Genomic DNA, 70,715 nt, shown 5'->3' on the forward strand with positions numbered 1-70,715 from the left:
GTTTCTGTCCTCAGGAAGCTTCTAGAGACATGGAAACAAGTGAAGGGTGTTTGAGGAGAGGCGCTCAGAGAGCTGTGGTACCCAGGGGACGGACACAGGACCGTCTTGTCCCCCTTCTCGCCGGGAGGTTCTGGGGGGAATGGTCTGAGAGAACGTGGAGAGCGGAGTCTTGGATTGGGGCTGGGGAGAGAGGCAGGCCCACCGGGCCGGCATGGGCTTTAGGCACAGAGGCACGAGGCAGCATGGTACATCTTGGGAACGGCATATCCACTCACACCTCTGTTAGACCTGTCCCAGGGCTGGGGGCCAGCTGGTGTGCAACCTTCACAGGGAATCTTCATGTGACATACAATCCTGTTGGTCATGTCACACCAGGTTTTAAATGGTTTAATTATCACCCTTGGAATGATTGCAGAACTCTGGAAACGTGTAGGCTCTAGAGAGGACTGTAGGTAGACCTCCTGCCTTATACCCAGGATTAGCTTTTGTACCTAAAAGTCACCCCCTTTCTCTCATGGGTCTATAGTGAGCTCTCTCTCTTGGCATGGCCCACAGTCTTTTATCTTCCGGAGCCTTTCTTTTGGGCATCCTCATGACGGCAGTCAGGCTGTACGTGTTATATGGGTAGCTGCCTACCCAGAGCACTGGGGTCACCTCTGTAACCCAGGACAGGCCAGGGGACCCGTCCCTGCAGTAGTCCCCAATCCCATGCTTCTGACTCCTGTATGTACTCATGACTCCATCCTTCTCTTTTTCTGTCCTGGGATCCCACGGGAAACACCCCATGCCCTTGTCCAGACCTTCAGACCTATCTCTCCATCCTCCCCACTCTTTCAGATCCATCTTTTCTTTCTAGCTGGCCCCTTGGAAGAGTCCGATAAATGAATTCACAATAAAACGTTAGGGGCAGCTAAAGGCTCGATGGGGTTCTCTTCCCAGGGATGAGAATTTAGCAAAGGCAGTTCAGCCTAGTGCTGAGTCGACAAGATTGAAATCCAAAGATCTGTGTTCCTGATCTGAGTCTGTCCCCACCAGAATGCGGTGGTGGCTGGACTGGTGGTGAGGGGCCCACCCCGTTGAGCCTCAGAGTCTTCTGCAAAGCGGGATAATGAACTTCTCTGCCAGCTCCGAGGCTTTTTGTGAGGCTCCAAGACCATCAGACAGGAAGGGTGCCCCTCGGGAAGACAGTGGGAAGACTGCTCGCTCTACTGGGCCGGTGCTGGGTCTGAGCCAGCGGAGGAAGCCTGGGCGGGGAGGGAGGCCGCCCCGCTCTGCGCCCACGGGGGCTCCGACATGATGGACATGATGACTTTCCCAGCCAGGCCTGGACAGGGGCGGAGGCTCCCGGAAAGGGGAGCAGGGGTGTGATGATGCGCTCTCCGCTCCTTCCCCCAGTAGCTCAGGTGTATCCAGGTTCTTCTGGAGAAAGGTGGTGGAGCTGTCTGGTGTGCCTACCATGAAGGGTTAGGTAAATAAGCCCGGGGTTTCTTGGGGGAATGTGTCCTGCTGCTAGGCCACTGTCCTCCCTGGGGTAGTCCTGGGAAAGAGGGGAAGGAGTCCCTAAAGGTTTGTCTCTCCTACTCTGCGGTGTCCCATGAAGCCTTGAGCTCTGACATCAGGACCTGGCACCAGGTGTCAAAAGGCAAGAGCCGCTCCTAGCTTCTCTTGCCCCGCGCTGTTCCCAGGTGTTGTCAGAGGCTTCTGGAAACCTGGCCTTCTGCATCCAGTCTCTGTTTTTAGAGAGTTACCTATTTATGTGTGGGAGTGGGGAGAGCATGCACAAGCCGTGGGCGAGGCAGAGGGAGAGAGAACCTCAAGCGGACGACCCGCGGAGCCCAGAGCCCAGCACAGGGTTCTGTCTCATGACCCTGAGATCATGACCTGAGCCAAAACCAAGATCAGACAACAACTGCTTTGGGGCCTGGGGCTCCATATTCCCTGTAGTGTCCATGCAGGATTTACAGGAAGCTCTGCTCTCTTCCTGGACTGGCGGAGACACCCATCACCACCACCACCGCCCACCCCCCACTCCCTCACCCCTGCGATCTTCTAACGAAGCCTTCTCTGTGTGTGCCTTGGGGAGAGAGAGGCGTGAGCCTGCCCGTGGAGGCATCTGTGCACCAGGTCTGCTCTGGACTTGGACGAGAGGAGAGCGCATACAAAAGTCCCACCCTTTCTTTACAGTCTTTCTTTAAAGTGCTTGATCATTTCCCTTAGAATGGAGATCTAGGAAAGATTTTTCTTTCCTGCAGACAAAGAGAGCTATGGGAGTTATTTATTCACGCTTACATTTTGCCTTGGTTCTTGGGGAATGCAGTGCAAAATCAAGGCTCAGGTGTAATGCCTCTCTCAGCTTGGGTGTTTCCCATATCAGCCTCCCTCTACTGCATCCCAGTGCGGTTTTGGTGACAGGGTACTGGCTGTATGCCCGGAACAGTCATAGAAGGGGGAATGCCCACGTGAGACAAAATATGACAAGATCCTGGCCTTCCACGGGCTCAAACAGTAGATACCCCAGAGGAAACAGTTTTAAATGTCCACGTAAGTGCAGTGATGAAGTGTCCACAAGTGCTCTGGGTGCGGGGAGGAGAGAGGGGTGCATCCGACTAAGGGTGGAGAAGGGAGGTGATGCACTGCAGGAAGGATGGGCAGTGGGCTTGCCAGATAAAATACAGGACCTGGGAGTTCAGTTTAAATTTCACATAAACAGGAGTAATTTATGGTATAAGTATGTCCCATGCAATCATTGGGAGATACTTACACTAAAAATATTAAGAAGCAGGTACCATATTTTGTTTTCTGAAGTAGCAGGATAGGCATTAATAGTTCTGCTTTACAGATGAGAACTCTAGAGCCAGAGGGATAAAGTGGGAGTCACCCAGGCACCCCACCTGCGGCGAGCAGCAGAACCAAGGCATTACTCTGGATTTCCTAACTCTGGGCCAGAATGCTTTACGCTGCATTGCATCAGACCCACCACCACCCAGCCACACGCAGGACACCTTCTTGCCCTACTGCATTGATCCTGGCTGATGGAGGGATGCTGCGGGTAGCTCTGGAGTGTCAGAAAGACCACTAATGATAGGATAATGGGACAGAATAGGAGGAAGAGACTGAAAAGCACTCCCTTCCCCACAAGCCTTTTTCTAAGAATGGGCAGGAAGGAGCTCTGCGTGTGGGAGGAAACCACTAGGCAGGCACCTGGGAAGCCCCTCTTTAGCTCTGCTGGGCCCCAACATTCAGCTCTGGGCAAGGGGCTCTGGGCCTCCTTAAGCTGGTGTAAGGAAGCAACAGGGAATGTACTTCCAAGTTTCATGTATAAGCATCTGGCAGTGTGGGAAAATCAGAACTTTTTTGAAATGAAAAACACAAGTTTAAAGTTGTATTTTCCCCTGCTCATTTACACCATGCCAAGAGGGAAGATGTGCCTCCTGGCAGTTCTCCGGCTCTAGAACCCTGATTTCTAGGAGCTCTGTCATGTCAATAGCATGTTTAAAGAAATTTTGCTCTAGAACTTTCTCCTCTACATACACACATTGTTGCCATGAAGGAAAGCACAAAGTTTTGATAATATGAAAAAGGACCAAAAAACCCCAAAATCCAACTACGACAACCTGTAGTCACCTCTAAAATGCAGTCTTCAGGCTATCCTGCCCAGTGCTGGTATACAATACATGAACTGATTGGCAGCAGGCAGTCATTCATCAGAATCTCAGGTGTGGGTTCAGGTCTATCAATGGTGTTGAGACTGAGTCATCCTTCCTTTCCCCCTGGGACCTAGGAGGAACCAGGTGTATACCGGGTTTAGGATTCTGGGGTTCTTGGTTATCCCACACTCCATGTCTGTCATCCAAACACTATTGCTGGTATGGCTCAGGAGGCCCCTCTCTTGAGCAGTGAGATGGAATGGGGAATTAGGAGCTAGGGGTGATCAAAGTCCACAAGGAACAATCGGGTGTGGGCTAGGTCCTCTCATGAGTGGGACTGTGAGGTTTACTCCTGGCTTGAGACCCTCCGAGACTGGGCTACTTTTCAGAATTTTAATGGTGGACAGACCCCAAGTCTTTCCACCATCTGGGGAGACTGCAAACATGTGTGTGAGGTCAGCTAAGCCTGGATTTCAGAGGTGAGAGGATGTTATCTACAAACACAACTCTTTCCAATGCGGGAGTAAACAGACACATTTGGCTGGGGACCCAGGGCCTGGCTGTAGGAAAGAGAAAGACCCCCTACCAAACAGCATTTTTTCTCTAAATGCCCCTTGAATTGAGACACACAGTTGCCCGGTCTCCTGCAGTCTATTCTCTGTGAGGAATGTCTTCCCCAGTTTCTGGGGCTGAGCATTACCGATTGTTTAGGGATTAACCCTTGGCCATCCAAAGTCTTGGTCTGTGGCTCTCATCTCTTTCCCTCCATTCTGCCCCTCTTATTCTGGTGCACCTTTCATGAGCCAAGAAATGACAGTGTGGCCGACCGATTGCAGATGCTTCCAGGGTGGACAGTGGAATCATAATCTCTGTATGGGCACGAGTGCTTTAAGAAAAGAGCCTCACTTCTTCACAAACTCTGGTAGTTTTACTTGGAATCTGTCCATCAAGAAATTAGGTCTGCAGAGTCCAAAGCAAGCTTCCCCAGAGCTTTACAAACAAGTTGGCCCAGTGAGGCAGCCCTCCTATGGTGTCTGCCTTGAGCTCTGAGCTCTGTGGCCCATTTGCCACATGGGCTGGTATCTCACTGCTCAGATGCGGGCTCAGATGCGGGGTTTCGGCATCCTTGGCCTCCCCTCCACCCACACTTCAAGATAGAAGCAGGGTGGAGACCTAGTCAACTTCACAGGCTGCTTGCCATTGTCACCTGTCCCTGGGGTCAGTCATGGTCATACTCCCAGCTCTCTGGACCTTGACCCTTCCTCTCAGGGTGATGTTCAAAATATACAAAAAATTTCCAGGTGTTCGGAGGGTGGGGAGACTTCTGTTTCTTTGGGGGCAGGGGTTTCCTAGGGGAGAGGGTCTAGCTATGTTTCTGCTAATACACTTTTCACCTTCTGCTTTGATGGGGACCCTTGGTTTTGACCTGAGGTTCCTGAGCCAGCTCTGAATGGAGCATGTGTGCCCTAGCGATGGGCTTGTTATTTACACAAGCCACACCGATAAGTGTACATGTGTTTTTAATGTTTTGGCTTTCTACACCACAAACATGTCAATGTGTCTATGTGTGCAACGCAGACGTGCTGTCAGGCAGGGACTCGAGTAGTTCTTTTTCTTTTCTTTAACTTTCTTTTCTCGTCCTCCTGAAGCTAACACCTTCCTGAGTAATATTTCCTCCCGCACGGAGCGGAGTTGCAGCAAGGACCCACGGCCCCCATGTTGTCTGAGGGCCACCGTCTGGTTGTCCCACCTGGAAAGGTGCTGCCTTTTGAACCCCGCGAGCAGCCCCATCTACACCTTCCCCTTGGTTTTGCGGGAGCCGAGAGCCGGACTGGCTGGCGATTTAAAAGCAGACCTAGGTGGGTTCAGCCTTCCTGAGCCCCGGTTTGGGTTTTGTCCCAAACCGTCTGCTTTTGTATTGTAGCTATGAAGGACAAAACCGAAGAGGTGAGCTGCTTGTCTGGTGGGCTGCTTTTTTAGGAAAAAGCATTAAAAAAGCATTAAAAAAAGGTCTTCATTATCGCGTGGATTTGTAAGTACTGTTCAGGTTTCTTGCTTCTCTTCCAGCCGACTCAAGTGGACCAGCGTTAACTCCCCTCTTTATCCACCGCACACTTTTTTTCTTTTTAAAATCCATCCCCTCTTTCTCTCCCTGTCCTCCTCTTCTTCTTTTCCTCTCCTTTCCCCACTTCTTCCGCTATTTATTTATTTATTTTTGGTTTTGTTTTTTAAGGGGTGTTGACCGGGGTTGAGTTCTAGCCGACCGAACCCCCCTGCCAGCGAAGCGATTGGTGAATCGCGCCGGTGACTGACGTGCGGAATGAGTGCGGCTCGCCGCAGCCGGGAGCTGATTGGCTGCGCGGGGAGACTCCGAGGGCGCTGCTACAGGAGCACCGGGCACTCGAGTCCTGCAGCCTCGGGAGTAGGTGCCGCGCGCCCGCCCGCCCGCCCGCCAGCCCGCCGCGCGCTCGGGAGCCGGGGCCGCACTCGGGCCGCCGCGCAAGCTCCCCTCCCCGCGCAAGCTCCCGCCGCAGGCCGAGGGCCGCCACCCGCCGAGGACAGGGCAGGAGCGCGCGGCCGCCGAGCCGGGCAGCGCTGGGGACGGCGTCTTTTGTCCCCGGAGATCGCTGGAAGTTTGCGGCGGGACGCGCGCGGGGAGGCGGCCGAGGCAGCCCCGACGTCGCGGGAGCGAGTGCGCCGAGCCAACATGGGCAGCGGGCGCGGCACGGGGGGCCGCCGCTGGGCCGCCTCGGGCGTGCTGCTGGCGCTGGCCGCCGGGCTCCTGGCCGCGGGCTCGGCCAGCGAGTACGACTACGTGAGCTTCCAGTCGGACATCGGCTCCTACCAGAGCGGGCGCTTCTACACCAAGCCGCCGCAGTGTGTGGACATCCCGGTGGACCTGCGGCTGTGCCACAACGTGGGCTACAAGAAAATGGTGCTGCCCAACCTGCTGGAGCACGAGACCATGGCCGAGGTGAAGCAGCAGGCCAGCAGCTGGGTGCCCCTGCTCAACAAGAACTGCCACATCGGCACCCAGGTCTTCCTCTGCTCGCTCTTCGCGCCCGTGTGCCTCGACCGGCCCATCTACCCGTGCCGCTGGCTCTGCGAGGCCGTGCGCGACTCGTGCGAGCCCGTCATGCAGTTCTTCGGCTTCTACTGGCCCGAGATGCTCAAGTGTGACAAGTTCCCTGAGGGGGACGTCTGCATCGCCATGACCCCGCCCAATGCCACCGAAGCCTCCAAGCCCCAAGGTCAGGCCGCCCCTTCCCACGCGCGCGAGCTCCCCAACCCGGGCGGGCTGGGGCCCCGGGGACCCGCCGCGGGAAAGCCACTGCCACTCGGACCCCCGCCCGACCGCTCCTCCCGGGAGTTCGCACGCGCTCCCTGGAGGTCGCTGGCAAGCTGTGCGGAACGAGTTTTAAAAAAGCCTCTCGTTCGTCCGAGGTGTCGCTTGGCACCTCTGCCGACCCAGGTGCACGGCTGGCCTGCCCGGCAGCGGCGGCTGCGCCGGGGCCCCTCGCAAGCTCGATGCGGTGCGTGGAGCAGCTGTTCCTGGGATCCAGCTCGCTTTTTCGTACCTGAGACAAAGCCTGTTCGGAAGGAGAGCCCTTCTCCCGCTGCAAGGGAACCGAGTCCCCGTGGAAGTTTTTAACACCGAGACGGGATGCCCCAGGAGGGAAAAAAAAAAAAAACCCAAACCCAAAGTGTAGAAAGCCCAGAAAGGCTGAGAAAATGCTAAGGCGCAGCTTTGTGTATTTTCATAAATTGGATGAGTGTTAAAAAAAGTCCCCCCCCCCCTTCCCCGGGCTTTCTTTAGACAGTCCTTCAGCCAAGTAGCTCCGGGAGGGTTGCAGAACTGGCCGAGTTTAAGAAAAAAAAAAAAAAGTTTAGAAACAGGATTTCTGTTTCTCCACCCTTTTCAGGTAACTGCTTGGGGAAGCTGGGGCTGGAAAGCGTGTACTCTCATTCTTGCATACCCCCTGCTTCTCCCATTTACACAAATCCTCAGGTAATTAGAAAGATAAAAATGCAATTAGCTCATTGTTCATCTCTCCTTGGGGAGTAGGGCCACGCAAATTGGAGACTTTACGAACAGCCCCACGGAGGGGGCCTGCGCTTCCTCTTAGAACCCCTCCCACTTAAAGGGCAGCTCTTGAGGGGAGGGGAAAAAAGAATCCCTCCTGGAGAGGCAAAAACAAAACAAAACAAAACAAAACAAAACCAAAAAATCAAAACAAACAAGAAAAAAAAAATCCAGTGCAATGGCTTGACTTTTAAAGGAGCAAATTCTTCCGATGCTGAGTTGAGGCTGAAAGAAAGATGTGTCCATAGTCCTATAGTCCGGAATGGGGAACCATACCTAGGCGGCCTGAGCACAGGCTCCAGTGTCCCCCAGGGGTTGGAGGAAGGGGTTTAGGATGGGGGTTGGGCTGTTGGCTGACTTGGTTCATCCTGAAGTGATGCCTAAAAGGGAGATGTCCTCTGAAGAGTTTAGTCTTCCAGTGTGACGGTGGTCGTATGGGGAAAGCAAGCCCCCAATGCTCCTGCGTGTTCTAGGGAGGGAGCAGATTGGTCCTAAGTGACCGACATTGGGTGGCCTGGGCCCCTGGCCGGTGGGAGAGGTGGCAGCCTGGCTGCGGGGGGCCGGGGCACTGGGCACCTCTTGCGTGTCTGCACAGGGTTAACCTCTGGGGGACTTGCGGGCCTTTGGATCAAGAGCTAAGCGGTTACCTAGAGCAAACAAAGCACTCGTGTTCTGCTGGTGTGGGGCCATCCTCTACAGCCCACAGGATTTTCCTTCTCCCCTTACTCACTGGCTGGCCGCTGGTTGGCCGACCGCCTGCCCAGAGATGAGCCCACTCTGCTCTAGAGGCCTCTCTTCCACCCCCAGCTGTCTTTCGGGAACAGTCCTTGCACATGGAGACCTTGGGGGGGGGGGGACACCTTTTATGGGGAAGATGGGGGACTGGCTGAGGTGCCTACGGATAAAACGGGAAGAATCCTCCCAACCAACCCCAACCCCCGCTGCCCCGAAAGGCTGGAGTGGAGTGGGGGATATCCTAGATTTGCTCTCTTGCCTTTGACTTCTGGGCTGTTGTTCCACCTGACTGCCCCCTCCTGAGTCTGGGCCTTGGTACCATCCTCCCCACGCCTCCCCTCCAGCCCCTGAATGCCTGGGTAGCACCCTCCCAAGGCCCGCTCCCGAATAGAGAGGAGCCCTGAGAGGACCCATCAGGTGTGGGGCTTGGGGACTGGTTCTCCCCTCATTGGTTTTGGTGAGAGGTTCTGCCCAGAGAGCACCCATTCCTCCCCTTTGGTGGGAGGGAGCCCGACAGGAGCCCCGAATGACTTCCTCTGAGGCCACATGGCCATTGTCAGCTGAGCTGGGAGGTGGGAGGGCTGTGTGTGTGTGTGTGTGTCTGTCTGGAGGGGCAGGTTGAGACAAACCAAACTACCAGTCCTCATGAGCTTATGGCTTGGGGTTCCAGAATGGGAGCTGGTACTTTGGGACGAGAATAAATACACAGGTACTACTTGTATTCTCCCTTCTCTTTAGTCTTTGAAATTAAAGCCAAATTTTCAAGGCATAATGCATATCTCGGCATGCTCTTCATGTAATTGGGCATGTTTTGGGGGTATTGGGCACACTTTAAGAGCCTTGTGTTAGTAAAGATCGACTTAATAATGAAAGAAAAGTCAAAAGATACTTTTCCCTCCAAAAGTCTGACACCCCAGCTACATCAGCAACTGTCTCTGTGCGGCATAGGAAAAGCATAACTTTAACAACGTTCCAGGAAAGTTCTTTCTACATCTTGCGCTTACGTTAGATCTACCCATTCCCAGGCCAGGAAATGGTGGTTTCCTCTTCCAGCCAGGTTTCACCAATTGAAGTTGTATGAAATGAGATTATATTTTTAGTTTAATTTTTTTGTTGTTCAGATGTGCTGTGTGTTAGAGCAGCCCGGCTGTTCTAGTCATGGATTGCAGGGCCCACGGTGCTCTCCTTGTCTCCCGGGAGCCTCTAGAAGGTCTCGTCTCAGGATGTGGAGGAGCTGGCCAGGGAAGACTTGCTGTGTGTGTGAGGGAGAAAGTTTGTGTGTAATTGTGTGTGTTTACTGTGTGTGTGTGTGTGTGTGAGAGTGAGAGAGCGCTGTGTGCACGTGTCCTGATTTTTAAAAAAAAATTACTTAATCGTGACTCTAGTGTTGGACTGTTGTCTCCTCTCCACCCCCTAAAATATTAATGAAACACAAAATTCTTCAGTTTTGGGTTCCCTTGCTTTAAACATTATTTCAAATCTCCCTTCAAACAGCAGTTGAGTTCTACCTCTCAGATGGATGGTGGGTTTCTCCTACAGAGGTGGCCTGCAGGGCCCCAAGGACACACCAGCGGGGGCATAGATTAATACTGCTTTACACATTCCTCCTTTCCCTGGATCAAGCTACTCCAGAGTCGGCCATAAGAAAAGTCAAGATGGGGGTTAGCTCACCCCATGAGCTGTTTCTACCTTGAGAGGCGCTGAAGGTCAAATGTTCATTGGCGGGCCTGAGCATAATGCGCCGTTTGGCTACAGAGCCTGTCAGGGAACTCAGAGGGTCCAGAGGGGATGATGGGAGTGTGCCCTCGGGACAGTGTTTGATAGTCTCACTTCCGGGGCCCTGCTCCTTGTTCAGTTAAGATTATATTCATAGAAACTTACAGTGTGATGACTTCTACTTAGAAAGAAAGAAAGAAAGAAAGAAAGAAAACAAGGAAAACCCCCAAACCCGGTTCGCCCTCCTGGGATAGGTAACACGGTCCTTCCCATACTTCAGGACCTCCTTTCCCTGTTTTTCTCCCCAGGGAAGCAAGAACCATAATGCAAAATTCTGGGTAAGTTTTTCCCTTTGTCAGAAAAACTACCTCCAGGACCTAATTTCAAATTCTGGCTGAAAAGCAAATTTCCAAATTCTGCTTGGAGTGTGGCTGTGGCTCTTGCCGCACTGAGAATTAGATGGTGTCTGGTCCTGGGTATGGAGCCAAGGTGGGAAAGAAATCCTAAGAAAGATGAAAGGGTGTAGTCCCTGCTGGGCCCCAGGGGGACCCTGCTTGAAAGTGGGGGTGACCGGCTGAGGACTGGGTATGTCCTGGGGGGGCAGCGCTGGCCTGGCAGGGCTGTGCAGCTCCCTCCATAGTATCACCACCTTGGTGACGGTGATGAGCCCTGGGGGACATCACAGACAGGAGACTCTGCCACGGAGGCCACTGGAAAGGACAGGGGAGGAGGAAGAGGAGGACAAAGAGCCTTCGATTTTACCGTTGTACTTCGGGGTGACTTTCCTCTGCTTCTCAGTGCCACCCTGGCTTGGCCCCCTGTGCTTTGCCAGGGGTGGAGTGACCTTTGAATGTGCTAGATTTCCTAGATCATGGATTAAACTCCTAGTGGCCCATGGATGATGGAGGGGAAGGTCTGAGGAGTCCACTGTCCTCCCACAGAGGCACTCGACCCCCCGGGGGAATCCCCCCTCCAGCAGCATTTGGGCCTGGAGGAGGCCTCTGTCCCTGGCCTCAGAAGTATGTTTCCCCTGTGCCCCGCAGTGGCCCTCATGCCTGACACACACACACACACACACACACACACACACACACACACACAAACCCCTCCTCTTCAAAGCACTTCACAGTGTTGTGAAAACACCTTCAGAGGGTCCTCCTGCTCCCCCCTCCCTCCCGGCTCTCCCATTTGGCAGCTCTTGCCTGTTGCTGCCCCCAGCCCCAGCCCCACCCAGCTGCTCCTGCCTCCCACCCCAGTGCAGGCAGGAACTCACACTGCAGTAGCCCTTTTGGAGAGGGGTACTCGGGCCGGGAGCTTTCCTTCTTGGCTCCTAGGAAGCAGGTCAGATTGATCTGCTGTCCCTTTGGGAGTTTGGGAATGGGAAGGGGGCAGGGATCAGAGAGGGATATTTAAGGACGAGCGGGGAAAGAACCAGAAGCAAACAGCTGGAATAGGTGAGCACTCCCCGTCCAGCCACAGTTCACACGCCGCCCCAATAAGGTCGGTTTAAATGGTTGTGCTGAATTCCACAGTTCAAGCCCCCAGATTTTCAAGAAATGGTGTCTGGGGGCGTCTGGGTAGTTCAGTCTGTTAAGCATCTGCCTTTGGCTCAGGCCATGATCTTGAGGTCCTGGGATCGAGCCCCGCATCAGGCTTCTTGCTCTGTGGGGAGCCTGCTTCTCCTCTGGTGCTCCCCCTGCTTGTGCTCTCTCTCTCTCTCTGTCAAATGAGTAAATTTGGAAGGAAGGGTATGGAAGGTGACTGTTTTTGGAAGGTCTGTGTGACTGTCTTCCTTCCTTGGAAGGAAGGAAGGAAGATAGAAAGAAAGAAAGAAAGAGGCTGTGTCCGTCTGGTGTTGGGTCCAGGGCCCCAGGACTCTGATTGTCCAGTTGCTCTTCAGAAATTCCAGAGGACCTTTAATTACTTTCAGCCTGGTCCTAGGGCTGACCTCTTCCCCAGGGCTGGCTCCTTCCAGATCGCAATCTCTGTCACTCATGGCTCCTCTTTCTCCTCCTTTCCCTTCCTAGGCACAACCGTGTGTCCTCCATGTGACAACGAGCTGAAGTCTGAAGCCATCATCGAACATCTCTGTGCGAGCGAGTTTGGTAAGAAGACTTCTCCAGCCTCCCCTGGGAGGTTTGGCCTGGTCCCTGCTTCCTTCTGGTCTGTGTCCCTGGGGAGCAGAGAGCCTGTGGGTGCCTCTTTTTGGAGCTTTTTATTCTCTCCCTTCATTCTGCCCCAAATGGTTGCTTTTCTCAGGGCCATGGAAATCTGGAGAGGGTGTAGAACGGGCTTGTTTTCATTAACGTTAAACTTGGCTTCTGCCCTTCTGTTTGAGGGATTCCTGGACAGGTTTTTGGGGGAACTTCTCTAGATGTGGAGGGTGGCAGACTTGAGGACAGAGGGGGAGGAGTTAGGGAGTGACACCCCTCCTTGGATGCTCCTAGGAGCTGGACCCAGGAGATCCCACCAGCGGCTTGGTTGGCATTCTCTTCACACCAGTTCTTTCTCCATCTGCCCCTAGGTGTCAGCACCTCTCTGCCCAGGCTCTGAAATGTGGCACAGGTTCCTGCCCACCTGCACCCCCCAGCCCCTGGGGAGGGGAGTCCAGCCGCTGGGGTGTTCAGAGGGGTCCCCATCAGGTCCTTCCTGACACAGAAAAGTGATCTCCCTCCAGAATTCTCTCGCTTCTTCCCAAACCACTCCGGGTTAATGCCAGATCAGCCTTTACAGCCCCAGGAGAAGTGCTGGATGTGGTCTGGGGAGCAGATCTCAGGGGCTTTTCAGGGATGGCCCTCTGTAGGCAGCCTCATAGAAGGCCTGAACAGCTCCAGACACCCTTAGCCTGGGAACGGTAAATGTCGACCACCTCCGTTTGGAAGGCCGCCTCCTTCTAATTCATGCGGATGCCGAGAATTGGCTCTGCCTGTGGACAAGGCCCGCTTTGCTGAAGGAAGGTTCAGCCTGACACTGAGCAGTGCCCTTCTCGAGATGCCTGCCGCGTGTCTCTGAGATCGGCGTTCTTGCAGAATTCTTACCAGGAAGAGCAGAACGGTAGGTAACATGGGTCCTTGGCCATTCAGGGTGACCTATTCCACGTTTTCACTAACCAAACATAATAAAGCATACAGAAAGGCCTTCCTGCACTCGCCAAGGGTTGTGCCCAATTCCCATGCATGTGACCTGTACATGCAAGTCGAAGGAAATTGTACCGTGACATGCATATTCTCAGGATTGTCTTCGTGACTGAGGACGGATGTGGGAGAGCTCAGCCCCTTTGCCAACGACAGCGTCTTGAGGACGGATATGCCTTGTGCGCTTCGTTTGTGCACGAGACATCTCGGCCTCCACTGCCCTTGGCGGGGGCCTGTGGGACCTCTAGGAAGATTGGTCTAGGGGGCAGTTTCCGGCCTGTCTTTGAGGCACCTCCTTTTTTTCTGGTTGCCGTTTTAAATGAACCGGAAGGGAAATGGTAGAACGCATCGGAGGTCACGTGTGCGGACTCTGTGGCCCTTCCATCGTCCGGGAGTACTTTTGCCCTTGCTTCCTCGAGGGGTGCCGAGAGCCCAGCTGAGCCGGCAGACCGCCCACTGGAGCGTCTGTGGGTGCATAGCCCCATACTGTGTTAGCAACAAACCTTTTCTTCCTCAAATGGGGTTGAGACTCCTTCCCAAAGGTGCATTTGGGACAGAGAAAAGAAAATCTCTCAGAAATCCTGACAAGAAGCCTAATGCAGTGTGGCTGGGGCAGAAGGAATCTGTTGAGATATGGCCGAGAGCCCAAAGAGTCCTTTCGAGGGATAACCAAAGGGCCATGTTTTGATTTCCCGGATCCTCTTCAGATATTGTAAAGAAGCACACTCACTTTTAGAAGTTGGCCCACTGATATTTGCGTAAATCCAAGAAACCATATTAAAGCAAGCTCTGAAAGGTAATATATTAGCTGATGCTTTATGTTCCTGTGACTTCCGTCAGGCTCAACTTCTGAGGGAAGAGTGATGGAAAGCTTGGGAACTCACAGTGTGGAGGAGGTGATTGATCTGCCATGCCTTCCTAGTCAGGAACTGAAATCCAATGTATGTGGTCGTTCATTGATTCATGTATCCATTCATTCGACATTTCTGGAGGGCAAAGGGGCTGTGCTAGACACCATACTCAAAAATACTTACCTAGAGCAAATTACAATTTAATTAAAAGTTTTTTTTTCTTAACCATTGACCAAACACGAATCGGTGATTTCCTGCAGAGTCATGGCGTCATTTGAGAACTCACCAGCCGAGGAAGGGGCCGTGGGAACTCAAGTCCAAGTTAACGTTAAGGAGTTGTGGGAAGAGAATCAGTGTCTTTATGCTTGGGTCTTTGGAACTCACCAACCTGAACTTGTCGTCAGGTCTCCTTCCTCCGCTACCACTTCCTACAATTCTGGTCACTGAGGGTTTTGTGTCAACGAGGTCCATGAGAGACATTCTCCGGAATTGGGGCGAAGAGGCAGGCTTTGGGGAGGAATTTGAACGTGGAAAGTTGACCCCATGGCGTAGGGCAGGGGTCTAGAGGGTGCTCAGGCAACTCCCTGGGATGGATGTCCTTGCCCACTGTAGTAGCTGCCTACTAAGTCAGCAAGCCACCTGCTTACTGCTTATAGGAGGGAGGGGTAGATCTTATTTTAATAGCTCGTCAGGTCTTGGCGGATCTGACTGATGGGTTGTTTGAGACTGTGTTCCGTTTGCCCCGAGATGGTTTTCTTCTCGGCTTCAGAGAAGGTCTGAGGTCCTCCTGGACTGTACAGGTCATCATATCAAGTCCACTTACTTCATAAATAAGGAATCTGACGTTCCCACCTGGAGTTCTTCCATTCTCTGGCATGCTGCCTTCCTCATTTAAGAGACGATGAACATCCACTGGGCTCTGCCATGAGGCATTTATCCCCTTAGCACGGCTATGGCGTATGCCAGGCTTCTTTGAACTGGATGCAGGCGAGACTTTTTGGTTTTTTGTTTCTGATGTTCTTGTAAGGCAATAAATAGGATTTTATTTTCCTCCACTCTGCAGGGGCTGAGCTTAACTTTGCCCTTCTCAGCATCCTGGAGAATGCAGCCTTGTTGAGAAACTTGTTTCTTAGCTCAGTTCATTTCAAGCAAGCGAGGCAGTCAGCCACGCTGATGGGATTCAGTTAGGAAACAAAGAAATTCAGCAGGGCAAGCTGACACACAACAGAGAAGAAAAAGAAGGTTTTCCTCCCTGCTCTAGGGATCAAACTTTGCCTTAAGTGGCCCTGACATCCCTGGTGGGAAGACATTAGGTTGTTGGAAGGCTTTCTGTGAGCTTGAGGAATAAGGGGCTGCATTCCTTCTGGGTCAGCACAAACACTCGCCTTCCTGCCAATGCATCCTCGGAACCCCACAGCCTCCGTAGAGCGGGGTGTGCAGGGCCCAACACTCTTTCCCAGGTGGTGCGTTTTTAAATCTCTGGCAGGTCTGCCTGGCCACTAGTCTCTCCACCTCTGCACCGTACACCCCCGCGCACCCCCCCACCCCAAGTTCCGAGCGCACTGTTTTTCCCCAACAGGGAAAAGCATCAGTAGAAACACCTGTGAGCTGATACTCAGGAATGCAGCTGGATCAGGCTGGATCAAGCACCAGATGTGGGAAAGCCAAAAGTTAGATGGTGCAAAGTCTCTGAATTTGGCATGGTGGCCAGCAGCTTACCTGTTGTACTGAAGTTGGGACACGCTGCTCTGCGTTTTGTGCTCTGGGCTTTCCCTGCTCTGTGACAACAGGGTGCCGCCTCCTTTCTCTTAAACAGGCTGCCTCACTAGTAATTCTGCTGTTAGCAACTCGGTGCCCTTAGGCATCTTTCCTTCGCATTAGCTTATCCCACAAGTGTGAAGAGCTCATTTATAATTGCTGGGAGGTTAGGACCCTGCCTCCCGCCGGTGTCTCTAACTTCTCCACTATCTGTAAAGACCTTTAAGCTTTTCTGCTAGAAGCGTGCTCGATGATCGCCTTCTGCTACGGTAGTTCAGGACTTGCTCTCGTGCAGGCTTCTCCAGTTTTCTTGAGCCTGAGAGTTCGGGTGGAAACTCCTTTACCCCAGTATTTTCTTGCTGTGGAAAAAAGGATTTCATTGCCCCCAGAAATTTTCCTTGCCTTCTGGAAGGACTTCTTTTTTTTCCCCATTTATGTTTCCTCATAAAGAGTAAAACCATACTTTGTAAGGGCAAAAGGAGTCAAATAGGAAAGGAAAGAAACCGGCTCTCACCTTTAGGCTTTGGGAATGTTTCCTAGAAGAAATCTTTTCAGAGGTTCCTGAACCCTCACTAATATGTTCTTGCTCTGCCTCACTCTTCTTTCAAGGTGTGTTGGCTGTGCTGCTGTTTGGAAGCACAGCGGTTTACTCCGAAGGGCAGTTCAATCTCTTGCAAAAAAGCCTTTTCAAGCTAAACCCAGGGTTTCCTCCCACTGAGGTGAGGGAAACTGGCTACCAGCACAGTAACTGTAACATCTATAAGCCGCTGGAGAGCGGGGTCTGCATCTGGCACCCTATTTTACCTAATGTGAGTTGCCCATTCATTATGAGACGCGCTGTTCCTTTTGGACCAGTGACAAGGAAGCATGCCTCATGGTAATATGTGAAGATAATCCATGTCTTAGAATGAACAAAACAAGTCCTGTTTGTACTTCAACAGCCCTAGGAACAGTCTCTTCCTCACGGTAGGCATGAAATAAAAGTTTGCCGGATGAGTATTTGAATTAGCGGAATGGCGGGGGATGGAAATTAGACTTCCTTTCTTCCTTTTTCTTCTTTCTTTCTTTCTTTCATAAAAGGAGAAGGCATCCACCCAAGTGGCTGTGGACAATACATTTATTAATTTCAAGGAAAACTTCCTGCCCTGTTTTGGGTGATGGAGTGTACATGCATGGTTATTAAAAACTAAACAGAAACATTCACGTCTAGAAACTGAGTTCAGTGAAAGTGCAGTTAAGTAAGGCAGAAGGCACACAGCTCTTGGGGTGGAGTCAGCAGGCTGAAGGCTTCTGAAGTAGTCTCCCATCCACAGATCTGTAAATACTTGGAAGGGATCATTAAGGCACTTCGTGTGAGGGAAAACGTGGGGTCGGTGCTTTCAGTCCCTGGAAAGCATAGCCCACAGGTCACAGCCTGGATCCTGCTCTAAGTAGCTTTCCCGTCCATGCCCAGGGGTGTGCTGTCCAGCACATGGGCTGTGGCTGAACCAAGGGGCCTTGAAGCCTTCGGTTGACTGGGTTGCTGGTGATGTCCGTTCCCTGCTCACCTGTGGTTTTGGATTGGAGATTGTCTGTGTAGAACCCAAACCTGGGGTCCTGTCCAGAGAATCAGGCCCTGGGCAGTTCAGGCTGAGGTCACATGGAGACCACTTTGCACTCTGAAGCGAGGCTAAGGAACGTCAGGGCAAAGGTGGGGAAGAGCCACATTCTCCCTTCTGGTGAGCGCTGTGCTGTCTCCATGCCTGATTCTCTCTTGGCTCTGTTGGGCACGAAAATACTTGGGTAAAGCAAATTTCGGTGAGAATCACTGTGTTAGCGTAGTGGGGCCTGGGATAGTATACTGAAGTATGGGACAGTGAGGAACCGTGGATGGGGCACGGCGTTTCCCGGAACTGAGTTCAGTCCTTCCGCTGCTGCTATGCGCGTGCCTTGCAACACTGGGCATATCCCTCCCCCACTCCAGGTCTCTGTTTCCCTCCATTTCATAGGCCCGGGTATAGGTTTTGGTGAGGAGCAGAGGCGACGGTGTGTTGGGAACCCAGGCCGGACTCACTAAACATTCACTGCGGCGATGCTTCCAGGGACGGCAGTATCCGGCCACCTGTCTGGGGCAGGTGGGACCTCCCTCGTGGCTCTCCGCAGAGCAGCGAGAGGTGCATCTCGGGAGTGCTCTGTCCTCTACTCTCACCATATTTACTGAAATCTTTTCCAAATCTGATTCTGTTTGCAACCCTGTGCCCTCCTTGCGTCATGCCGAAGGGATTGCTTTTCTTTGTCCTGAGACAAAGATTTCACTATAGGCAAGATCGGCTCAGGATTGGCTGATGCATGTCCTCCCCTCCTTGTGGCCAAGTCCAGGTCTGACTCGGTTACTCCTTGGGACAGTCAGTGGCCCAACGGTGTGGGTGGGTGTCCTGTGAGGTCCTCTCCAGCTGGTGCTTCTCTGATTAGGAGCGGCCCAGCCCCATTTCTTAAGCCCCCTTATCTTTTTTCTTTTCTTTTTCTGATAAAGTTATTGTGGTAAGATATGTACATATAACATGATATTTGCCATCTCTGTCAGGTGTATGGTTCGGTGGCATTAAGTACACGCACATTGTCACACAGCCTTGCCTGCCAGCCATCTTTGGATAGATTTCGTCCTCCCAAACTGAAGCTCTGTGACCATCAAACACTAACTCTCCATCGCCCCCCTCCCAGCCCTCGGAAACCGCCATCTCATTTCTGTCTCTATGAATTTGACAGTTCTGGGTATTTCACGTAAGTGGCATCCGGCAATATTTGTCCTTTTGCGTCTGGCTTATTTCACTTAGCAAAACGTCACCCTTATCCTTTGATGCATGGATAGACAGACGGTCATGGAGAAGGGGAGTGACAGGGACCGACCCTCAGCTTCTCCTCTGTTGTCTGAAGCTTTTCTGGATGTGGGTAGAGAAAGGAGGCAGGAAGGAATGGTTTGGGAAAGGGGGTGCTGTTCACAGCCCGCACAAGTGGCCCATGTCTTTGGGGGCCGCGCCGCTCATTTGTATCCCTTTGTCATTCTAAAGACACGCCAAGCTGGATGGAACCTCAAAGGTCAGCCAGTCCAAGGCTCATCTCAGGGACTGAGAAAAATAAGACTCTGATAAAGAGTTAGTCATGTGATCGTCCAAGGCTGCTCTTCCTGGTGTCTGTGAAGGTTTCTGTCCCCACCAGCATTTCCCTGGGCTGCTGATCCATTTCATACCTGTCCTCCCTCATGTACCCTCATGTTTTCAAGGTCCCCTCCTGCCAGGAATGGTGAGGTCTGTGGGAACGGAAGGTCGGTGGGAAAGGGATACGGGGGCTCCTTCATGGCTTTCAAAGCCTGTGGGATGTAAATGGACTGATAGGTGCTCCCACCCCATGGAAAAGGTTCACCAATCTTTGGTTTCTTTCTTTGTGGAGAGGCAGGCAGTGCAGTACAGTAGAAAGGACATGGGCTTTGGGCCAGGGAGACTTGGATTCAATCCCAACCCTATAAACTGAGCAACCATAGAGAGTCTCTTAACGTCCCCCAGCTTGTCTCCTCGCTTGCAAAATGTGACTGGTGATTCCCGTGTTACTGCCGTGGTAGGGAGAATTGACTTTGAGTCAAACGTGTGGGGTGCCTGGAATATGGCCGCAGCTCAGTCCATAATCACGATTATCTCTTCTCGTTGGAAAGAATAGTTTCAGCGTGGAAATGAGCCTAGGTAGGAAGATTTTGGCACAAGTGAAATCAGTTTGGCAAAAATTTTTAGGCGATGGAATGGAATGTTCTGGTTAATTCTCTGGTTAGCAGAGGATTAGACTGAAGAAGGCTTTTTAAAAGCCCACTTGGAAAAACTTGAAAAGCTCTCTGCAGCTTCAAGGTGCTATAGTTAACAAAACCCAAACAAATCCAACCCAAACCAAACCAAACAGAAAACAACCCCGTGTGTTCTGAAAGTCAGACCTGGGTTTTAGTGTGATGACACCCCTGAGGCATGGACGGACCATGTAAGCAGTTTCAGGATGTGCCTCCTGAAGATCTTTTTGTTTGTTTGTTTGTTTTTGTGTGATTTTTAGAAATCTAATTCCTGATACGTGTTTGCTCCTAATTTATTGGGTTCTGTTTAGCCCTGTGGGTTCTACTGCCCTCCCCCTCTTTTTCCCAAGCTGGTTCCCCAGCGCATTTGCTTCTTTTCCAACCACGGCCTTGTGATACTCGTGAGACGTACTCCCTTTAACAAAAAAACAGGCTGCTTTCGAGAAGCAAGCAAGCATTTAAATATTGGTAAATTCCGTCCAGTTTTGCAGAAATGAACCAGAAGCTCCAATTTGTGTGTGTTTAAAGGAGAACAAATGGCCAAAGAAATGTCAGGCCCTTGCCCTGCCCTAGCCTGCTTTGAGCAGCCAATTAAGGAGGCCTTAGCTTTGGAAGACTTCTGAAAGGCCTATAGATTACGTTTGAAATCTTTGTTTAGTCTTTCAGGAACACTGTCACACGGATGATTTATCAAAGAAAGTTGTTTATCTGGCAGTAAAATAAACTCTGGGCCTGTTCGGACTAAAATTTCCCGTGAATTTCTACCAAGGTAAACACTGGTAACTGGCAGGTTGCAGATTCCGTGTGAAAGCCAGACACATACAATAAATATTTGAGCGATAGCTTTGCTGTGTAAGAGGCCTCCCCTGTCACTAGCACTGTCACTTCCGCCTTGGCCCAGAGGGCCTGGCGTGGTGGCTGGCCCCGAGCAAGACCTGGCAGGGCCCTCGGGGGCAGGAGTGTCCTGTGCTGGGTGGGCCTCCCGGGGCTCAAGTGCCACTTGGGGCTGGTACCGGGGACTTCTGGTACGCGGGATGGGGGGGGGGGTGAACCTCAGGATGGCTGCTGTCAGCATCACACTAGCAGCCTGGGGTGTGTGAGGAGGGAAGTGAACTCGAAGCGGCCCAGCTTAGGTTTCTTGGAAGATAGACATCCGTGGGACCAAACTGGCAGGATGCTGGGGCTCGGATGCAGGACCGAGGGCTGGAATCACCTGGTGAATTTTGCTGAGCTTGAACAGTAGCCACAAAGAGTGGTACAGATGTGTCCCTGGGGCCATCGGCTTTGCTAGCTGGCAAGCGATCCTTCTGGAATAGAGAGGGCAGGTCTGGCTCTGTCAGTGCCCAGGACATGTTTGAGAGAGGGACTGAATGAACACAGGAAGGGTGGTAGAAAAGAAAAGAGATGAAAGAAAGCCTTCTAGGTCTTTCAAAGGAAGATGTGGTGGTCATCGTGTAGAGTGGCATTTTGGGGAAGGACCACTGAATTAGAAACAGCTTGCTCTCGGACAGCCCTGGTCCAGGAGTCTGGAGCTTCTAGATCACCCTGGCCTTGGGTGGGGTCCCTATTGCAGGACTGAGCTGAAGGTGTTCCTAGGGACCTCCTGTAACTTAGATGACACCCTGGGTCCCTCTCATCTCCACTTCTTTAGTGGGTCGGGGAGAGGAAGCCAGGACCCAGGAGAAGAGTTGACGTTTGTGTCCTTGGTGAGGGTGTTTGGGGTGGAGGTCCGGGCTCAAGAGCAGAGAGAGCCTCTGTGCTCATGTTTAAGTCTTGAGAGTGATTCGTGCTGGTCTTTCGGGCTGGGAGGGGCTGCAGGCGCGTGGGGCCGGGCTGTCCCGAGGGCTCTTGGGGGCTGGGTGTGCAGGTAACAGGCGCTTACTCACAGGGTGTAGATACTTAGGAGAATCAAGTATTTCTTCAGGGTATGACTTGAGGGAAATTGTTGGCCAGTTCTGAAAGGATGTCTGTGAGTTGTAAAGAGATGTCAGAATGGAGCTTTGGGTGTGGGGAAAAGTGAGGAACCAGCTTCTCCTACACTGTGTTCTCGATCACTTGGACAGGATTAAGAGAGCGGCTTTCTCTGGTTCTCTCTGCTCCTTCATCAGCGTGCTCTCCAGGTCATGGCCTTCTGGGAGAACCTCAGATGTCTTCTGTTCTCTTTGTGAGCCTTTGAAAATGCGTTCACGTGCTGGTGTGTCTTCCACAACAGATCCATTCAGCTTCTGGAAGTGGCGTTAGAGCTGAAGGAAGGCCCTATCTCTGTGTCTGTGGCAGCAGAGTTAGAAACGGGAGCCTGGAATTAGCACTTGGACCCGAAGAGACAGCAGGCACCCGGAAAGTGAGCGGCCTCCCATAGCCGTCCCTGTGGGCAGTGGCCACGCAGACCTCCTGGACCCAGAGACCTGCCTGCACTCCTTCCAGGCTTCCTTTGATCTCCGCTTTGAGCCAAGGACCCGTTTCTCATCCTCAACGAATTTAAGAATCTGGTGGATGAGGCAGGCCTTGGTCATGCTTTTTGTCTCTGTTCTCTGGTGACTTCAGATGCTCTCAGGCCTATGGAGGGAGTGTGTTCTGTTGGGGCTGGAGAGATTCGGGGAAGCTAACCAGAGGCAGGCGTATTCTCACTTCAGACTCAAGATGAATAGAGAAAGTAAAGATGGGCATTTCTGGTGTCAGGAAACATAAGGGCCGGGAAAGGAGGGAAGACCCCAAACAAATAGCAATTCTCAAATGATAAAACCCAATTCAGGTAAACAAATATGGGTAGAGAATATCATTTGTCAGCTCTCACAACTGAGAGCTGCCTTAGGGCTTGGGCCTGGCTCAAGAGTCGGGGACATAGAGCCCGAGCTGAGGTGTGATGGGAGGCGTCAGCTTTTGTGCTGTCTGCGTCCCCTCCTGGGAGGGAGAGGTCCCCAGCGCTGGGCCTGCTCCCGGAGGAGTTGGAACGAGCAGGTATGTTACAGTGGTTACCCAGTGAGTGTGGCCACAGGCCCCGGACACCTCCCAGGCCTCACACGACTGCTGGAGGAAAGGAGGTCCGCCCTTAAGCACTGCCCTCTGCTGAGGGGAAGGTGCTGGGACGTGGAGGGGAGGGGCCTGGACGAGGGCTGCCTCTAACCCTGACCTAAGCTGTGGCCGCTTGCACCCAGAGAGAGCAAGGCTAACCAGGAAGAGTTACCGCCTTTATTCTGAGATGCAGACAGGCAAAAGGGCTCAGATGCCTGTCCGGTGCCCCGTGCGGGTCAGCATCCAGCCTCTCAGGTTATAGCTTCTTTATTGTTATCCATAGTAATTTAGAAACAGGTATATGATGCATATACATGTGCGTGTTTTCTTCTGCAAATCTCCCTGCAGTAATGCGCTCTTGCACAGACTGAATTCAACAGACAGTGGTTGTACTTGTACTGAGCACATGGCCTTGCTAATACTTTGTACTACAGTTGTGGACTTTGGGATCCACACCCAAGGAGATTCCAGTCGCACACACACAAGTGTTTGGATCATTTCTTCCCAGGGCCTGGGAAGAGGGGACTTCCATAGTCAAAGCCAAAGAGACAATCTCTTCCTCCCCGCAGATCTTCTGAGCTCTGAGGTAAGCACTTGGCGAGGAAGGAAAACCTTGGTTGGCCAGAAGCTTGCTCATACCCATGCAGATAAGTACAGACAAGGGGCGATTTTAGTAGGCCCAGTTTGATCCTATAGGGCCTTTTATGCTGGATCCTAAGTAAGAAGTCTTGCACAAAGTCTCCTCCTAATGTGGTCAGAGTAGCCTACTGGGTTGTGCCTCTATCTGACTGAGTAGGCGCTGGTGAGTTTTGGAGGGGGAGGTGGGGGTCTCTCTGTAGCTGAACTCCCCCTGCCCCATTCCTGGGGCCCTCTGGTGGCCAAAACTTCCAGCTGGCCATGGGCTTCCCCAGGGTGCTTCTGTTCTGCTCCCAGGACTGGAACTCAGCCCTTGTGCGCAGTTCCACATGGCATTTCCTGCGTTTGAGGTGGAAGTGCCTCCTTGAGCTAATGGCATGTGAGTAGAGGTTTAATAAATGCCCAAATTGAGGACTCGTCCTACGTCAGCCTCAGCCCTGGTTATTGCATGGAAGAGTGGCTGGGTGGGTTAATTGGGATGGGGTTGCTGGCCTCAGATGGCTTACTTTCTGAGGGGACACAGAGTGGGAAACACATCCTACCGCGTCATCCTACACTCAGGTTCCTGGAATACCTAGGAAGAGAGGGCTGTGGGAACACAGGGAGGGGTCAGAGAAAGCTCCAGAGAGGATACACCGTGTGGTATTCTCAAGGCATTGGTAGGAGTTTCTCAGGCTGAAAAGATGGGAGTAGGAAGAACGGTCTGTGTGGACGGCCCAGCAGAGGTCTAGACGTGGAGGTATGACAGTATCTGCGTATTGGGGAACAGTGAGTCTCTTCACAGTCAGCCTATTGTGTGGCGGCAGACATTTAGAAGTGAGATTGACAAACTAGGCAAGAGTCAGGTCACGAAGGGCCTTGAATGCCATGGCAGGGAACAGAACATTCATCTTGTTGGCCTGAAGAGGTATAGGGAGCCTCTTTTGGAATGTTACTTTTACTCACATCTTAAAAGAAGACCTTGGGCAGGGAGGGAGCCCAGAGAGGTACTCATTAACCCAAAGTAATACAATGCTAATGGCAGAAATTCAGGCAAAATATTTTGGACAGGCAAGTCTGTGGGTAAGAGTGAGGAGGGACAAGAGAGAAGCCCTCAAATCACATCCCTTAGGAGAGGACCCAGGGCAGTGCCAGCCAGGCCTGGGCCAGCTCTGGGCCACCCACTTGAAGGAGCCCCTGATGCCTGGCCTGATGAGGTCAGCCCGCAGCCCAGGCAGCCGGGGAAGGGGCCGGCCATCTGCTGCGGTCAGGGCCCCCCCGGGAAAACTTTGTTCTGGGCTTGCGGAACAGGAGCCAGGGCTTGTAATCCGCTCCTAGGCGGGTCTCTTACCCGGTCATTACCAAGAGCAGTCATCATTAGGAGCCGTCATAAACTGCCCTGATGATTCTCCCCAGACCTTGTTAGTGGCCTGGGCAGCCAGCAAACGCAGTATTTCTGGAGCCAACTCCGTCATCACTGCACTGTGCACGGTATTGGCCGAAGGGCTGGGTCAGCGCCGGCGTGGGGGGCTTGCTAGACGAGGGAGGTGAGAGGGGCTGGGGCGGTAACAAGGGGCAGGGGGAGAGGCCACAGGTGGGCGCGTGTGTGCTCACGCCCGTGCGTGTGTGGCTAGGTGGGAGGCATGAACGTGGATGCCCATGTGTAGCTGTGGGGCACAAAGGGCCATGTGCGTGTTGTCATGTGTGCAGTGTATCTGCCCGGCCGGCGTGGCTGTGCCTGTCAGCGGCTTGCCCGGCGGAGAGCAGCCTGCCACTTGCAGCCATTCTGGCCTCTTCAGGCACTTCGCCTCCGCTGGTGAGGTCAGAGGCTCCCCCTCACTGCCAGCACCTCAGAGAGAGGCCTTTGAAAACACGCCATGGATTTCCCCACCTCAGGAAGGCTTTAGGGACATCTATAAAGGCTTTCTCCCTAGCAGGTCTTTGTGCAAACCCGGCGCCATCTTTGCAAGTCTGGGGAACACGCCTACAGTCTTGGTGTTTTGTTTCTCACTTCAGATGCTGACGAGGCCTCTTGGTGTTTAGGTTTTAGTGTTTGCCACAAGACCATTTAGAACCGCTGGTTCTCTGGGCAGGAGTTAGTTCCTTAGCAGATTCGAGTGGTTAGTAGGGATTATCATAAATGACATCGTGTCATCTCAAGGATCTTCAGAGTATATTGGAAAGCACACGCATAGCCTCAGGAGTCGTGTAGACCTGAGTTCAAGGCCTGGTTCTACCACCTACTGCATCAGCCTGAGGAAACCACTTAAAGTCTCTGAGACTCCGTTTACCCACCTGTCAAAAAACAAAAGTAAGAACTCTGTGCTAGGAGATGATAAGTGATGAGATAGAAAATACCACAATTTCTGGCTCCCAGGATCTCATTTCAGTACTGACACTCAACAGCGTTGTGACTCAGGTCAGTTCATTAAAATATCTGAGCCTAGTTTGGTAAGCACACTGAAGGGGTTGCCTGCGGGGATCGCTAACGCTTCTTCCAGCTCTGGAATTGTACCATTTTCTTCCTCAAAACCTCTGTGACTTGGGTTTCCTGATCGAATATCTTGATTGGCGGCTCCCTGCTCCGCAGGTGTGTTCACTGGGAGCACTGGGCCTTCATCATCAACGTGTGTGCGGAAGAGAAGCTTGTGCCTAAGGGTGTGCAGGAGATGAAAAGTGTGTTGGATGCCCGAACTGAAGAACTGAGTTGGGGTTGCAGGCGTCCGGCACAGGGCAACACATTGTTGCCCCATGGGTCAGCATTCCCGAGGGCCTGGGTGGCTGCTGAGCATCCTGACCTCAGCCCCCCTCTCCTTGGACTGGTCCCATGTTGGGGTCCTTCTCCTGACCACATTCCCAGGGCTCTCGTTCCTCCCTGTGCTTACTCAGAAACCCAGGAATGGAGGGCACAGGTTCCCCTTCGCCAGCACGGAGAAGGAGAGCATGGTAGGAAAGCAGCTTGGAAGCAGGGGGCGCATGCCTTCTAGAACTCAGCCTGGAGTTGCCATGCCAGCTCCACAGCTGACCAGCCATGAGACTTCGGCTTAGTTCTTTTATTTTCTCACTTGCCACTCAGGAATAATTGTGCATCCTTGTCAGAACTGATGTGTAGACCTCCCGAGATTGTATTGAAAAGTCCTAGAAATGGGAGGTGCAAATTCATGTCTAACAGGTTATCTACCCCATGGCAGCTGGTCACAGGTGCGATCTTACAGTTCAGCTTGGCAACCCCATGAAAGACTTTCTGTTCAAGTAGGGGCTGTCAGCACGCCCAGTGTTGCTGTATTTTCCCTAACGCGCTCATAACACAAACCACACATTTGGCCTTCCTCAAAAAAGAAAAAAAGTAAAGGGTGAATGTGGTTTACAGATATATCAAATCTGAACCAGGATAATAATGGGAATATTTTTCTCAGGAAAGTTTAGAAAGAGTTTTGGAGGTTATTAAAATATAGGCTGATGTGACCCCTGATAATGCCTGGGCTCATGGGGGGGCGGGGGGCAAATATTAACCGAGGACTGAAATCCAAGGCAGTGGGTAGGAGAGGACTCGTGGAAAATCTAGGCCTGAGACTTCATGCCAGTCTTGTCCCCAAAGCGGGGACGCCGGCCCCTGCAGATGTGGCACATCTGGGAACCTCCATCCTTCAGTCAAGAGTGACTTTCATTGGTGCTCTCTGTGCTGTTCCTCTGCAGCAGGGTCCGGTTGGATGTTCCCACTCTCCAAGGGGCCTGGCAGTTCTTGGTCCATAGTCTCTTCTCTTTGGAAGATTCTGTGTGTTTATAGATGTCTGCCTCCTAGGACCACAAGTGTCAGGAGGACAGTAGATGAGAGATCTGACTGAGTTGGTCTGGTCCAGCGAAGGGAAGACACATTCTGCCTAGCTCTTGTAGAAGCTGGCTTATTGAGGCAGTAAAATCTTGATCAACAAGGTAATGGGGTCTCAACCCCAGGAGCCATTCAAAGGCTGAATGGCCTCTCTGCCATGGTGGGTGAACTTCCTTCCTCGTGAGTCTGTCAGATGATTTTCCCGAGGAAGGGGGAGGAATAAACTGGGGCCCCAGGTCATGAGATCACCCAGCCACGTGGAATGCCACTTTGGAGATGTTTTCTATTCAGGGCAGACCCTTCCCCTCTTTTCAGCAAGGAAAGGGACGACTTCTCGGTGTGCCAACTCAATCTTGAGGTCATTCTGGCTTGCGTGTCTGCAGGGAGGCCCGGCTGGCTTGGAGCACTAGGGTGGCTGTGACTCCTAGGGAGAGAAGGCCCCTCCAGTTGCCAGAAGGGAGGCCCAAACGGAGTTGGAACGAAGTGCGGGCCCCAGCCTGGGCCTCCCTCTCCTGCCCTTTCCTTCATACAGGCAGAGCCATCTGGTCCACCCCCACTCCCTGGTATCAGTTTTCCTGGTGACTTTTGAAAAAATCCTTTCCTGCCTTCACAGTTGTGTAACTGTGTGTGATGGGGGAGGGCGGCGAGAAGGTTGAACATGAAGCTGCCCCTTCGCTGGGAAAGGAGAATCAATAGATTGTGTTGATTTTTCTCTGTGACTGACAGCTCTTTGCCTGGAGCCTTCTTTTCTTACAGACTTAATGTGTCTTCTGGCAGATTTCCTTGTTTTGAATGATTACTCAAAGTAGAGAGCAGGCAAGCCTCGCCGAGGACTCGGTGCTTTCCTTTTGCTCATCATCCGCCCCATCCCCCTCTCCGGAGGCTCTCCGGGGAATCGGTTGGGGAGCAGAATTGAGTTCGGGCCAGCCGAAAACTCTCCGCGCTCCTTCCTCGACCTCCAGATTTCTTAGCATGAGCAACCCAGGATAGCGTTGAGAAGCTGCCTCTTCCTTCTATGGGGCTCTCAGCATCTGGGATGGTCCTGTGGGGACCCACGCCCTGAGAAAGTCTGGCATGAGACACTAACCAACGCCTACCTCCGACGTGACCCGGGGTGTGGTCTGGTGGTGTTCTCTCTAACAGGTGTGCTCATGGGAGCACACACAAATGTCTTAGTCCCTGCCTCGCCTCTGAGGGCTCCTCCGAGGCGAGGCAGGTCAGGGGCTCCCCTGGAGGCCCCAGGATGGCCCAGTAAGCTTCCCGAACTGAGGGGATGGCGTGCTGGGTGGCAGCCCACTGTTTTATCTGATCGGCAGCCCTGGGCCAGAATGAGGACCGGGCAGCGTTTCCTTGATTCTCCCTGATGGCTGTGGGGCACTGGCAGGGGGGCCTCTGGTTCCTGCTTCCCTCCCGCACCACAGTCACATTTCTTCCAGGAAACGACTTATCCGAGAGTGAGCCGGGGTTGCACTTCTTCAGCCTGGGTGGAGCTCCTTTTTCTGGCTTCTGGCTCTTGGTCCTGGCGCTGAAGTCGCTAGAGGAGGCTTGCTTGTGCCTGGAGGTGGGAAAGGAGGCGGTGTGACCCTGCGGGCTGGAACTGGAGGGGCTGGGGGTCGTCTTTCTGAGACAGGGTGTGTGAAGGGACAGAAACAAGGGCAAATGCTTGGGAGACGAGGGGAAGGGGAGACGCATTGGCCCCGGGGAGTCCACAGCGCCGGTTCTGGTACCTGACCGGCTGCTGACAGCCGAGACTGCCGTCCTCCGTCCTCCCAGCCTCTGCAGCGGGACTGCGGCTGGGGGGCCTCTTCCGTCCCCTCCCACGCTAAGAATCTGTGCTCCTATGTCCCAAGTTAGTGTTCTTCCAGCACGCACACCAGCCACGAAGCAGAGCTTCCCCTCCAAGGAAGCCTCACCTGAACTCCATTATAGAAAACCGGTCAACACAGACTGCAGGGCTGGAAGAGCAGGGGCCTGGAGGGGACTGGCGTGGCCGTGACAAAGTCCTGGGGCACATTGGACATGCACTCCATTACGAAGTTACTGGACCTGGGGACAGGGTGTCTGACCTCAGAGAAGAAGGGCTGAGATTCTCCTAAGAGACCCTCATGCTCTACTTTCCTCCCGAATGGACTACTGGGGACTTCACCGAATGTCTCCTGGCCTAGCAGCTCTGGATGCAGATGATGACAGTTCCACCCAAACTGTGGCAGCCTGCTAGGCTTCAGGCAGAGGCCCCATTCCCACTGCTGTTGGCCAAGCTGGAGCTTCCTGGGCACAGCCATCCAGGCTTCAGCTCAGCGGCAGCTCTGCATCAGGCTGAGGCTCCCAGCTCTTGGGGAGCCAGTGTGTGCCCCTCTCGTCTGGGCCTGGGGGGATTCTCAGGGGAAAGGCCCTCCAGCAAGGGTGGTTGGGCCCTAATGTGTCACAGCCTCTTGTGGGGCAGCACATTTTCCCCACCCTGTGGCGATCCACCTGAGAGCCCCTGTGCTGTATCTGGAGCCACAATTCCCTCTTCCCCACAGACCCAGCTTCTGAGTCAGGGCCAAGGAGCCGCACTCATTCCTCCTAGACATCTCCAGTGGTTTTATTCCTTCCTCCTTCAGTGATGGTGGTTCCTGGCACTGCCTGTGGATGTGCTGCTTCTGTATGGGTCCCCGTCACTAAGAAACTTAGCATTTTAGTTTCTCCAGGAAGTCCCAGGTACTCACGTAACAAGTCAGTTGCAAAAATGTGATGTTGGTGGGGTTGGCGTCGCGGAGGGAAGGGAGTGGAGGTGGGCACAGCTCCCAGTTGTGCTCTGGCCCTGCTCGGACACCCGTGTACGGTGATAGGCTGGACGGAGCAAAGGAACAGGGGCTAATCAACTCTCTGCATTGGTTGAACTAATCAACAGTTATAAGAAAATTGGAGGAACGCGTTGTTTTCTCCATCTCAAAGAAGTAGTATTGATCTGGGAGGTTTTATAAGCTCAGCTGCTAGTTTTGGTCTGACCTTCTGGTTCCCTCCCCTGGACTGTCTTTTAGCAAATCTTGAGAATGGCTGAAAAAAGCAATCTGGTGCCTACATGTCATCTTTCCAAGGATGGCTTCCTATCCAGCCACCAGTTCTGCCTGATAGGGAAGACGTGACATATTCCCAGGAGAAGGCCTTAGCGATCATTCCATTTCCATTTCAAGTGGAGAACCCACAAACTCTGTAGAGGACACAGAGGGGGGGATAAATGTGACAGTCCCCAGGTGTTGCTCTACTTCCAACAGGTCAAGGAGAAGTGCTTTTGTTGCAACAAAGATGTGGCTGTGTCCTGACACTCAAGAAATAAAGATATTGAAATCTAAATGACAGAAAGAGAGGGAGGACCAGGGCAGGGGACCCGTGCTGTCTAAAGTCACATCATAAAAAGCAAGAATTTGAATTCAACAGGGCTCTGTCTGTGAGATAGTCGGAATCTTCAGTCCTGCGGAGTGGGAGGAAGAGCACGCCATCATGTACAGTTACAGAGGCTTCTTGAAAGACCATAGGGAAGAGAATCACAGTTCCGCAGCTGGAGTTATTTTGGCGTGAACACAGTAGGAAACTGTATTTGCATCCCTCTTCTTCTCCCGAAGACAGAGGGTTACTTGAAAATTGAGAAATTCATGGGAATAAAACAAGTGAATGAATGAAGTATAAATAAGTCATTACTCTGTACATATATATGTTATACATATGATTTATTTTTGAAGATGTAATTAAGCTTTGAAATGGCCATATAGTCACATGGCATAAAATAAAAATGTTCAAAACAGTAGAGATTTAAAAGTAACAGGAACAGTTTGCTTTCTCATACATGAGCTCGTTTTTGCTTCGCACATGTAGCCGGTTACAGCCAGGTGTAACTGATCACATCTGCAAAAGACTAGCTTTCAAAACCACAGTCTGAGGTTCCAGGTGGAAAGGAGTTTGGGGGGGGGAACTCTATTCAGCTCACTACAGGGCTCTAGAGTCAACCCTCCTGAGACTGAATCCTAGCTCTAGGTCACTAACTGGTGTCTTTGGGGAAATTAGATGCCTAAACCTGCTTGTCTTAAAAGATGGATGATAGGGGGCGCCTGGGTAGTTCATTGGGTTACTCGTCCAACTCTTTTTTTTTTTTTTTTTTTTTAAGATTTCATTTGTTTATTTATTTGAGAGAGAGAGAGAGAGACAGTAAGAGAGGGAACACAAGCAGGGGTAGTAGGAGAGGGAGAAGTAGGCTTCTTGTGGAGCAGGGAGCCCGATATGGAGCTTGATCCCAGGACCCCAGGATTATGACCTGAGCTGAAGGCAGATGCTTAACTAATGACTGAGCCACCCAGGTGCCCCAGGTCCAACTCTTGATCCCAGCACAGGTCCCAATCTCAGGGTCATGCGATCGCTGGGCTTGGAGCCTGCTTAAGACTCTCTCTCTCCCTTTTCTCCGCCTCCCTCTCCAAAAAGGAAAAGTGGATGACCATAGTGACTATAGTGACCAGTTCATTAGGTTCCTGGAAAGATGAACTATAAGGCCTTAACTGTTGGTATGAGGGATCCCTTAGGCCGACTTGGTAGGTGGTCGTCAGAGGCACCACACAAAGCAAAGGCAGCTTCATGCAGTGGCTACTGACATGTGAATCTTGGGAGGGGTTTTCCACTGAGGAAAGCATCGCCAGTCTGGAGTGCGTGGCTCGGCAGAGGACATTCCAGGCCTGAGATGGGAACCCAAGGGCACTGCATCCCACATGGCAGGGCCTGGCTCCTAGTAGCCACTGGGAGGCAGGGAGTGGCTTGGAATAGAGCCAGTGGTTCTGATGTGAAGCTGCTGGAGACAGGGGGTGTTGTAAGACCTATTTGCTAGCATTACGGGCATGTCTGCAAATGGAGCCGCAGAAAACAGAGCCACGGGGTACGCTGTACAGAGCCCCTGATGTGAGACGGTGTTTGCCGTGCAGCCCAACCTGGGAGAATCACATCCAGACATGGAGGGCAGTCAGCTCCCCAGGAAGTGCTCGGGAAGCCATGCCCCCCAGCACTGAGCTCTCTAACTCACTGCTTCAGCAGCTCAGTTGAAACTCTTCAGGAAAATAGAGACCCTTGAAAAACTGTATTTGTTGAATGTTAAGCACAATAGCGGCCTTTTCGTGGAGGAATCGTCATCGGGGTAGACTGGAGCACAGGCAAACGGTCCTCAGCTCTGCACGGGGATCCTAGATCTTGAGACTGAGTCGCTGGTTTGGTTTCTCCGACCGCGGCTCACAGCCCGGCGGTCTGCTGACAGGAATCAGCTCGGGCATGCTTGCCGCGTTAAGGAGAGTTTCACAGCAGACCCCCCACTTTCGACAGATTGGCCCTGTGGCAATTATTTATATTGTGTCTCTCTGTGCACATACGTCCACAAAAGCTAGAAACGGGTCCTGGTGTTTCTACAGCACCCGACAGCTGACAAGACACATTCCTACTTACCGACTTCTCTGAAATCTTTGGATGGGAGCCAGGAGCTTAGACAATTTTGTGTTCCAAAGTGACTGTGCAAGGGCTCGAGCTGTGCTTGTAAGCAAGGTGACATTTGCCTTCCGTTTTCCCCCTTCTGTGCTGTCACATCCACCATCCTCTGCTGTGACCCCGTTTCTCCAGCAAATCCGGGAAAGATGAGCCCAGCCTCCCGGACTTTTCCAGCTTTGTTCCAGGACAAAGCTTGCTGGTGAGGCCCCTGTGGTGTGTGTGTGGGGTGGGGGGTGGGGGGTGGTGTGATGCATGCCCTTGGGCACAATCTCAGCCGGGGTGGGGAGGAGCTGCAGGAGAGACCTCCCCCTGCCTGCCTGGGTAGTGCTCAGGAGCCCAGGAAAGGAACGAGGCAAAGGGAGTGCATTGGGTCAGCTCCACTGACCTGCTCTAATGGGCACACCTGTCGGAGCAGCTGGGCACTGACAGCACTGTGCCCTGGGGCTCTGAGCCAGAGCCACTGCCCCTGACCCCTGGGGCTTTGACTGTCCTCAGTGGTCAGGGATGCATCTCTGTGGAGAGTATTGGGGCAGATGGAAAGAAAGTCTGATTGAGACTTGGTAAATACCGAGACAGCATTTGCCCCCCCGAATGGTAGGAAAGTGTTTGGGAGTTGGGCGCATGGCCTCAGAAGGTGGGTTGAGACACCCGTTTCATGTTGTGTTCTGTCTCCTCAGTACCTCAAGTCTTTGCCTTTTCACCAGACATCATGTCGGTCTCCTTTGGGCTGGGGCTATTTGTCCCTTCTCTGGGATCCAGGGGACCACAGTCTTGCAGCCATGGGGAAGTTTGTTTTTGGTCTTGTCTCTTTCTAGTAAGTGGCATTGCCAAAGAGACAGAGAGGAGCATAGTGGGGGCGGGGGGGGCATATGTGCTTCCCTACCTTCATTTCCCCTGTACCAGAACTGATGGGTGGGGAAGGTATGCATTGTGGGCCCAGGCTCGGGCTGGACCTCCGTGTCTGCAAAGGGCCACAGTTGACCAGATCACTAGGGCAGCTGGGTCTTCTGAGCCTCTCTGCTGTTGTACAAAGCCTAGAGTGGTGGTGGGGGACTTGGGGGAAGAAACAGAACATTTAAGCACAGGAAGTTGGGTAGATATGTGGGGTCAGAAAGAAATGTGAATGACTAAGAAGCACCTAACATCAGGGGAGGGGTGACATCAGGTCCTGAGATGAGCCTACTGTCTCTGCCTCAGAGCAAATCCCAGAATGAAGCATCTGGATGTAGGCCTCTTTTTCGAGAACTTTCTTAGCTTGGTGCTTTGGAGAAGTGAACCAGAGAGGTGCTTCTCTCTTCTGAGTCATTTTATACCTAGAATGCCCTTGGGATGGGAAAGGGGGACAGTGAGTCCTGAGTGAGAACATTCCCTCACCTCACACCGGAGAAGCCGCTTGCCACTGTGGAAGGACGACAGCCGAGGACAGGCGTCTTCTGTTCTGCTTCTTAGACCCCACATAGCTTTGTGCCTCAAACCATTGACTGGTTGTCGGTTTCCTCACTAAACTGAGGGAACGGCTCAAAACTTCAGGGCTGTGTCCTAGGGTTCCTACCAGCTCAATGGTGGTTCTGTGCTATTGGACCCTAGTCGGCCCCAGTTGGGGATGTCTGTTTCATTGCTTTGGAAGTGTTGGGAACTTCTGGGTTAGATGAAGTGTACCCTGTTCTCTCATCTGTGCATCTGCTGGGCAGTTTTGGGAGCCCAGAGAGGGAGAAGGTAGGGCTCTGCTGCCTCCCGTTCACTGGCTCTACACCAGTCACACCCTCCTTACCCAAGGGCCAGTTCCTTGTTCGGATGACCGAATATTCTAGTTTCCCTGGGGGAGTTTTCAGTTTATTCCTATTGTCATGGCATAATAATCCGTTACCTTCTTTCTGTCAAAAGTGTCCTACTTTGGAAGCTCAATTATAGTTGGTCCCCCATCCCATGACCAGGGTGTCTCTGTGGTGATTGCCCCTGGGAACTATGGGGTAGCATTAAACAGTTTTTGTGGGGAGGTGCCTGGGTGGCTCAGTCCATTAAGCGCCTGCCTTTGGCTTAGGTCATGATCCTGGGCTTCAGGGATCAAGCCCCGTGTTGGGCTTCCTGCTCAGCAGGGGTCTCCTTCTCCCTCTGCCTGCTGTTCCCCCTGCTTGTGCTCTCTCTGTCTCTCTGACAAATGAATAAATAAAATCTTAAAAAAATTTTTTTGGGGGGTGGGAAATCCTGGTCAAGGCACACAGAATCAGTAGATACTTTATTCAGTATCTCCTGGGATTTCTGTGAAAACCTGCTTCCCCTCCTGAGGCGGCAGAACCTCTTACACGGAGCAGAGAGTAACCTCCAAACACTGTCGATGAGCCGAAGAGTTGTGAACAGCAAGTTTTAAACATGTCATTTGACCAAATCTTTTCCTGAAATGACTTCTTTTTTGAAGAACTCTGCCTCCCCCCCCACCATAATATACGTATGTATTGCATGAAAATTGGGAAATCGTGAAAAGCACGTGAACAGGGTAGATGTCGCCCATCCCCTCAGCACCCGGAGACAGCGGCTGCTAATATTTTGGTGTATTTCTATCACTGATAGGCACAATCTTGCAGAGTGATTTCTTTGCTGTTAACCTCATATCGTAGGCATTTTCTATCCAAAAAATTACTTGGCAGTTTTTCTCATCTTTTAAGAGTAGAGATTTTGACTTAAGAGTTTCACCATATCCGGGCGCCTGGGTGGCTCAGTGGGTTAAGCCGCTGCCTTCGGCTCAGGTCATGATCTCAGGGTCCTGGGATTGAGTCCCACATCGGGCTCTCTGCTCAGCAGGGAGCCTGCTTCCCTCTCTCTCTCTGCCTGCCTCTCCATCTGCTTGTGATTTCTCTCTGTCAAATAAATAAATAAAATCTTAAAAAAAAAAAAAAAGAGTTTCACCATATCCAATTAATATCATTTTTAAAAAATTTATTTATTTATTTATTTATCAGAGAGAGAGCGAGCACAAGCAGGGGGAACAGCAGGCAGCACAGACAGAGGGAGAAGCAGGCTCCCCGCTGAGCAAGGAGCCCAATGCGGGATTCGATTCCAGGACCCTGAGATCATGACCTGTGCTGAAGGCAGCCACTTAACTGACTAATGCCACCCAGGCGTCCCTCAAATGAATATCATCTTAATTACTGGCACCATTCCAGAGTTTCAGTGGCACCTCTCTCTTAGTACTTCTTAGGTACAGTGTTTGGGGTAGACTTGCTGGAGAACATTCTTTGCATCGTCAAGAGAAGAAATAGGGAGACCCAGAGGGCAGCAGGTGCCTGCTCAGGCCTCACGCGAGTTCTGCATGTTCGTATGGACCTTTTCCGAGCACCTTCTGCGCTGGAGACATTAGACAATGACGACCTTGCCTCGGCGCCTTCCGGCAGAGTTAGCTTCTCCTCTGATAAGATTCCCATTTTGTGAGCTGGACTCCCTGGGATCAGACTCCAGCTCTGCGTTTGACCCGTTGGTTCAGTATTTGAACTGTCCTGCCTCCTGCTCAGCAAACGGGTTATGATGTGAATATTTCCCTCATGGGGTTGTTAAAAGATTCACGGAGTAGGTACGTGTGAAAGGCCAAGACCAGTGCCTTGCTGGGGCGGGTGTTCAGTGGTTGCTGGCTGTGGTGGTGGTCATCAGTGCTAAGGCAGAGAGGTTTGGGCAACAGATTCCAGTCTCACTAGTAAGGGTATGGCCCTCAAGGCAGTGAGTTTGCTGTTTAAGTCTCTATTCATTTGGGTCTCCGATAAACGTTAGATCCAACTCTGGGATGTGTTCGGCATGATACTAGTTGATGAACAGGGATGAGTATGGTCCATGCCTGGCAGGGCTTGCAGTGGGCAGGGGGGCAGAGAGGGCACATTCATGGGATCGAGCATGCTATGCTCGATCATGGCTCAGATCGGGAGGGCCACGAAGGCCAAGGCTGGGCCAGTCTGGGAGAAGATGGGCTGTCGCTGGTCCAGAAGGGTGGTTTAAAAAAAAGCAGGAATTTTGCCTGCAGTGCCCCTTCTGCCTTTTGAGGGATCTGCCAAGAAGAGATGAGCTAAGGTGAGTCTGCCACCAGTTCCCAGGGGCACTGGGCTCACAGCTTCCTCAGGGATACCCCAGCCAGGGCCCAGGGCCAGCCAAGGGAGGAGGGTACGCCCTAGGCCTCCTCTCCCATCCGTCAGATGGGACAGCATGCAGACGTGCTGGCCACCGTGCTTGGAGTGCGTCGGACTTTTGGGGCTTTTGTAAAAGATTCCTTTGAGGATAGTGGACGCACAGTGTTACGTTCATCTCAGGCTTACCACAGTGTTGCAACCTTTTTCTATGTCATGCTATGTTCACAACAAGTGTAGCGACCTTCTGTCCCTCTATAACACTATTACACTCACATCGACTACGTTCTCTGTGCTGTGTTCTGGGGTTGTCTTTGAGTTTAGGCAACTACACTACCAGGACTGGGCTCTCGTGCCCGTGTGTTCACGGCCGGCCCTGGCTGTGGTCCATTGAAGCAAGGTCCCTGGGCGTTGCCAGTGGGTGAGGGAATCAGTTGTTGTCTGAGATGGCGAACCTTTCCCTTGGTGATTAGTGTTTCTATATTGGATTTCAAGACAGAGAAAGGAAGTAAGATGATTTAGAAAGATTTTTGCCAGTACTGAAATGGAAATTGAGATTAACTGGCCCAGTCTTCATGGAGACCCAGAGAAGTAAAGTGATCTACCCAAGTTTATACAAAATGTTAGTGCTGGGAGTCCGTACTGGACGCTGGAGGCCTCGCCACTGAAAGGTGCTGCCTTTTGCTACCAAAGCCTTTGTTTGCCTGACGTTGCGAGAGCCACCTCTGAGGAGAGGGGCCCCAGGGACCTTGGTGATTCTGAGAATGGCGCCAGACCAGCTCGCTTGAGGTCAGCTCGGTCTTGGACACATCCATGTTGAATGTGCTGACTTCAGTCAGAACTTCAGTGAATTTGGAGGCTGTAGAGCTTGTTGGGTCCTCAGGATGTTTAAATGCCATCCTGGAAAGAGTCCTCTGAGTACACCACTGTGAATAACCAAGGTGACAGGGAGATCGCATGGCTTTTCAGATCCATGCCCCACCTTTTTCCCTCCAAGAGACCATTCCACACCCCGCCTTGCCATGTGGGTGACCACCAGGGGGTAGAAAGGAGAGGAATGGAGGAAACCCAATGACCCCTCAGCAGGAAACACTGTTTGCCTTGGCAGGTTTGTCGGGGCTTAGAGCCAAGATTCAATCAATCCTAATGATTGACTGCATTTAAGCAATTCTCCTATTCTCTTCCACCTCTTGCTTGGGGGTGGAGCAGGGGGCTGGGGCTTACTGGGAAGGAGAAGGGCCAAAGCTCCTCTTTGTCCCACTCTGAGGCCCTTGGCCCTGCTGCTAGGGCTGCCAGTGCGCACGTCTTCCCAAATAAAACCACACCAGGCAGCTCATTGCTCTCAAAGTGGGGTTTTCATTTTGCGCCATTAGCTTAAGTCAGTGGGGATTTAACGCGATCCATGAAATCAAGCAATTAGGCAGCGGGATTCCGGATGGCTGACACGGCTGCTGCTGGGCTGTGTGTGTGAGTTTATGTGAGGGTGTTGAGGGGGCGGGGTAGCCTCCTCTCTCCTGCCTTACCTCTCCACCCCCAACCTTCCCAAGACGTCTGGGGTTCAAAAAACAGGAGAATCTCAATGAGATAGTTTGCACCAAATAAGTCAACTAAGGAGCATTTTCTACATCTGCTGGTTTTCTTTCTTTCTTTCTTTTTTTTTTTTTTTTCAAATAAGAGAAGAAGAAAGCTGCTTTCCATTGATTTTTGTTCTTTGTTTTTTTGTAAGTATGTCCCGTCGTCTGTAAATGTATGTAAGTATTCAGTGTGTGGTTTGTGGTCTGGGGGTCCAGTCTGAGTTGCTGTGACCAACCGCAAGCTCCTTTCTTTGCTTGAGGAACGAATGATGCCAAACACCGGATCCTGCTGGGAACAGAGAGGTCTGTTAAGTTCCCATGGCAGGACCTCTGTCAGTAGGATCCATCTGGGCCCTGATGCCTCAAAACCAGCTTGCCCTGGTGCGCCCAGACCCTCCACAGCAGGGCGGGAGGACGCTGGGGTTTCTCTCCGTCAAATCCTGACCCAGTGCTGTGACCAAATCTCTTTTGCGCTGTTGGATTTGGCTGTGGTGTTTGCTGCCTCAGAGTCGCCCACCCAAGGGATTTGTGGAAATGGGGCCAGGAAGTAGAAGCCAGATCTTCTCTGTGACGAGCTCTTAGCTAGGTCTTGCTATCTTGAATGGGCTTTTTCGTCTGGAGGAGGGGTGTTGGCCAAGTCCGCAGAGCTGATGCATGGGATGCCCATCTGTGGGCCTTCCTGCTCCAGCGGGCTGAGAACAGGTCACTTTGTAAAGAGTTTTCCAGTCTTATCCTCTTGTTCTTCTAGTCTTCTGTTCAGGATCTTCAGCCTTCTCTGCAGAAGAAAGTAACTGAGGACAAAAAGCAAGTCACTAGGAGTCGGGGGTGGTCTAATTGTGTGCTCCAGGATGACTTTTCATTGTCCAGTTGTCTCCAGAATCTGCCAGGGCCCCATCCATCCCCTTTCTTTCTTGCTCTGTGCTTGGGGGAGCTCTGGAACAGAGCAGAGAGCTCTGGGTGGGGAGCCAGGGAGCAGAATTCTTACTTAAGAAGTCCCTTAAAAGATCCCTTAAGAAGCCCTAACACCCTTAAGAAGTCCTAACACCAAGCATCACTCCAATGAAGAGCAGAGGACCTGGGAATGTAATTTTTGTGTTTCTTTTAAGATCTTGCATTTTGTCACTTACTTGTAGTTTATATACATTTAAGTTCTTTACGAGGCTATAAAATTTCTTAAAACTTAAGGTTTTTGAGTCAAAACAAATGCAGTTTAAAAAGTCATGTTAAAATGTTTCTAACAAAAAACTGCAGTCCTCTCTGTGATGCCTTCCCACCACTAATTCTCACAACCCACAGGTAATATTTTCTAACTAATTAGCTATTTCTTTTGATATTTAGGAAAATGGAGTCAAAAAATCACATTAATTTTTTTTAAAATTTTATTTATTTATTTATTTGAGGGAGAACAAGGGAGAGAGAGAAAGTATGGGCCGGGGGAGAGGCAGAGGGAGAAGCAGATTTCCTACTGAGCAGGGAGCCTGACTCTGCACTCGATCCCAGGACCCTGAGATCCTAACCTGAGCTGAAGGCAGATGCTTAATGGACTGAGCCACCCAGACATCCCTCCTGAGGTAGTTTCCTATGAAAAAATATATGGAAGACAACTTAGAAATTTTCTAATACTTGAACTGCTAAAAATTCCATACCCAGACACTGATTGATAGCTTGGCTCAGTGTAGAATTTGGAACTTTTTTTTTTAATTTTTAAAATTAATTTTTAAAAATGTTTTAAAATTTATTTTTTAAAAAATATAAAATTATTTATTTATTGGACAGACAGAGATCACAAGTAGGCACTGAGGCAGGCAGGCAGAGAGAGGAGGGAAAGCAGGCTCCCTGCTGAGCAGAGCGCCCGATGTGGGGCTCGATCCCAGGATCCTGGGATCATGACCTGAGCTGAAGACAGAGGTTTTAACCCACTGAGCCACCAGGAGCCCCTAGAATTTGGGAATTTTGAAGGTGTTGATCCATTATCCTCTAGCTTCTGGTGTTGCTATAGATAAATCCAATGCTGTTCTGTTTGCCAGGTCCTCTGTACTAGATACGTAATCCTTCTTCTCTAGAGGACTTTAAAATTCTCTATGTTTATGTTTCTAAATATCATGAGTGGTTGAGTTGGGATACTGTTAAATATGAGAACTCAGGCTTATTTCTGGAAATTTTCTTGTATGATTTCTTTGGTATTTCTCCTGTCCACTTTCTTGGTTCTGTCTTGTTCAGATGGGGAGGCTCCTGGCTGACTCCGTGTGGCTCTTTTTCCCATCTCTTTGTCATTTGGTTCAGCTTCCCAGGAAACTGTTTTCAGCCTAATGTTATAAAAGTATTCATCTGGCATTCTTACATTTTAAATATCCAAATATTCTTTTTTGTTTTCTGAACATTTCTTCTACTAGCTTTCTGTTCTTGTTTTATGAATACGGTAACGTCTTCTCTAATATTATCTTCGTAGAAAGTTCTCTGGGATTCCCCACGTGGTCTCTGTTATCTCTGAATTCTCTTTTTGCCTGCCTGTTTTGTATATTTTAGTCTCTGTGATTCACACTTTGGGGCTTTGTTTAAGTGCTTGCTGACCCTTGGCTGGCCATTCAGGTCGAAGAGTGAAGGACTAAATTGGAAGCTCTGTGTGTAACTTGTGAGGGCCTCGTTTTAGAGCTTTGCTGGTGGGGGAGCTGTAGGTCTTTTCTTTAGGGATACTAGTTTCTTTAGCTAGGAACCCCTCACACCTCTCTGGGGGATATAAATGCAGTGTTCTCAGGCCTGAGGGACTCACTATTTAGTGTGCAGACCGTCACTTAATCCTATGGAAGGAGTCCAGCCATCACCACCTTGCATTCTTTTGCATCTGGTGGGCCTAAGCCCAGAGTCTGTCTGGTTCGAACCTTCTTTTTATTATTTATTTATTTAAAGATTTTATTTATTTACTTAAGAGAGAGAGTGAGAGAGCATGAAAGGGGAGAGGGTCAGAGGGAGAAGCGAACTCCCTGCCCAGCAGGGAGCCTGATGCGGGACTCGATCCCAGGACTCCAGGATCATGACCTGAGCTGAAGGCAGTCGCTTAACCAACTGAGCCACCCAGGTGCCCCATCGAACATTCTTTAAAGAATAAACCTTTGCTGGTGCTGGAATCGGTAAGGGACTCTTACCAGATTTATGGCCCAAGGCTAGTGGATCTGAGTGTCTTTCTATAGATGTTTAGCCAATTCTCATATCCAGGACAACCTCTGTAATGGAGTTCAGAAGTACCCAGTGGCCCCAATTCATGACCATTTCTGGGTCTGGGCTGCAGTGTGAGCCGGCTTGTTTCTTTCCGGCGTCCCTATCCATAAGCTGCCAGGTTTCATTGTTTCTTCTCCCTGTCAAGCCGGTGTTTACCATCCATTTGCTTTCTATTATCCTGCAGGCTGTTATGTTCTTGTTTTCTTGCATGTGTTTATAACTTTGTTTTTTTACTACGATTTTAAACTGACTGCAGAATGGAGTGCAAAGGATTGTGTGCGCCTGATCTAATGTGTTTGGCTAGAAGTAGCCAGTGGTAACTCTTCACAGACATTCCAGAAGCTTGATGGTTGCCAGTGCGGCCTACCTTTTCTTTTCACTTCCCCGTGGTTTTAAGCTCCCTGGAATTCACCCTCAGCCTTCCCACAGACCATCAGTGACCCCCAGGTCATAAGTAGAACGATCTTGTCTCACACTCAGGCTTCACCTCTGCAGCGTTTGGGACCGAAGAGCACTTCTCTATTTGAAAGTCCCTCCCCGTGTGCTTTTGAGATGCTTGGGTGCCTGGTTTTTCATCTGTGCCTCCGAGGAGTTTCTCAACTACGCTCTCTCTCTTCCCAGTGATGGTGCTGCCTGATGGCCCTCATTCTCTCTTTTCTCTGTACTCGATTCTTCACTGTGATCAGCTGAGTCACAAATCCGATCACTGACTTAGCTTTCCCACCTTTCACATCTGATCCTCCTTGCCCTCCGGCTGAGCAATTCCACATTATTGGTTGCACAAATGGCTGGCTCTTGGCCAAGGGTTGCCATACATCCAAGCGCCGCCCTGTCTAGGTAATTGGACGCATGGTGGCACCATTGGTAGAAGAGGGTCAGGAGGAAGAGATGGTTTTGAAGGGTCCGAATTGGGTGTAATGAGTTTCCTGTTCTCATTTTAGCCTCAGAACTATGGCCAAGCCCCATGGGAGGCTACCAAGGAACTGAGCAAAAAATGTGGTTTCAGGTAACTAAAAGTAGAATGAAATTTTAAGGGTCTACCTGAAGATAAGGGTTTATTTATTTTAAGATCGACGAGAAAGACCCAGACAGCCCCTCATCGCAACCTTAACTTGGGGTTTCAAAGTTTCTAGGTCTCTTAATTCTTGCTGCTAGTGACCAGCAAGGTGAGAGGTGGGAGTAATAGTCTATGCTCAGGTGTTAAGTTATACCTAGAAAACAAAACAAAACAACCTGAAGTGTTTTGTTTGTTTTGTTTCCGTTCAGGGACGAGGTGTTACAGGGAGCCGAGATCAAGGGCCTGGGTTACTCGTGAAGAAGAAGACTGAGCACAGGGTTGGGGGTAGTGCCAGAGATGAGATCTGCCGGCTCCCCAGTGTTACTCGGCATGGGCCCCCTGGACGGTAGTGCCTCCCAGATCAGCAGGGGGCTGCACTCCACACTTTACAGATGCAAGACAGACTCCGGGAACTCAAAACCAGATTTTGTGGTCACACAGGTAGAACCCAGGACCCAGGACTCTGTCCCATGCCTCAGCTGTTCCCTTAGCTGCTGCCTGGCCTCCTGGGGCTTCTCCTGCCTGCCCACACCGCCATTTGCATTGCAAACCATGAACACAGTCTATGGGCAAATCTCTGGGGTCCAGGCCCTGTCTGCATGGTGGAGGCCGGGTGGGGGAAGAGGAAGTGGTGATCAGTTCCAGGCTGCTCTTGGGCCAGCACCCACCCCTGTCCCAGAAGCCCCTGGATGTGGTACGGTGGGGGGCTGTGCACATATCCACAAGGCACAGAGAAATCAACCTTGGACGGCTCATCGCCTATCCAAACATTGTTGGTAATCTGCATCCCTAAAATAAACCCTTAAAAGACGGAAAGATGTTAGTAATTTCTGGCCATATGTGCCCCTCCTTCCTTACTCTCTCCACCTCAAAAAAGAAACTGAGCCAAATGGCAAGAAATAAAGAGCCTAATGCATAACACATTTCCATCATTTAATTTCCCCTCTCCCCTTGCTGTCCCCCCCACCTATGTAAACTAAATTCCTTTACACGGTCATGGCAAAGGAACATTAATTTTTGATTTGAGTTGTGATTAAAAGCAACACAATCAAAAGAGTGAAATAGTTTCCACCGAAGCAATATCATTTTAAACCCAGTCATGGTGTAGTATGAAAGAGTGTGGTCTTTGGGGTTAAGTGTGGGTTTTAATTCTGATTTTATCTCTTACATACTGTGGCTTCGGGTTGTCATTACTTAACCTGAGTCCTTCTCCTTGATTGTAATAAATAATAACAGTGCCTTCTTAACGTGATTGCCGTGAGCATTAAATCTGGAGCCTCGCACAGAGCCACCTATCCTGTGCTCAGCTGTAGAGTCTGGCCCTTGAAAACCGATGGCTTACTCTGCAAAAAAGAGGGTGCCCTCCATGGGGTGTCTGGGTGGCGCAGTTGGTTAAGCATCCAACCCTGGTTTCGCCTCTGCTCCATATCTCAGGATCCTGAGATCGAGCCCCATGCTGGGCTTGTGCTCAGTGTGGAGTCTGCTTAGGACTCTCACTCCCTCTGCCCCCCCCCCACTCTGTCTCTCAAATAAATAAATAAATAAATATTAAAAATAAAAGAGGGTGCCCACGTTGTCAATTGGGGCATGCACTCATTTCAGCTGATGATGTAATTGATTGCTTCTATAGCAACGTGGGGTTCCCAGTCTTAGACTTTGGGAAGTAGCTTGGGATTCACCTAGCACTTGTGGGGTCACTTTATTTAGAGGATCTTGTGAAAGGAGTAGAATTGTTCTTAACTGTTTACCTTCTTGTAGCAGTCCTCACTGCCTTTCTCTGGTACGTGGTTTCTCCCAGTCCTGCGTTCTCTGTCTTGCAGAGGGGAGGCAAGAGAGGGAAGACTTGACTTTGCCTAGGCTTGGGCAGTGAGTCTCCTCATGTTGGTCCCATATTCAACCCCAAGGAGAACTTTTCTCATTCAATGAGACACAGACCAGAACAGTTGAAGTCTTTCGCCAAGTGAACCACCAGGCTCAACGTTTGCAAGCCCAGAAGGGAAGCTAAACCAGGTGTCGGCTTGTGGGGTCACGTCTGGGGTGAGGTCCTGGTTGGGTGGTTTCTGTTTCTTTCTGTTTGCCACACTCCTGCGCTGTCCCCAGCACTCTCTGTCCCGAGCGGGGGTGGGAATCAAGCATAATCAGAAGTACGGGGCAGTGGCTGGTTTGGGTGGGGGAAGAGCTTAGAAAGAAGAACTCTCTGGGAGGCTGTGCTCAACTCACTTCCATGTGTGCTGGGAAGCCTGGACCAGCCTCAAAGGTCAAGGTTAATCCTCCGCGAGAGCCTTCTGCTGCTTCGTGCCCAGTTCCTGAACTTTCTGCTGCCCTTCGGAGGGAGGCATTTCTTAAGGGATCCCAGGCCTAGGGTATTATATGAGATTAAGTAGACTGCAGAATCTGGAACTCTTTTTGTAAGAAAAAGAAAGCAGTGGGAGCGTTTAATTTACTGACTTTGACACATTCATTAAAGGTTTGTTCCCAGGATGTTCCCCCCTCCTTCCTATCCTCGGGTTAGCCAAGGGTATGTTTTCTCATCAACTAAATACTAAATAATAAAGCCTTCGCAAATACAGTTTTTCCTTTGCCAGAGCAGTCTCTTTCGAGCAGGAGAATCTCTTCTACCGTTTCGTAAATGAAGTCCTTTTGAAATGTGGGTGAAACCAGGAAGTGAGTCTGAGCTCCTCCCCCTTATTTGCTTGGTTCTCGTCACCGGTCCTCTAACTGTGAGGTTCATTATAAAAAACTTTGCAGCCGTAGAGTCATCATGGACTGCACAGTGATTCAAAGGGCACATTTAAGACATGGGTTTAGGCTGAGGATTAGTGACTTTGGCCAAGTAAACTTACCGCCCACCCCCATGCCAACGCTTTTCTCATCTATTACATGGGAAAAATAATTATACCTTCCTCATGGAGTTGTTAGGTTTAATTGGGGAAATTCGTGGAAAATACTTAGCACACTTCCGGGCATGCCATATGCTCTCCTAATTGTTGGCTAGTGCTATTCTGTTCAGATTCAAGCCTTTCCTTGTGGAGTGTGGGTGGGAAGTTTGAGATATTAAAAAAGAGGCTTGCTAATTTTGAATTTATAAGAATTCAGAGGATGTACAAATTCTCTGGTAACTAGCATCTGGAGAACGGTTTTCCCCTTTTTTGGAATTCTCTGGCCTGGCCAGCTTGAGAGGTGACTTGATTTTTGTAGCGATGCTGAATTGTTAGTGCATATACATCTTCTAGAATTGTTAGTGCATATACATCTTCTAGAATGCCTGCACGCAAATTCAATTATCTTCATCGGCAGGCCTTGAGTTGTAGCCATCACTACATTTCCTGTCTATACATTCACATTAAAATAATGTTAACCCACAGTCTATAGAGTCAAGGAAAAGGGAAGGCCAGCTTGGTGGACAGGCCCTTCCTCTCCCTGCAGAGAGCTGAGCCCATGTCCTGCGTCAGACTCCGGGAAGTCCTCGCTTGGGTTTCTCTGTCAACATTTCACCAGGAATTGCTCGAATCTGTCAAAAGCTCAAAGCAGAGTTTGATTCTGTGTGGGTCTACCCAGTGGAAAGAATATTTGTGGCACCCGTTAGTGGTGACTTTGTGGTTGACGGAACATTAGTGATACCTGCTGTCAAAACTCCCTAGAGGCGCCATGGTGGGGACTGGAATTTCTCCAGACCAGAAGTTGGACACTGTTTTTTTTTTTTTTTTGGACAGAGAGAGAGAGAGCACAAGTTGGCAGAGAGGTGGTGTCGGGGGATAGGCGGAGAAGCAGACTCCCTGCCAAGCAGAGAGCCCTATGAGGGGGCTCCCAGGACCCTGAGATCATGACCTGAGCTGAAGGCAGAGGCTTAAACCACTGAGCCAACCAGGCGCCCCTTGGACACTGATTCTTGATGAACTCAAGCATAACTGCTTGACACACTGTTTAAATCTCCCACGGGGCGCCTGGGTGGCTTAGTGGGTTAAAGCCTCTGCCTTCAGCTTGGGTCATGATCCTAGGGTCCTGGGATCGAGCCCCACGTCGGGCTTTCTGCTCCGCAGGTAGCCTGCTTCCTCCTCTTTCTCTGCCTGCCTCTCTGCCTACTTGTGATCTCTGCCAAATAAATATTAAAAATAAAATAAAATAAAATTAATCTCCCTGTTGCTGTGTGTGCACACGTAGATTTTGTTGGTTTGGTTTATAGCACACAACTTTCAAGGAATTTTAGGTCCTTTGGAAGTTAGAAATCTAAACCAATGGCTTTCTCTTAAAAAAAACAAAACAAAACAAAACAAAACTCAGGGTGACTTTTGTCTTGGAATCCTGAGGTCGCCAGCCTTAGAGTATATGGATACATTCAAGTGTATGAGCTGCTGCTTCTCTGAAAGCATTGTATGATATTTTGCGTCACTGAATTTAAAATATATATATATATATTTTGGTACTTAAAAAAAAAAGATTTTATTTATTTATTTGAAAGAGAGAGAGAACAGGGAGAAGCCCGATGTGGGGCTCAATCCCGGGACCCTGAGATGGTGACCTGGGCGGAAGGCAGATGCTTAATGGACTGAGTTGCCCAGGTACCCCTATGATTTGGTTCTGAAAGTGTGTTCCGGAATGTCACAGAGTCCCAGGGCAACTCCCAAGTTACTATTAAACACCATGGAACTAGGGGGCAGAATCAGAGCGAGATGAACTGAGACCTTGGTGTTCATCTGTAAAACTGCCTCTTTCTTTGATTTACCAGTTGACTTTCATTTTGGCCTCCTCTTGGGTCCGAAGTTCGGGTCATTGTTTTAGATGGAAACTTGTGTTCTAAAATCCTTTTTTTCCCTCCTTCTCTCCTCTTCCCCTCTTTGCCTACACCACCTCTAGCCCTGAGGATGAAAATCAAAGAAGTGAAAAAAGAGAACGGTGACAAAAAGATTGTCCCCAAGAAGAAGAAGCCCCTCAAGTTGGGACCCATCAAGAAGAAGGAACTGAAGAAGCTGGTCCTGTACCTGAAGAACGGGGCCGACTGCCCGTGCCACCAGCTGGACAACCTCAGCCACCATTTCCTCATCATGGGCCGGAAAGTGAGGAGCCAGTACTTGCTGACGGCCATCCACAAGTGGGACAAGAAAAATAAGGAATTCAAAAACTTCATGAAGAAAATGAAAAACCACGAATGTCCCACTTTTCAGTCGGTCTTTAAGTGATTCTCCCTGGGTGGGTTGGGGAGGGAGCCGTGGGTTGGGGGAGGGGTGGGGCTGAGCAGACAGCCCTGGAGGCCGGAGGTTCACGCTCGCTGCTCCTTCGGTGGTAGAGGACATTGTAATCCAGTCGGCTGTGCTCTGGCAGCATCCCTACGCCTCCCCTTCCATAGCCACGCTCCAGACCCAGTACAGCCAGTATTGCAAAACCGCATGCCCAGGTAAGGAAAATCATTTAGGTTAGGAAGTCTTTTAGGATCTACAGCATGGAACGGCACATCACTGAGTAAAAGCAGGTGCAAACCATTTCAACCCGAGACGGCCACTAAAAAAGAAAATTCTGCCGGTAAACAAACAAAAAACAAAAAGAAAAACGAGATTGGGCAAAAAGTGAGAGACAGCAGCAAAAATTCAGCTCTGCAACTTTCTTTGTGTTGTTCCAAGTTGCTTATGGATCTCCCAGCTGATGTAGGCCTTTGGAACTAGAACATTCTGACTATTGGTCAGATGTGTTGCTTTCAGTTCCAGAGTAACTTTTCTTTCTGTCTGCCTTGGAGAAAAACACACAGCCACACCCACAACTTGAGATGATTCCCGGAAGTCAGCGCAGGGGAGAAAGCAAAGGGACAGTACGTAACAGTGGGAACGCAGGGAGGTCACGGCTGCTCTGCCTTTCCGTGTGATTGTCTTTTGGCACGAATCCACTCGTCTCTGATGGCATGGACGTGGCGGTTAGCATTGGCCTCCATGTGTGACCTGACCTCGGCACGTGTGGAGGGCCACACGTGCCTGCCTTTGTGTGGGGAGAAGGAAACACCGTGGGGACCAAGCCCGCGGCATGAGAGAGATGATGATTTTCAGTCAGAGAAGGCAATGGTTAGTGGTTTTCAAAAAACATAGTTAAAGAAAAAAACATTAGGAACAGCCCCACAAAATTGCTAGTCAGTGTGAACCGTAACCGGGTGAAGAGCTGCGTGTTCTCATGTCACCTCTCCTCTCATTTCACTTTTGCCGAGGGTGGGGGTGGGGGGGTGGGGGGGAACCCTATTTACTTTCCAGCATTTAAAAAAGAAGTGCATTTGAGGTGCATTTGGTGCATTTGAGGCTCCTTTCCAGAAAGCTCTCTCACTGGGCGTTTGGGGTGGGGGGTGGATTTGCCTGATAGTGGAACCATGTGGCCCTCTTTTCTGAGGCGTTCTGGATTGCCCTGGCCCCAGCCCAGAGCCAGTCAAAACGCACAGTGCTTCCTGTGCTTTCCTTTCCTGCGACCAAGTGGATTCCTTCCAACTTGATTGCCTGTAGATCAAAGAAATTCAGTACAACCCACCTGCCTGTCCTCTGTACTTAAAAACAAACAAACAAAAATATTTTTTTTGAATTTCTGCAGAGGAAGAGTTAAACCCAAAGTGTCCCCATCCAAGGAGAGAGTTTCAAAGGCAACACATCTCTACAGGTTTTCCCGAGCGCCCTAAGATACTTCTTAAAACCCGTGCGTTTCATAGGCAATGTATAGAAGCTCATTCACATAAGCAGCTTTACTCCTTTTGTTCAGTGACTAAGAAATCATTCTAAGCAATTAATGTTCACTTGCCCCTCGAGCCCGATTCTTCATTCTCTGTAACACCCAGAGTTGGTGAGTTAGTAGTTGTCCCTCTGGGCCCGTGTTTATACCCAATCCGGAAGCTGCAGTGATGCTGGAAAGTGACACCCATGAGGCTCCCAGACTGACACAGAAACAGTGGAAGATTCTGTTAACTTCTGAAAACTCCAGTCTGCAAATCAGCACGCCACCTTCATTACCTACCAGAGGGTTATCCTGATATAATTAACCTCTCGCAAATAGTGATCCTATTATTTTAACAGTTTGCTGTTGTTGTTTTCTTTTTCTTTCTTCTTCTTCTTCTTCTTTTTTTTTTTTTTTTTGCTTCTCTCTGACCTTTAATCATAAAGTGTTGGGGATCTTAAATGATTTGTCTGAAATTTTGGATGATTTTTTTACAAAATGTGTATATATGTATTAGTTAATTAGAAATATTCTACTTTCCTATTATTAACTGAAATTCTGAACGATTTCATGAATGCATGGATCTGGGCCTTTGTTTGGGTTGCTTGGGTTGATGAACCCAAGAGTTCAGTGCTCATATGTATCTGCTCATTTTGACAGAGAGCGTGTATGCAACAGACCTCTGTCCAAAGCAGGGCCGTAGGAAGGGGTTTCCGCAGAAAGACTGAGGAAAAATGGGCGGCCGTGCTGCACAGCTCTCTGAGTGGGAATTCTCAGGTAGGAGGTGATGTTTGCAGCCCAAGCTCACAGTGGACTGGCACTGTGAATTGCAGCTCTTGGTTTTACCCCCACCAGACAGTCCCAGGGCTTGTGAGTTTCAGTGCGGATTTGAGAGGCACGCGATCCCTCTAATCCATCAGCAGTTTGAGGGCACAAAGGGAGGGTCTGCGGCCAAAGCTGCATTTTTATCACAACCTTTGTTTTTTCAACTGAGGATATGACAAAACCAATGTGCAGACCATCGGCTTGGTCATTGGTTTCCAAAAGAGGAGGTGATCTGGTAATTGTTGCAAGTTCAAAGGTCATATGTGTAAAGGTTAAAAATCATTCCGGGAAAAATCCTGTGAAGTCATTGACAGCACTCAGCTCACTCTTAGAAGATTGCTGATTCTTTGATGAGATGAGAATCCCAAGAACACTTCACTTTTAGACGATCCTGTGTAACCCTTGGCTCTTGCTGCCAGGGCATTGGCAACAGGGCCCCAGAAGGCAGAATCCTGGGTCAGAGCTTGAGTTTTCATCTGGATCTGTAAATTACAGACATCTCAGAGCCCAAAGCTAGAATGTGTGTTTCTCATCAGCCTCCCAAGTAACTAGTTGCTCTGTTGTAACTCTGCAGATGTGGGCTCGGGCCATCTGTTCCTGAAGCACACCTTGGGTGACCCCCTGGGACCAGCTTCCTGGCCATTCTGATCTGTCACCAGCAGATACATAGGGCGTGGGTGAAATTCCTGTTTCCTCTAGTCCCCTCCTGTAGCACTCCTCTTTTAGAGTCTAAATCTTTTACAAAATCTTTGAATACTGTGAAAATGTTTTACATTCCATTTCATTTGTGTTGTTGTTTTAACTGCATTTTACCAGATGTTTTGATGTTATCACTTATGTTAATAGTAATTCCCGTATGTGTTCATTTTACTTTCATGCTTTTCCTGCCATGTATCAATATTCACTTGACTAAAATCACTCAATTAATCAATGATAATGTGAGTTGTGTCTTACCCCTCACCCCTGAACGATAGACCACTCCCCCTCCACATCCCCTGCTTGAGTTTCTTCAGTGAGGTTTTCTGGTCTTAGTTTAACCGCTTTGCAGTGCTAACTGGGTGCGGGTGGGCTGGAGGAACACCTGGGAGGCATTGCCGACTCCCCTCATCTCCATCCCACGTTGACCATCTGCTCCCGTGGATAATTTCCAGAAGCATTTCTCCCGGCTGTGTGTGTTTCAGACCAGAAAGGTTACATACTTGTTCTACAAAGAATGTATTTTTCAACCCTGCCTTTTCCGTGTTTTGGGTTTCAGATGCTTTCTCCTCTTTAGCCAATTCTGTGTTAATTTGAAAACTTTCTGGGACCTGGAGTCTTAGACCTGTATGAGATCTTAGAGGAGACCATGTCCAGATGTTTCATTTATAGCTGGAGAAGATGAGAGGGGGATGGCTGGGTTTCACAGGGAGCTTGGGGTTCCCAGGTCAATGATGTCACTGGAACAGGAATCCAGGGCTCCTCGGGGCTAGACGTGTGGGAGCAACATCTGAGCGACTGGTGATCTTCTCTTTGGACCCCATGGGAGGAACTTGCTGAGCCCAAGCCATTTCATATTAGGTGATACACTTCTTGCCCAAGGAGATCCTCAATGTGACTTTTAATTCTGTAAACACTTCCAGTGACAACTTCATTTGATGTCATTTTCTGATTAACAAGGCACCTCCAAACCTAAGACAATTGGCAGTTTCCCCCAGAAGTGAGTAAATACTCCCAGGTCACCGAAAACCCCACAGAAGCGTGGAGACACCATTTCTCAGGCGTGGTGTGAGGACTTGAGAAAATTCCACAAAAGCTGTGCCCTAGTATCTAAAGATTTTCCCATGCTAATGCATGTGACTGGTGAACTAGTGATATGCTAGCCAATCAAGGCAAATATCGACATTATTTCCCTTTTTATTCCCCCACGGTTAATGAAAAGAAAACTGTCTTTTAGGTTGGATGTGGATGTCTTTGTCACCCATTGAAGCCCTATCACAGCAATCTATAATTTCCCGTTGCTGTTTTGAACATTTTTTTAACAAATCAGCAAAAAAGATAATGAAGTATGTACAAAGGCATCTTGGCTTCTGCTCTTGGAGTCATCCTGGAGTCTGGGGTCCCCAGGGGTTACGACTTCTTGTGCCTTGTGCCTTAGAGACTCTGGTAGCACCGGGATCAGCAGCCTGGCCCTCAAGCCCTATAGCTTCCACACTTATTCAGGGAATTATATAGGTGCTCTCCAACTCGCGGGCAGAAAGAGATGAAGTGTCACAACATTATCCATGTTAGGTGGGTCTTACTAATTTTTTTTTTAAAGATTTTTATTTATTTGACAGGAAGAGATTACAAGTAGGCTGAGAGGCAGGCAGAGAGAGAGAAGGAGGAAGCAGGCTCCCTGCTGAGCAGAGAGCCCGATGTGGGGCTCGATCCCAGGACCCTGGGATCATGACCTGAGCCAAAGGCAGAGGCTTTAACCCACTGAGCCATCCAGGCGCCCAATTTTTTTTTTTTTAAGATTTTATTTGACAGAGATCACAAGTAGGCAGAGAGGCAGACAGAGAGAGAGGAGGAAGCAGGCTCCCCACCAAGCAGAGAGCAGGTGGGTCTGTCTTCTAAGGCCTCCTCCCCACACTGGGTCCAGAAGTGTCAACAATTCCCTTTTGCTCCCGAGGAAGAGAAAACTGTACCCATCACCCAGTAGTAATCAAAGGAAATGGAATCATTCTTAAATTTTATTATGGGTTCCCAGAACTATTTAAGAAATGTGAGGCTGGGTTCGTTTCCCCAGGAATCTAGTCCATTCCAAACCCCAGATATCAATCCAGGCCTTTCAGAGAGAAAAGAATCAGAAATTTCCAACGTCTTTGGATGTGTAAGGAAAGTTAAGGTAACACATTTTCGGTGACAGATAAACCTCAAAATTTCATTGAAAAAACCTTATTTTTATTTTTTATTTTTTTTAGCATAGATCATCAAGGGAGAGCCTGCTAAGAAGCAGTTTCTGACTTGACACCTGTAAACTCAGATTCAAAGGGTTTGCCATGGAGCCCTAGGATTTGAACTTTGAACTAGCGCTCTAGGTTTCTCAGATGCCAACAGTCTGTTGGATCTTACTTTGCAAAACATTTTTGTAGGACATAAGTGGCCTGGGAATAACAGGCAGGCTATTATTTTTGTATCCCCCTTATCCCTACCCACAAACTTCACATTACTGCCCCCCTTTCTAAAGTTCTGAGTTCTTCTTACTAGGTATGAGTTAATACAAGAGGTTGTGCAGAGATGCGAGGGCAGGAATGAGCCCTCTCCCTTAGCTAGGGACAGCTGGCTTCCCAAGTAGTTCTCAGACTTTGATATGCCCACCAGCCAGCGGAGACTGAAAATGCAGATTCCGATGAGGAAAGGGGGTGACGGCGGAGTCCTGCTGCGCACTTCTGATGGGCTCCTGGCTGTGCGGAGAGGCTCTGTTGAGCGCACTTTGAGGATGAGACTAGAAGGCGCAAGTGAGAAGGGCTGTGGGGTTCAACAGTGTCTTTGCTCCCTGCTCTCATAATGCCATGTCTGGGATCTCCATGTAGAGCTCATCTCCTCGGGACTCAGTATTAACTTTGGTTGGAGAAGAAAATGTGTGTGTGTGTGTGTGTGTGTGTGTGTGTGTGTGTGTGCATGGGTTGGAAAGAAAATCATATTGTGGGAGGGCCCCAGTTAGAAACCCAAAGCTGGGGGCCAACCCTCTCAACCCTCCACTCATTCAATTTCACTTTTGTCCCGGGCCTTGATGGTTGGTGGTTCTTCTGCAGAGTCCACTCATCCTGGAGACTCACGGATCCCTTCCTTTTTTTCTTCCTCAGCAAACCATGAGCACTACCATCCTCTGCCCTCTACCGAGTTGCCTCAGTTCCCCAGCCCAGCCCACCAGGGGCCGTTGAGGTTGCCCTACTGGTGGAATTCACCTCGACTGCTGAAGTCCTATCCGAATCTGACAACAGAATCGGGACTTTTCATGTTCCATTTGTTCATATCTGGGCTGTTTCAAGCTCAGGTTATGGGAGAGGCCAAGAAAGGGGGAAAACTGAAGTATTTAGAGGGGAAATCCCACCTCTTTCAAAAATCGAGGACAGCCTGCCGAGCTGGGCTGATTTACCGAGGAACAGGCGTTAGGAATTTCTGTCAGCGAGGGCCTTTTTTGTAGGTTTGGAGAAGAGGGGTACCAGAACAAGCTCCAAATAGGAGCAGAGAGCTCCTGTGTCTTTATACATCTGCGGACTATTTAGATAAGAAGGAGCTGCATTTAATCATGGAGAGAACTGTTTGCTTAAATAAAGGGAGGGAAAGTGGCATGTGTGTGTTTAAGGAGAGAAAGAGGAGGTGGGAGGAAGGAGAAAGGATCCAGCAATTTTCCACAGCTGAAACCCCGCCACGTGGTTTTAATTAGGATGACCTTCCCATCCCCTGAGTGCCAGAGTTGGCGGACTGCGGAGTGGGGGCGAAGGCTTTGGAATTCTCATGGTCTTGTCCTTGGGATTTCAGATAAGCTACCCAATGGGCAGTGTGAGCTCCAAGGCGAAACTCTCACTCAGAAAAATGGGTTGATGGTGCTGTGAATCTTGATGAAAACAAGGACACTGGCTGGTGGGTCCCATGTGATTTGGATCCCAGCAAAATTTCAGTGCTGCTGGAGAGAGAGAGCAACTCCTTCCCCGGAGTGCCTGGGTCCTGGGCCCCAGAACCATGTGCACAGGAAGCGTGCTCATTGGCTAGCCAGGTGGGATTTCCCCTGCCAGGCCTTCTAGGAGATTCCTTAAAGGTCAGGGCTGAAAGATAAATAAAGCAATCAAAACCGACAACTGCCTCTTAGATTTCTTTTCAAAAAAGAGATTCATGAAGAGGAAGAGACCCTGTCCAAGTGCTTTGTACCTAATCTCCTGTCTGCTGTTTGTTTGGATACCTCCCTACCCCCACGTATCTGCTGCTGCTGTTTGTCCTGGGAACGAGCTGGGGGATAGGGGTGGGATAAGACCTCAGTTTCCAGTTCTCCAGGCTCTCCAGTTCTCTGGAGAGTTTATGCAGATCTGAGCAATTTTGCCTCTCAGCCTAGAAGAGTGAGCCTATAATCTGAAGGAATAAAGGTGACACATGCCAAAACCTGAGTCCTTATTTCACAACGTGGCCCATGGACCAGCCAGGGTGGGTTCCACAGAATTAACTGGATTCTTCTGGGGTCAGCACACCTCCCAAGGCTGGCAGCTGAGGCCACTGGGAATCTAAATTTGGCTGCTAGTGTTGGCAGGTGACTCAGTGACTTCTAGCTACAGTACGCCCCCTCCAGCATGGTAAATCAGGGCCTGGCCTGGACCAGGCCTGGGGTGGCCCCAAGGGCCTCACAGGGAAGGAGAGGGAGGAGGGAGCTTGTAGCTGGCTAGAGGAAAAAATAAGCACCAGCCATACACTGCAATTAATGTCAGCCTGAAGCCTTCCTAGCTAGGCCTCCAGTTGCCAATCTGCCACCACGTGTAAATTTTCCATACTCTGGTCATTCTCTCAGGCTGTTTGGATGCCTCCTCTTTGCAGTGCCAGGACCAACGGCTACTTATGATATGGAGGCTAGAGAGGGGGATAAAGGCATCCCACGATGGAGACCAAGCAGGGAGAGGGTAGACGTGCTCCATGACCCAGAGCCTTGAAGTTATTCCCACTCAATGGAAGGAAAGAACTCACTTTTGAAACCTTAGACACTGGATTGATGGTGATATGAATCTCCATGAAAAAAAGGACAGCTGGTGTGACCTAGTTGGTTTAGATCCTAGCAAGATATTTCCATCCAAGACCCTCCTTACTATGACCCCTACCCTCTAGTTCTGGGCTGGAGGGTGCAGCTCTCCAGTAGGGGACCATTCTTTTCTCCAGGTCTGAACATTTTCCAGCAGTCCTCAGACTGAACATACAGCAGGTCCAGAGAAAATCTTGTCCTCTTTTCTGACTCACAATTTCCTCCCTGCCTGGTGGACGGAAATGTGTTTGTTCAAGAGAAGTGGTTTCAACTGCAGGGAAAAAGATCCAGCTTTAAATCAAGTCAAATGAAATTCATGTGTTCTAAGAGGCGTGTGCATGCACCCGCGCACACACACACTCTCTCTCTCTTTTTCTCTCCAAATGTGCCAGGGAAGGTCACAGCTCCGCCCCAGGAGGACTCCTCTTTCCAAAGCACAAACTGCTCCGGGTCTAAATTTGTTGCTATCGTTTTTTATAATCACTGTTATGTGTTCTGATGATTGTGAGTGGCGTTGGGAATGTTTGTTCTCATGTAATTGCTTGTTTCCTACTGAAATTTCCATGTCAGACCCTTTCATTGTTCTCATTATTGCTTGCTTCACATTCTGCCTGCTGGGGAAGACCCATCACAATGCCTTTGGTATTGTTGGTATGGATTATGGAGCCCGGATGTAGGATCCCCCCCCCCCCCCCGCAATTCCTACCCCCAACCCCAGGCAGGCTGGCGGGCTGGCGGCTGTCAGGAGCCAGCCACAGGAATTCAGGGCTGGGAGCTCTAGCCCCATCCTGACCAGCTGGGGTTCCCAGTTGCTGGGCCAAACATCAGGGCAAGGGGGATTTAACAAAGGCTGGCCTGCCTCCTAATTTGGGATTAGGCTAAATTCAGAGTGCATTTTGCACCCCAAATATTTCAGAGGGAATGTGATCCTTGTGTTTCTGATTCATGTGCATTAACTCATTTAAATGTTGATTTGCAAAGGGCCAGTGATGTCTAAATAAACCTCTAGAGCTTCTATTCCAAGCCAGCCTTTTTTTTTTTCCCCCTATGACTTTTTGTGAATAGGGTAGGTGGGAGGAAGGAATCAAAGATTTTTGTCTTTGAACCAGGAAGCTGCATTCCACTGGGAATGAAACTTGGTCAGGAGCCCAGGAACACAGACCTTTGGAATCAGCTGGGCTCTCTCCTTTGGACAAGTCATGTGCTTCCAGTCTCAGTCAGAACCTCCTGGACTTCCTCAAGGCCCAGTCACTGTCCAGGCAGTACAAAGCACTTGAACTTGACTTGTGCTGAAAATGATCCAGAGCTCAATTAAAAGACCATTATCTGTTTACACAAATAAATGCATGTCTCGAGCACATGTGGAATTCTGGAATAAACACCCGTGCTCGCCTCTTCTCTTCACCTGAAATTCCAGCAGCCTCCCACGAACACTAATTTACTCTTTCAAGAGATCCAACCCTTACAGGAACTTGGGGTATGTTTTCTTACAGGATGCACATGAAACCTGTTTGGAATGGGGCAAAGGATGATAGCATTAAAAATTCAGCTGTGAGGGACTTCTCTGGTCACCCATCCTCTCTAGGGAGCCCTGGGTTTTTGTCTATTTTTCATTTCTTTCATGGGGAACTTAAAAAGAATTTGTCCTGGACCTTGTGTGTGAAGAGCGCATCTCTTTCCAGGGTATGGATGTGTATGGATGGATGTCTCTGTGTGTGTGTGTGTGGCTGCGGGTGTATATCAGGGTCCAAGTGTGTAAGTGATGGTTTGGGGATATGTATGCTTGAGTTTGTGTTGGTGTCTGTGGGTGCTGTGACTTTGAGATCAGGCCACTGGGATTTCCCCTCCTCCTAGACCCCTTGTCTGTGACACTCACCATACCCGATGGACTATGGAATGTTCAGCTGTGTGGTGCCAAGTCTGTCTCATACTAATCGCTGCTGTTCTAAGGATGTCTTTCAATCACTAAACCTGTCCATAGGCACCATGACCTCTAATACTAGAGACATACACGTTATATATTACAACACACTGTATTAGTATTATACATGTGTAATTCTAGTCTGCTGTCCCCTCACCACTGCCATTGCTCTCAGCATGGTGCCTTGCACATGGCCTTGCACTCAAGTAACTTGGACTGGATTGGTTAAGAGAGAAGAGGGATGAATGGGTGGAATCAACCAGACATCAGAGCCTTGCAGATTGTGGCCTATATGGGGCCTTCTGGGAAAACGGACCGTTCCTCTACAGGGTGATGAGGTTGGCAGAGTTCCAACAGCTTTGCCCTCCCTGCCTGCGAGGCCCTTTCTCGTCCCCTATTGGCACTATTGGATGGAAAGTGTCTTCAATAAACCGGCTTTGTTTTTTCCACGAGGAGAGGAAGATGATGAATTCATGCCAGGAGATTTGAAAGTGTTAAGGTTGGTCTGGGTTCACAGAGGGTGTCCATCAGTGGTTGACATAATCAATGAAATTAGGGAAAAGCTGGCTTTCCTGTATTTCTCTGGCAGAGTACCCAACAGCTAACATTAGATCTGAATTAGGGCTCATGAATTAGGGAGGCAGGACCCCGAATCCTGAGCATCTTCTCATAGGATGCTTTCAACTCCTTATCTTTCTGGGCAGTAAAATGCCTACAGTTGGTTCACTTCCTTTGGGACCATTTATTGACTTTTTAGGATGATTCCCTTCTGCTGAAAATAGTGAAGATCTGAGCTGGCCAGAAAACCTGGGACATTTTCCTGGATCTTTTCTGTATAGTGACTTCTTCAAGATTCGTTGTCGTAGGACCCAAGTAGCAGCAATAAAAAACAAAAACAAAAACAAAAAAACCCTCAAAACTGAAACCCTAAATTTAGCCTGGGTCTTCAAAGACAGAATATCTGATAGCTTCACATACAAACTTTGACACAGAAAGAAACAGAATGTAAGGTCGGGTCCTAACCTGGTCCATGCCTGCTCCCTTGGGACTGGTCTGAGCTGTTGGGGCATACACATGGCATTCTACTGGACAGGGTTTTATCTTGTTCTTTCTCTTAATGGTAGCTTGAGAATAGCCATCGTATTGAAGCTGGCTTAAAATACTGCTCTTTACGGGCAAGAAAAGACAAAAAAAGAAAAAAAAAGATTAAATTGGACGACTTCAAAATTAAAAACTTCTGTGCATCAAAGGAGAGGATCGGCGTGAAGGGCAACCTGTGGAACGGAAGAATTTGCAAATCATATACGTGATAACATAATATCCAGAATACATAAAGAATCCCCACAAGTCAAAAACAAAACAGAGCATCCTTATTAACAAATGGGCAAGGGACATGAATAGACATTTCTCCAAAGAAGATCCACAAATGGTTAATAAGCTCAGGAGAAAGAGGCTCCACGTCACTCATCATGAGGGAAAGGCAAATCCAAACCACAACGACCTACCATCTCACACCCATTAGGATGACTTGTATCAAAAAACCAGAAAAGAACAAGTGTCAGCCAGGATGTGGGGAAATTGAAACCCTTGTGCAGTGTTGGTGGGAACGTCAAAGTAGTATGGCCACTGTGGGAAATAATATGGCAGGTGCTCAGAAATTGAAAATGGATTTACCAGTATGGTCTTCAAATTCCCCTTCTGGGTATATACTCAAAAGAACTGAAGTCAGGGTCTTGAAGAGGTCTTTGTACACTCAAGGTCATAGCAACATGGTTCACAATAGCCAGAAGGTAGATGTGAGGGTAAGCAAATGGAATATTATTCAGTCTTAAAAAGGAAAGGGATTCCAACCCATGCCTACAACAGGAGTGAACCTGGAGGACATTATGTGATGTGAAATGAGCCAGTCACTCAAAGACAAATACTGTACAATTCCACTTATATGGGTGCTGGGAGCAATCTGATTTATAGGGACAGAAAGTAGAATGGTGGATGCCAGGGGCTGAGGGGGCAGGGGGAACGGGGACTTGTTGAATAGGGAGTTGTTCAAGCTTGCAAATAAAAGAAGTTCTGGAGACTTGTTACACAACAATGTGACCATACTTAATGTACTGAACTGTACACTTAAAAATGAGAAGTATGGTAAACTTTTGTTATGTGTAGGGGCGCCTGGGTGGCTCAGTGGGTTAAGCCTCTGCCTTTGGCTCAGGTCACGATCCCAGGGTCTTGGGATCAAGCCCCACATCGGGCTCTCTGCTCAGCGAGGAGCCTGCTTCCTCCTCTCTCTCTCTCTGCCTGCCTCTCTGCCTACCTGTGATCTCTCTCTGTCAAATAAATAAACAAAATCTTTAAAAATAATAATAAAAATAAAAAACTTTGTTATGCGTATTTATCACAAAAATAATTAAAAAAATACTGTCCCTTCTCTCTTGGGCGTTTTGGGACAGAAGAAGCTCTTCAAAGTCCAGGGATGTATGAGTTGGAAGTTTTGCGTGCAGCAGACCCTTATTTCTGAATTACTTACGCAGTTTAGTGGCCTCTTAATGGAAAAAGACTTCACGGAGTGTTTTTTCCGCCTCCTTCTGCTCACCACACTGGGGATTACAAGAGGAAAACAGCTACACCCAAATCAAGAGTGATCAGAACTCTCAGTGGCAAGATTTTCCAACCCTGGCAGGCCAGCGCCTCATCAGTCCCTCGACTCACTCTCTCTCTCTCTCTCTCTCGCAGGCTCACATGCATGCACATGCACACATATACATACACGTGAGCTTTTCCAGGCAGCTCAGTGGACATCCTCTGTGAGATGACACCGTTTCCTGGGCTCTGTGCTGCGCTGGGCTGAGCCCTGTACTCACAGTCCAGGGCCTCCCAGGACTGGGGCTGCCTCTGAGTGAGAGGCAGGGACTTCTTTGGGCTTCACTGAGAGACTCACAGCCTCCCCTGGGTGGCCCTGGCCCTTCCTGGCATCATCAGAGGGAGTGTGGGTCCAGGGTTCCACTTTGGAGGGGAAGTGATTCAAGAAGCTTTTGTATCCATCAGTAAGGCTCTCCAAAACTCTCGCTACTCCCATTACTCCTTATTTGCCATCTTTTCTCCCTTTTTCAGATTCCTTTTTTCCTTTTTTGTCTCTCTCTCTTTTTTTTCCTGCTCACTATTTCCTGTCCTTTCTCTTTTCCGTGTTTGTTTTTCTTTCTTTGTTTTAAGAATGATCTTTCTTCCTCTCTTTCCCTCTAGCTCCTCCCAGTCCCACACCGGCATCTTCCTATCTGTTTTCTTAGCTCCCTCCTCCTTTCTCTCTTCCTTGGGTCTCTTTCATAGCTGGATGCAATCCTCGGCATAGGGAATCTTGTTTTGAGGTTTGACATGGCAGGGGCTAGCTCAGGGAACCCTCTGAGGGGATCTGTCCCTGCCATAGAAGTTCAGGTCAACCCAGCCAGGAGGCTGTCCGCACTCGTCACATTTCTCAGTCGCCTAGCTCAGACTGCCAGGGACTTGGGGGTAGCCATGCCTGATTTATGGCAGGGACATCACGGAGGAGTTGCAGGCATGGAAGCCTCTCTAAGGGGCTGGAAGGACGTGGGTGTGGTTCCTGCAGGTATGAACTGTGGCACAGGGAGCCGCCGGCCCACTGCCCTTCGTCCTGGTGCATCCTGGGACGCAGGAGCAAAAACAGCCCATGATTGTTTCCCAGCTGGGAGGCACATTCCTTCCACAGCTCCTCACCCTGTAATCAAGCCTTGTGCCCGCCATGCACATGGGGGTCTAAACAAAAGTGGTTTCCCTTCACACAACGCTAACCTATCTTCCATCTGTCAAATCTGCTTCCCCATCTTGGGACAACTGGCATTGGGCTCTGACACCCTGCCGGGCAGTAAGAGGCCTGAGAGAGATGAAAAGGAGTGCCTGCTTGCCTGAGACAGGAGACAGCTGGTGTCCTCATTTTCTGAAGAGCTTAGAGAGGCACAGAGCCCTTCAAAAGGGTCCACTTAGCAACCAGCCATTTTCCTCAGGGCTGTTGGGATTTCTCTGGCTGGAGTCCATCAGGGCCTGGAACTTCCTGGCACTCGAGGTAGGAAGACAAGACAAACAGCTATTTATCTCTGCCCAACCGGCTCCATCCGGACTGAGGGCGAGGGTTCTGCTGTTTTCAGTCGTAGATGAAAGCCTGACTTCAGGAGGTAACCACTGTGCCCGTTGTTATGAAGTTTGCAAAGATTAAGGAGACAAGAGTCCTGCCCCCTGGTACTTCACAGTCTCACAGGGAAGGTGAGACACGGACGTAAATCACCACAGTGCTGGCAAGACGAGAGGTGTGCTTAGGAGAAGTATTGCTCAGCCCCCTTACGGGTAATGCTATCCAGGAGGATGGGGAAGATGGTGCAGGCGGCACTGAAGCTGGGCCTCACAGAATACTTAGGGCTGGAATTGCCACGTCAGAAAGAGGGTATGCCAGGCGCAAGGAGTGGCACGGACTTTGAGAGAGAGATTTAGGGCATGGAGCTGATGTTGGAGGGCCCAGAAGGTTGATGCTTGGAGGTTACCCGATCAGAAGTTGCCTCAAGGAGGCCAGAGACAAAAGATCTCTCAACCTGGGTCTGTCAAAATGCTGTGAGTTCTACTCATCGGCCATGTGGAGCTGTCATGGCTGCCGCCTAACTGAGCCCCGTTGGAGCCTCTCACGGCATGATCCTGATACACAATGAAATTGGTGCAGAAATTGCAATTTAATTGAATAGTTCTGTGTCTATGGAACCCAATGCAAATTTTAAGCTGGTATTTTTGCATGCTCTGTTTGTATTCAGTTTTTCTCCTGGTCATTTGTTTTTATTGTATTTTATAAAACAGAGTTCCAGGGCAGACAGGAGAGAAAAAAACAACGAATGTGAGCAGCAACCACCTTAGTTTCTCCCTGCCATTCTTCCTGAGAAAGGCTCCAGTCTCCCTTGGCAACACGTGCTCCAGCTTCACACTGTTGGCGGAGGCCTGGTGCCTGAGGACTAATCTGTTTCCTCCCTCTTGCTGGACCATGAAAGCACGGTGGTATTGGGAGTCCCACACAGTGGGGGAGGGGCAGGAGTCTACAGTCTGTGAAAGCAGGGGTGGATATTTTGGGCCCCACCCCTGTGGGGACACAGTCACAGGTAGTGAGGAGGACCTGAACCCGATTCCCTCCACAGCAACACCACAGAACAACAGCCTGCTCTTTGTCTCTGACCTCTAGAGTCCCATCGCCTAAAATAATGAGATATGGCTCTATTTTCTGACCATTGCCTTTCTTACCTGCTCAGTTGGATCCCTAGCCTGAGAACTCACATGAATGCCGCAGCTTTCTGGCCCCTTGCAGGTAGCAAGCACCAGTCTCATTTTCATGTACCAGAGAGTCCAGACTCGCCTACAAAAGTTTAAGTTTTTATTCGAGTTGAACTCTTCCGTCTCTCTCTCTCTCCCCCCACATCCACTGCAGCCCATGGCAGAGGAGTAGCTGGTCCTGCCTCCTCCCCCACTGGTTTTTCCTGTCTGTTGGGGAGTGGCGGGGGTGGGAGGGGGAGGTCAAGAGAGCCCCAAATGGGTGAAGTTCTTGTCTTTGGCTGGTGTCTAGTAGTCTGGAATAGGAGACCTCTAATTTGGCTGGTGCCCAACACTAGGATCTTTCTCTCATGGGGACTTTCATGAATTATTGGAAGTCCTCCTCTCCTCTGAATGGAGAGCACTTATCCTCCAACTGGTAAGCAACCTCCACAGGTCCTGCTTCTAGAAGTATCTAAACCAAACTATCAGGGGCCTGGAGGAAGCTCTCAAGAGCGTATTCTTTAGATGGGTTCAGCCTAGCCACCATGTCTGGTCCCGAGCAAAAACCTGGCACACTGACCCTGTCAGGTTCCAGAAGGCCACTCTCTGTGCAGCTTCTCATCATTCATTTCCTCAGAACTACCCACTCTCTGCATTCAGAGGTCTTCTCTTGAGAGTCAGACATGACCCTGGCACCTCCAATTCCAAGGGACACTTTTTAATGCTCTCCTAAGAATTTTTTTATTCACCAACCTGTGTTCTGGTTCCAGTGTTCCTTTGCTTGAAGTGGAGAGAAGGACAGAGAACATCTATATCTACTATTACTGAACTATCAATCCTCTTCCAAGAAATGCATCTTACCAACTCTCTTTCTCCATCTCTTTTTCTTACCCTTTAAGCCAAAGGGAGGTGGTTGGTCCTGATAGAAGAGAGAAAACACATTATTTTAATGGAGAGAATATAATATAAATGGTTGCTAACAATATAATTTTCCAATTTTATTGGAGAACTGAGAAAACAAGACCAGCTACAAAGGTGTTAGGGAACCACCTATTAAGGTGACTCTAATAAGTAGCTACCCTGCTGCCACCCCAGTCAGGAAACTGTGGGAAGATGTCGAAGCTATAAAAATTTAGAAGCACTTCCCTTCACAAGCGGCCAAAAGATCGGTCATGGTCCCTTTGCCATAGACAACAAGAAAAGTGGATACAATCAATGAATTAGCGTTGTGGAATCATGGGCAGAAACTGGGGTTCAGAGAAGCTGAGGTGGCTGGAATTGGGGAGGTAGAGACCAGAGATGAAAGAGTTATACAGAGAAAGAGCTTCAGAAATGTGCATAAGGATTCCTTAGTCTGTGGGAGACCCTTCAAGAGACTAGGAGAAGATCGCTACTAAGTAAAGAATAATTACTAAGGAGCTGTGGCCAAAAGATTCCCAGAGCTTGCACAGGATTGGAAATCCTTCTACCAGACTGTGGGGAGAAAGCTGGTTCGATACCATGAAGGCCTCAGATTGGGCCTGTCTTTATAATAGGATTTAACTAATCTAGAACAAAGGCTTCTCTAGACCTGCCTGACAAAAGGTTTCATAAGAGCACAGAAGATTACACTGATCTGCAGATAACTTACCTGACTGTCAGAATAAAGTTCAGCACCTTTTAAAGACACAGAACAAACCTAGCAGAACAAACCTAATGTTAAATTCCACAAAATCACTAGATTTGTAAAAAATCAAGAAAATGCATAACTCACAACTAGGAAAATAAATTACTCAAAGAAACATATGCAGAAACAGACATGATAAAAATAACAAAAATGTATTTTAGTTTTCTCATATCTGCCTCCAGAGTGTGGCTGAGCTGAGTAACTCACTTCCAAAGAAAGAATGTGGAATAGGAAATATAGTTAATTTTACAGTGAGAGACCTGACAGTATCTTAATCAAATAGTAAAGGTTCAAATATCAGTACTATGTTAATGCCACTGATCTCCTGACATGATCTCATGAGAAGGGTACTTCATATCTGTGGTATTTTTCCAAAAAAACTCCATGTAACCCCAGACTAAACACGAGAAACATTAATGGAGAAACACTGTACAAACTATTTGACTAGTACTCTTCAAAACTGTCAAGATCACAAAAGCAACAAAAGATTGGGAAATAGTCACAGTCCAGAGGAACTAAGGAGTTATGATGACTAAATGCAACGTGGCAATCCTGATTGGGTTCTGGAATAAAGAAGAACATTAATGGAAAAACTGGTGAAATCCAAGGAAAGACTTGAGTTTAGTATAGAGTACTGTATCAATGTTAATCTCTTAGTTTTGTCCAATGTTCTGTAAGGTGTTACTATTAGGAGAAACTAGAGGTTGGATACACAGGAACTTTGTACTATCTTGTGCCTTTTCTGTAAATTTAAAATTATTCCATAATTAATAGTTTATCTAAATAAAACAGCTATTATAAATACCCTGAAGATGCTCAAAGATCTAGTAGAAAATATGAAGATAATGAGAAGAATGAAAGGTATAGGAAGGAATTAGATAGGACTTCTAGAGTTGAAAAATACAAGTTATATTGAGAAGAAAAGATCAGTGTACTTGAAGACAGCAGCAGAAACAATGTAAATGAAACACAAAAAGAAAAATGTCTGAAAAAACTGAGCAGACTTTCAGTGACATGTAGAACAGTAAGTATCCACTGGTCAACATGCACATGATTAGAGTCCTAGGAATGAGGACAGAATAAATGAAGAAAGAATGACCAAAATTTTCTGAAATTTACAGAAACTAGTATATAGGTTGAATATATGTACATATTCAAACAATTCAGATAGCCTCAAGCAGAAAAGATATGCAAAGAAAAGCACAACAAGGCATGTCATAAAAAAATAGTCAAGAATGCACAATAAAACATCTTCAAAAAGCAGCAGAGGAAAAAAGACACCTTAGTTACAAATGAGCAAAATTCGGTTTGACTTCTTGTCAGGGAATATGCAAGTCTGAAGACAGTGACTCAAGTTCTGGGCAGAGGAGAGTCTGTCAACCTCGAATTCAATGTCAGTGAAAGTATCTTCTAACATAAGAAAGAAATGAGGACTTTTTTTAGACAAACAAAAGCCAAAGGAGTTTGTGGATGCACGATGTGAACTACCAGAAGTGTTAAGGGAATCTTTTCAGGAACAAGAAAGACAATACGAGGTAGAACTGGATATGCATGAAGCATGATGGGGGCTAGGAATGGTAAGCATATGGTAAAATATAAAAGGTACTTTCAGTTTTGAATTTTTTAATATGACCATTGACTGGGGGTGCCTGGGTGGCTCCATCAGTTGAGTGTCCGACTCTTGATTTTGGCTCAGGTCATGGTATCAGGGTGATGGGATCAAGCCCCACATGGCTCCCTGCTCAGAGGGGAGTCTGCTTGAGATTCTTTCCCTCTCCCTCTGCCCCTCCCCTCCACATGCATGTGTGTGTGCACATGCTTTCTCTCTCTCAAATAAATAAATAAATCTTTATAGACAAAGACTATTGGGTGTTTAAAGCAAATGCAGTAAAAATGGATTGTGAGATATATGTAAAAATTAAATGTAGGACAATAATCATACAAAGGATGAGAAGGAGGAAATGCAAGAATATTGTTGAAGGGTTTCTACATGCTCTATGATGTGCTATGATATGCTGGAAGGTACACTATAATAAAAATAGACCTTATAAACTATAGAGTGACCTTCAAAATAATTAGAGGCATATAAGCCAATAGAAGAGATAACATGCAATCTTAAAAAATAATCCAGTTAACAAAAAAGAAGGTATGAAAGGAGAGTAAAATATGATACAAATAACGATGAAACAAGTATTAAAAAATCCTAGAGGGTAGATTTAAATCTAACCATAATTATTTAAGATGTAAATAGTTTGAGCTCCACTCAAAATAGAGAGGTGGTCACACCTGATTAAGAAAAGCAAGAACTCAGCTATACCCTATCTCTAAGGGATGTGCTTTCATGTAGTCACAAGGGAAAGCAGAAAAGGTTTTGAACAGCATGAAGATAAAACTACAAATTGTCAAAATTTGTGGATGTAACAAAAAGATGTTTTTAGAGGAAAAGGTATAGCTTTAAATTCTATTCATTTAGTATGAATAGTCTAGTATTCATACTAATATCCATTAGCATGAATAAACGAATCTAAATTCACGTAAATGAAGATTGTAGCAGTCTAAAATCCTGGATCTAAGTGTGCATTTTAAGAATGTGGAAAGAGAGAAGCAAATTAGTCCCTACACAAAGAGCACAAGTCGATGAAAAAGAAATAACAACAAAAAATTCACAGTGCTCACCATAGCACACACCCTGCCCGATGTCCATCATCCAGCCTGCCTACTCATTATTTGAGGCCATTTTTATTCAGGTGGTTCTAGTCACCATCCCTTACCCAATCTGCCCTTTGCTCTGCTGGTCTCCAGTGACCTCTCCTATCCTCTCAATCCCCTAATTACTGCAGAGGACTGTGAAGCTTCCTTTTCTGAACCTGGCCGCACGAAGCAGTACTGAGCACAGCACCTCACATAGCACTGAGATGCCCTTTAACTACTCATGTGATTCCGTGTTACCCAGGATGGATGGACTGGAAACTCGTCGGGGGAGTGTCTTCCATACACCACAGGGGTCCGCGTATACCCTGTGGGTCTGACCTGGGCTCAAGTCCATACTTGCCTCTCAGTAAACAGCTGCTGCTTGAAACTGAAATGGCTTTTTTACAGCCATCCACATGTCCCCACATCCCCAGTGCCAGCCTCTCTCAGCCCTCGACACTTCCCAGGCACCGCTTCCTTCCTTTTCTCTCTCTCCCACTCTGTCTACTTCCTCTTTTGTGGGAGGCTGTGATTTTCATCCGGGGGACCTGGTTGGAGGCAGAAACAGCATCCAGAGCCCTGCTTCTCAGCCTTTCGTCAGGTGCCTCTGTTGGATCTCACAGGCCCTTCGGGGACCACAGGACCCAGGCTGCCTGGTCAGTCTCCAGTCACACCTGTTGTCTGCCATAATTGCTACAGTACCCTTTCCATTCTCAGGATTTCCAGTTTGAATGATAAATTTTATGGTCACCCTAGAGGCCCATGGGAGGAAGAATGACATTCAGGATTGTTGCTAGAGGCTGAACTGTGTCCCTGAAAAACTCACGAGGGACTCCTAACTTCCACTGCTTCAGAACATGACCTTAGTTAGCAATAGGGTCGATATACGCTACTATAATTTCTTAAGATGAGGTTGTACTGGAGTAGGGTGGGCCCTTCATCCAGTGGGACTGGAGTCCTATAAAAAGAACCATGTAGAAAGACAGACATACACATGGGGAGAACACCATGGAACATGGAGAGATTGGGATGTTGTGTCTACAAGTCAGGGAACCTCGACGATTGCCAGCTAACCTCCAGAAGCCGGGAGAGAGGCCTGGAACAGCTCTCAGAGAGAGTCAACCCTGGACACCTTGATCTTAGACTTCAGCTTCCAGAACGTTGAGTCCATCAGTTTCTGTTCTCAACCACCCTGTTTGTGGTCCTTTGTGACCGCAGTCTTGGGAAACTGATACAGTGGTGTTAGCTGGAGCGGCCCCAGGACACTGAAGCAAGTCTTCACCACCTCGAAGAGACTGTGAAGGCCACACAGGTGAAGTCATTGCACAAGGTCACCCTGGGAGTGAGTGGCTGAGCTGAGACTGAAGCCCAGGTGTCCTTCTGTTAACCAGACTGACACGTGGCCCACTGGAGCAGTCAGCGCCCAGGGTGGGCCTTTCTAATGGCCCTTTTCAGACAGTCTTCCCAGAACGAAGAATTTATCTTCCCTGAGTGGATGTTTTGATTTTGGAAAGTTTACAGTCCTGGCCTATGGCTTCTGCGGGCTGAGCCAGCCGGAGACCAGGACCTCGGCAATTCCTGGTGTTTAGGGAGGGGAGGCACAGGTACTTGAGCTGGGTGAGGGGCAAGTGCGCGTCATAACTCTCTCCTGTTTCGTTGCTGTCCAGAGCCCCATGTCTCAAATCTCCGCACGAAGCCCCCCGGACTGTAGCTGTCTGGAGCTATAGATCAGGTTCTCGCGAGGTGGCTAGGATGACAGTTTACTTGGTGTAGATTTCAGCACACTTCATCAGACAGTATTTGCTGAATGAATGGTTGTCACAGCTCATTTGTGAACTCCTGGGGGACAGGCAACGTGCCATCCGTCTTTGTAGAACCTGGTTTGGCTGCAGGGCTACGCCTAAAGCGGGAGCCCATACTTTCTTGCCTGTGTTCCATGCTTCCGTCAGGGACACCCCCTCTTTTGGGGTCACCCTTTCGTGCTTGACACAGTTTCTCTCCCCACCTTCTCCCAGGATCTTGCACTCTGAACCCGCCTAGGCATTCACTTGGACTTCACACCCTGATCTTTCATCCTCCCCCACACGCCCCCAGGCCCTCCTTAGCTGTCATCTACCTGGAAGGCCCTGAACCAGGCTTTTCTGCCTCAGGCAGGGAAAGCGATAGGGATTTCACAGTAAGTCCTGAGTACAGGTCCCGAGTACCTGTAACAGTGCCTCCGTGAAGGCTGAGGGCTTAAATCTTTCCTTCCTTCCCCTGTGAGTTTCACAGCCTAGGCCCTAGGCTGCAGCTCTGATCAAGTCACTTGCAGTTCCAAAACCTTCTGTTATTTTTCACGAATAAAGTGCATTTATCTTTGTAGTTTGGTCCCAAATTAGGCGACCCTAAGCTAGTTGGGTGCATACCACTCTCATACTATTCTCTCTATATGTTTTTGGACTATTTCTACACAGTATGGCTCCATAACCACATATCCTCACAAAAAAAGCATAATTTCACATTTTTCAAGTTCTATTTATATGGCATCAAATATACGTATGTATAGATCACTTTCCAAATTTTGGAAACGGACCTTGTGTGATTTATAGGAATAAAGCCTATGGAGTAGCGCATATTAGACAGTGTATTTAAACTATATTCTCTATTATAAGCATCGCCATTACTTATTTATAAATACATGCATGGACAGACAAATAATTTGCTTCTATTTTCTGAAAAACTCTAAGAAAGCTTTCTGGGCTCTGTTTTCCTTCTCAATTCTTTTCTGATCTTTATCATATAAAGCCCAGAACTACAAGGGAAGGTAGAAATATCCTCAGCAGGTAAGATGAGAGGAGAGGCATTGAATACTGTGTGTAATTATGTCTTTCCCTTACACAGCAACAATACGTATTGGGTGTCTGTCTAACAATGTGCCATCAGTGTGCTATATAGTCTAGACCCCTCCCATAAGGGCTTACCATCCAGTAGGAGGTACTAGCATGGAGGAAAGGCAGAATGAGATGATGTTCCAGAGGAATTAGGAAGTACTCAGGATTGGAGAGGTGTTCTTCAGTTCAGTCCCAAGAGCACTACCTCGGACTACTAATGTGTTCCTCCTGAACGCCCACCACTATATGGACTACAGGCTGGGACATCAGTAATGAGCCAAAGCTAACTGGAGTCTTGTGCGATCTGGTTGAAGCCCAAGGAGGAGAGGTAGAGCTGGGTGTGGGATTCTGCTCAGATGTTAAAGAGGGTTTAAAAGCTGTGAGTCCTCAG

The 70,715-nt window shown here is 49.3% G+C and overlaps 1 protein-coding gene across 1 annotated transcript; it reads left to right on the forward strand.

The window, feature by feature from the left end:
- Nucleotides 1-6,070: 6,070 nt before the first annotated feature.
- Nucleotides 6,071-51,069, forward strand: SFRP1 (secreted frizzled related protein 1). The gene is made up of 3 exons (XM_045070954.1): nt 6,071-6,898; nt 12,210-12,287; nt 47,493-51,069. The coding sequence occupies exons 1-3, from the start codon at nt 6,355-6,357 to the stop codon at nt 47,813-47,815; spliced, it is 945 nt and encodes a 314-aa protein (XP_044926889.1). The 5' UTR covers nt 6,071-6,354; the 3' UTR covers nt 47,816-51,069.
- The last annotated feature ends 19,646 nt before the right edge of the window (nt 51,070-70,715 follow it).

This window comes from Mustela putorius, unplaced genomic scaffold (genome assembly GCF_011764305.1).
Source record: "Mustela putorius furo isolate JIRA1106 unplaced genomic scaffold, ASM1176430v1.1 tig00003976_pilon_pilon_pilon, whole genome shotgun sequence".
NCBI lineage: Eukaryota > Metazoa > Chordata > Mammalia > Carnivora > Mustelidae > Mustela > Mustela putorius.

Excerpts from the sequence above, each read along its gene's own strand:
- SFRP1 (XM_045070954.1), top strand. The coding sequence starts at position 6,355 with ATGGGCAGCGGGCGCGGCACGGGGGGCCGCCGCTGGGCCGCCTCGGGC. Across the intron at positions 6,899-12,209 it reads CGAAGCCTCCAAGCCCCAAG|GCACAACCGTGTGTCCTCCA; the intron begins GTCAGGCCGCCC and ends TTCCCTTCCTAG. Across the intron at positions 12,288-47,492 it reads TCTCTGTGCGAGCGAGTTTG|CCCTGAGGATGAAAATCAAA; the intron begins GTAAGAAGACTT and ends CACCACCTCTAG.